At 35.2% G+C, this 72,089-nt stretch overlaps 1 protein-coding gene across 1 annotated transcript; it reads right to left on the bottom strand.

Moving 5' to 3' along the window:
• Positions 1 to 35,077: 35,077 nt before the first annotated feature.
• Positions 35,078 to 67,495, bottom strand: LOC146747513 (growth hormone secretagogue receptor type 1-like). The gene is made up of 2 exons (XM_085496501.1): positions 67,422 to 67,495; positions 35,078 to 37,803 (listed from the first exon to the last, which is right to left on the bottom strand). The coding sequence occupies exon 2, from the start codon at positions 37,756 to 37,758 to the stop codon at positions 36,589 to 36,591; it is 1,170 nt and encodes a 389-aa protein (XP_085352627.1). The 5' UTR covers positions 37,759 to 37,803; positions 67,422 to 67,495; the 3' UTR covers positions 35,078 to 36,588.
• Positions 67,496 to 72,089: the final 4,594 nt, after the last annotated feature.

Below are 72,089 nucleotides of genomic sequence, written 5' to 3'. Positions count from 1 at the left end.
GCCGCAGTATTTCTTAATTGGTGGACAATTAGTTGCGCGCGATTCGTGCTAGGAACGTGCGTTTGTTTTGTACGAGAGTTTATATAAGATCATATAATGTCATTTATTGCACGTTGTTTACCCCTTCGATTCGGTCAGCTCCAAACATAAAACATAAATAACAGCAAACTACAACGACTACTTTAGAACCATTGTAGACTCTTCCAGCATTCACTTCCATTGTTACGACGTCAATAGTTAAATGATAAAATTGCAATTTCGGGTCATTAAACCTCTATGTTTTGTATAGCTATTAGAAGATTAATTTTCGAGGGGGCGGAATATTTTTAAAATAAGTTCTCTACCGGCATCTGCGCCATTAAGTTATAATCCGCTAAAATGTACTGGATTTTGCTTAAGCTTCTTCTTCAATGAATACAGCAATGGGTGCGATAATATATTGAGCCTTTGGGGCTTTTATATCTTGAGTAGTTGATATTTTATATATATTTTTGTCACACATAAGTTTTACGTGTCTATGTCTTGCAGGCGTATTTTTCATGTACTTAAGAATAGCACCCATCATATTCATCAGGTCACTTAATATATCAAGTTGCCCCTGTTGGCACATAGCACGCGAATAGCGGCACAGATGGCCACATGAAATATGCTATAACCACTTGGCATATGAACGGAAACCCCGAGAGTATCTAAAGCACATTCATCTGAAATACAGTTGTTGAATTGGTATGCAAATTGTTAGATTTAATCACATTTATTTCCAATCTATGCATGTTTTTTTGAAATTCGATTCGTAAGATAGATTTTCTAAAAAAAACAAAAAAAACAGGGAATTGTAATTATATGATCTGTATTTGAATCTATGTGGTATTATGATTATTAATTAGTAATATATGCTAAACAAGGAATGTGAAATATTAAATTATGATTACAACCAAACGTTTGCAATGTTTAAATACAATCAAAAGTCAAGTTTAAAATTAATAATATTGCCAAATCGATTCATTACATTGTCAGGATATTTCACCTCAGAACAAAGCTGGGAAAGCGGTGCACATGCGCATTTACGACGGGGTGTCAGATCAGTAATGCGCACAAAAATGACTGTTCTCGATATGGATATATGAAATGCTATAAATGACATGAAGAGTGGAGGGGTCACATAACTTCATCCACATTCTAAGCAAAGTATGGCAGTTATAGGAATGGGACAAAATTGACGTGGTCCATATTCAGCTGGGATTACACCTAATTAATTGTATTCAATATATTTTATTAGTCAATTTATTTATTATGGTGATTTTAATTCAAGATAAAATGTATACGAAAACATATAATATTATGCGATTATAATTATGTGCGTGAGTTTCGCATCATCTTCAGCTCGCTAGGTGGCGCTCTTCCTATAGAACATTTGATCGTCGTCATCTAGTAGGTTATTTTAACATCGTGCGAAATAAAAACAATCACATTCTACAAATATGCATAGACCCAATCTATTATGAATGGCGTATGGTCTTTTTATTATTTTTAAAGAAATAACAAGTGCAGATACAACAGAAGAAATGAATGATACACTATTAACGGAAGCGTTATTAGTGTAATGTTGTCTTTTTTTTTTCTGGGGGGTGTGGTACCACATGTTGATAACCAAATCGGATTATGATTTATTTTAGTATTACTTTTGTAGTGCATACACGAGTATTCGTTTAGTGAGAATGTAACACAAGTACACCAATACACATGTGTATTGAGCGTCAGTGTATATACCAAAGCAGACAGCACGCATGCTCTATCTAGAATATCGTTCATCGGAGGTAAACTTAATAATGAGCTACAGTGCACAATAAATAAACCACGTATTCGTAAACATAAAACAACAATGTCAACACTCATGTTCTCATATAATCTTCTATTTAAATTAAACAAATATAATTGTATACATTTTTAGTATCAATGATAGGCCTTCAGTGTTTGCTTTATATCACATGGGAGCATTTTCTTATCTTATATCTTATAGACATCAATAACGTCTTTATGTTCAAGAGTTGCTCGCTTGGTGGCGCCCTTGTAATTTAACATGTTATTTGAGTTTTGCCATCTGGTTGATTATATTCGACATAATTTCAAAAAAGGGTTGATTAGTCTGGCAACAGATAATAAATTTTCTTTTATTCATTCATATAGCATCTTCGCAATTGTATTTTTTACGAAATCACGCATGCGCGAGAAACGGTCGATGAACTGTTTTATGTGAAAAACATGACAGGTATCCAATCACATTTCATCTTCTTACGTTTGTACAGTAATTAATATATATATATATATATATATATATATATATATATATATATATATATATATATATATATATATATATATATATATATATATATATATATATATATATATATATATATATATCGATCAAAGTGTGTTACGGAATTTGAAAATTAGAACAGAATGATCTTTAGTCGGCAAACGAGATGTGGTCAATGACTCTCTAATATTGGAAACAAAATGGCCGCATGTCAGGCACGGCACCATTCCAAATCAATATGTAGTGGCATTGTACAACAAGTGGGCAACATCTGTCAGACATGTCGTGAAATCATGCACAGTCAGACCGGCAGACAATTAGCCATGGTTTATGGCACAGCTCTCCATAACTTAAAGCGGGAAGTCGTCACCTGCGCATGCGCCAGACGACCATAGCGTGTCATTGTTTACTAACAAGCGTCTACCCATGAGCCTTTGCGTTTTTAGCGTGTGTTGTTATCGTCGCTTGACTCAATTCCCGTGCGTGCGCAGGTGACGACCCTCTCGCTTTAAACAAATGAAAGTAGGGACAACAGAAAACGAAATGAGCATGTAGATTGGCTATAAGAAACATCACATGATGCTAGTAACGCATGGACTTGATCGAATAACATACATTGAGTATGGGCTATTACATTGCATGTTGCTGGGAATCCGAAAACAAGATGTTTTATATTCAACTCATAAACACGTCCTAGTCAGTTTAGCGACATTAATGTAACCCCATTTGGTCTCCATTTAACTAGCAAACAATATACAATGAAGTTACTCTACCTTATACAAATATTTAATCTTAAACTTGTATGCGTTAATATTTTATGAATTCGTCAAGAGGTAGCCTTGCTCCAAATAAAACACTGCATCGAACGCAGACAGACATAATTACTGACCCACGTCGTTGATTACAAATTGGCGCTCATAATACCTGAAGCGTATTCGTGTTCAGGGTAGTTTTCTATTTTGCTTACGTCATTCCCACGCGTGATGTATTACGTGTTTAGTATTTCAACCGTTTGAGTCGTATCCAAAAAAGGTAATATCTGTGAGCTATTGAGGTACACAGCGTAAAATGAAAAAAAAAATAATAAAAATCCTGCCCCAAAGCCAACTTTCTGTCGCGCTACGCGTTGATATGCCGTATACTAGTATACTGATTGAGGGCGTATTTTTACGTTGACGCAGCCTGGGTATGCGTTCATCATGGAACGTGCTTTTTGTCATTTTCACGAAATCTGGGAGCAAGAAAGACGATTTTGGTCGCGAGTACAAGCTCACTTAATTGGATAGCATTTCAAGAAAGTTTTTTTTATTACGAATTCTGTTTGTGAAAAAACCTCACATAAATGCTACGAAAAACGGCCCGTGTTTTGTTAACATTTTAATTTAATCACATCTTAATAAAAAAAAACGTGTTTTTTGTTTCGAAATTTAGTACTGTAAATGTTTCTGTAACTAAATTTCTTGATTGGAAATAAACGTATATAATATGTATGCTAAAAATCATAAAAATATTTCTATAATTTATTTTCAGGGCTGTATGTATCTTATTTACTTTACGCTCAATGAACTGTTCGTGACAGTTTATATTAGTTTTGAAATGAACAATAATACTTAGGGCAATGCCTTACTCTGAGTTTTTTTTTTTTTTTTGTTGCGGTTTTCAAAGTGATCGCTGTTCGGCGCATGCGTATCATAGAAGAAATAGATCGCGCGAGATCTAGTGACGATTGCGTTGCAGTTTCCCGGCTTAATAAACAGTTATTATTTATGTCTTATTTACTCTTTCAGCGATTTAATACGTTCCATAAGATGCTTACCCTAACTGAATCCAAAATCACGGCACAATCCAAAGTTGAGGGCGCGACTCGTATCTTCGTCACAGTATTAGTAATATTAGTTATCGCGTAGGGCGCACTTCGTTTTAGCGTGGAAATGTCGTTCTAATTTCCAAGTACTTTACCACACATGGACATGACGAGCCGGGTATTTATTTCCTCATGTTTGCCAACTTGTCTTTGTTCGGATTGTATACTGCTGGGATTGTATTCACATGACGTGTTTAAGTAACTCTTTTAAATATTTTTTAAATCTGTACTTTAGGTCTATATCAATAATATTAAGACAAAGGTAAGGGATAATTTTGACATTACATAATGCATTTCTCATACAGAAAAGCTTACTTGTTCAAGATGTATGAGGGGGAATATAGTTAGGTATTGGACGTCGCCCTAATCTGCTTGATGCTTAATCTGCTTGCCTTACGCACATTTTCCTCACTGTTACAATGTGACAAATACACAATGTTACAACTAAGGTGAGTGTGTCACATCGCAAAGCATCATGGGAACAAAACGAGTGATCGGGTCGCAAGGAACTGGAAGAAAGCAAAATAATATGGATTTTCCATTTTGCTGTACTTACGTAAAAACGAAAGTGCTTAAAATACTACACTCTTTGAGCTCGAGGGCACTCTTTATATATCCTCTGGTATGAATTCAGCCAATTACATATAGCGCCTATACGCACTCGCCACCACAGTCGAGAATATTATACGTCTCATGATATGATGGTTTATTACCCATATTATTCGTGAAAAATACAATTCTGAAATAGGAACAAAATAAATATATTTACAGGTAAAAGGAATTTAAAAATAGCTTTAGGAAGCTAATCTTGTCAAATTCCTTTAAACATAAATGAATAAATATACATTAATTTAAATATTTGGCGCTAAACTGATTAAGTAAATAGAAAAAAAATGCAGCCATATAATACTTCATGACAATACTGTTTCTACAAAAGCGAAAAATATATTAAAGAATCAAAATAAAGTTATGTGGTGTATCTCGTCAATAGTAAATCTTCCAGTTTTTGTTTGAATATAAGATTTGGTTGTGATGTGACAGGCAGACTGTTCCATAATTTAGTTCCTAAATACGAGATTGAACATTGGCCTATAGTTGTATTCATTTTTTAAACAAGTAATTCACATAGGTGCCTTTGTCTGGTATTGTGACAATGCTGAATGTACTTAAAGTTGTGTTTGCATAGAGTGTGGAAGATTACCATGGATAATATCATATACAAAGCCACAAATTGAATATGTACACAATTTAGCGACATCAAGAATTATAAGTTTTTTGAAAATAGGTGCAGAATGGGCAGTAAAATCAAAGAAAGATATCAATCTTGCAATTTTTGTCTGTGCTGTTATAATGCTTTTCAAATTTGTAGGATATGTGTTCCCTCAGACTTCTAATCCATAAGTAATACGGGGTTCAATTAGTGTTTGGTATAACAAGAAAGAAAAAAATTGGGAAACATAATGTCGTAACTTCAGTAGGACGCATATCTTTTTCCGGATAAGATTAGTAATTTTTGTTATATGTTTTTCCCATGTCAAATGTCTGTCAATTTCAATTCCCACGAAAGTCGCCATTTCATCATCGTTCGATGGGGAAGTTTTTACAGACAATGATCCTACTACTCTAAATGATGTACGTTGGCCCCTAATAATCATGTAATTTGTTTTTGAGCAATTTATTGTCAACTTATTTGTATCACACCAATCAACTACATTATTGATTATTCATTAACAGTAGATAAATCTATGTCAGAACCTGATGGCAATGTGTGAAATGCATTTGAGTCATCTGCAAATAACCTAAAGCTGAAATAGTCTGAAGAATTTGGAAAGTTATTAATATAAATCAAAAATAATGTTGGGCCAAGAATTGACCCTTGAGGGACATCACGTGATATATGACACACGCATCATACACAACCTTTTATTTTGCAACAGTGATAATGGCATTAAAAAAAAAATACAAACTGATATCACAATAGAAACACTCGGTGGGAGTTTATTTCACTCAGTTAACAGAACAGACATTGACACATATCATCAGGGACCGCATGCCATAAACTAAAATTACATTACTCGGTATCGCAATAGCCACTCTAATGACAATGTCGTTGCAGCCATATAATCGAGTGTTTACTGTTCTATTTATATTATGTAAATTTCATTGATTATGTCCTCCATTCATATTTATTCATACAAATCGCCAACGTCTCAAGAACAGGTGGTGCTGTGTTGTTATTATCCATGATATACAATACTACTGAGGGACTCCTTTATAAATGACACTTGAGGCTACACTCACTCCTTTTTGTTTCCTTTATTTTTTCGCATCTCCCACAAAGACTATTAATACACTCACTCCTGGGATGCGTCTAATCAAGGTCATTTTTTCATGTAAAAAGATTTATGCAACATAATAAAAACAAACAAAACAAATTGACCAGGAACATTTTGCGAGGCCAGTGGCAAGGATTCGCCACGATGCGCGACCCTATTTATAAATACGGCTATAGTTATTGTTATATTTACATATTGATAGTGTTTGCACACTGTCGTTCGATTTCATTCGACTCGCAAGATAAGCTGCACAAATTATTTGTTTCATGAAAAACGTACTGTAGAACAAACGTCGTCGACACCGGCAGTGAACATGGTTCACCACGCTAATAACGTCAGTATACTTAGCCCCTCCCCAAAGAGTATGTTGCATACTAATCCCCGAATCCATGAGAAAATGTGACACAGTGGCGACAACAGCAACTATGCAAATAGTGCCATCGGTGCCAATCCAATAATCGTGGTTACTTAATGATAACTATACCACACATAGAGGTTGCGCAGTAATACATTTTAGTTACCTTGTAAAAAAAAAAAAAAAAAAAAAAAAAACACTAATGATTGTATATTAAAACCTTACACTTATGTGCATTCTTTCTAAAAAATAATAGGCCCCCTAGGGTTGGCAGCATATTGGCAAACCATACACCCTATTGCGGACGCAATGTACATTTAGTACCCCCTAGAGCAGACATATTGAAGAAAAACACCCCCTATTGCAGACATATTTTGAGAACACCTCACCCCATATTGTGAGCATTCTCTGCCGTTGTTTGCACTCAAGTGGAGTGTGATCAACTCAAGCAAGCTAATTATGGTTGCTCTGTATGCACACTCCTGTTGGTATCATTCGTTTTTTTATGGGGCCGCCAATTCGGGGCCTAGGGCGGTGTATGGGATTGGTTGTTGCAAGAGAGGGCCTACAGCGGGCGCAGCAACCCTGTGAGTTTATTCATGGGGGCCTAGCGCAGACATTAGCATTTTTAAGGGGGCCTATTTACCTTCACGCGGACCCGCTTTAGAAGGTAAAACACCGCCCTTCCCCGCTAAATTTGGAACGCACATGGGGTAGTAACGGCATATAGAGTGACCCCCCGGGATGGGTTGTACACTTTTAAGTATTCAGAACCGGTTTAGCTCGACTACAGAATCACACCCCAAATATAAATAAATTAGGTGGCCACAGTAGCGTGATCCAGGCTGCTGCATAATTCTATTGTCGACAGGTAGGTAGCCAAAACACGAAACAATGAGACAATGCCACCACATGGTATAGCAATATTGTAAACGATCCCAGACGTCACGTGTTCTTGTAAAGTACGAGTAAGCGTAATAAAAGCATTCCGTGGCAGACACAGGCGGCGCCCATGTTGCTTTCACGTCTGGAGTCGAAATAATGAGCCCACTCAGAGAATCGCTGTCTTGACATTCTGTGCCATACAGAGTTAGCAAAACTGACATGAATTCAAATTAAGACGAACCTAGTACAATTTACTTTGCAGATTTGTTAATGCTTCTAAGCTTGAAATCGACAGTAGAACTTTCAGCCCTAAGACTTATAACACTGACGCTAGAGAAGGGGGGGGGGCTTTAAAAACAGCAGTATTGACACTATGACACTGATTATCTCAGCGAAATAAATTTAGACACGTAAAAAACACGCGATGAAACTACATGTTAAATTGTTACAGTAGTAATCATCATTTCCTCCAATCGACTGTTTTAATGAATCGGAACTCAGACGCGCCGCGGCATAAGTGTAGCGATTGATCACCATTGTCGTTACGTACGTAGATGTCTTCGAGCGATATACTGCGTATTACACAAGATTTATTTCAGTCTGTACTGTAATGTCTGTTTGTTCGTAATTGGACCTACGGAGTAGACATATTTATTGACCAAGTTAAAACATGTCCTTGAACGACTTCTCTTGGATAGCTTATTAGAATGTACCTACTAAACATCCCGAATAACACTTTTTGGGGATGCATTAGCATTGCAATAAAACAGTGACTCCGGTTAAACTGGTACATGGAAGATCTAAATCGATTAACGGTATTCGCTTTTATGGCAGGCACCCGTCTAATTAGAATAGGACTAACGTAAACTAACACTTACATAACAGCGTGTCGTCTATCCTGTAGATAACTCGTTATAAAAACGTACTAATTCGGAAGACAACTTAACTCAAAAAGCTTTTGATGGACAATACGTATGAACACTGATATAGAGGCGCCTTCTTGACTGGTGTAATGATGACCTTCTGCATGATGTCGATTTCGCTCACTATAATGATCCCTGTGTTATGTGTTTCAATCCCTACTCTCAGCTCAGCAGCGCGTGATATAAAAAAGAAAACACTCTTATTCATTTCCGGATTTTATAATACGTAATGTCGGGAGTTGATGTGAACAATAAAGCTAGTAGGATGTTTTTAATTTCCCTTTCAAATGTTTCGTAATCATATTTCACCAGCTGTTTCGTGAAATACTGATCTTCCAAATCCAGAAACAAAAAATAGATTCCGGATATATCAAAAACACCGACGTCAATCAGACAAGCCGTATGTTACTTATACTAACATCTATGCAACATAACCAAAACCCATATTGAATCCTTCCTTAGCAATTACGTTGTTAAAGTCACAAGCAATCAGGTGATGGATATGCGCAGGTATTATTGGTATTTGCGACCATGCTCACGTGTTTAAATTCCATCTATACGTCCATTAGTATTTGTTTTTATCTCTTATGATATATCCGCATAGTGCCTGCTGGGTTTTTGATATTCAATTCTTTATTTTCACAAATTGAGTTCCTTTATCAATATCGACGATTTCGGCTCCCCAAATTCACTGCAACTAACTGTCTCACTAATTTGCGCACTTATTTCGACCACAATTGATCATTAGGTATTATTGCTGAACGAAATAAGGTCAATCTTCTCAAGATCTGTGTCTTCTGTGTAATGTAATACCAACTAGTGATACCGTGGGCGTAAGTATATTGAAGACAATCAATATTGTTGGGTGCATCGGCCATCGCAAACTATGTGTTAGTGAAAATCCGCGAAAGATAAGATTTTTTTCCAAATATTTCAGCACCGGAACAACACAATTATTTTGAACAATGCTTGCCGAGGCACAGTGCGCAAACACTATGTGATACATCTATTCATTTTCTATAAACAAACAATTTAACACTGGAAATATTAAAGACAAGGTTAGAACACATATAAGTATAACAACATGAATAAATATAATATCTATAATACCATGACCGCACTCAACAAGAAATTATCCCATTATTTGTAACTTAGTTTTTGGATCTAAACTAGATTCACGTATAATGAACTGAGATAAAATATAGGTATAACTAGATATTCTACAACACAATCCCATATCAAAGGAATGCTGCTGAGGCTTCATCGGGGGCCAACATTCAAACAATGTACCTAGTTTCAATTTCTTCCCAAACTGATATAAGCAATATAAACGTAATTAGTATGTAAATTAGCTAATTACAATGGTTATGCTTATTCAATCAGTAATACAGCTACATCAATTTCTATGTTAGGACATTGTAATATTATACTAACAGAACACCCGAATGGGAGTTAATTAGTAATGTAAATTATCTAATTAATATTGACAAAATACATGTGAATAAACTATTGCTGTAAATAACAAACATGCTGCAAAACGTGTATTATTATGCAAACTGACAGAATAATTAAACACTTATTTGATGATGACGTTTATAATGCATATCGCTACGTTTAGCGTGAAATATCAGTTAGTGCACCACGGTCATGTGACAAAATACAATACGCTTCATAAATCACTAATTCACACCGATTTATATACAAATTATACTCTCATTTATTAAACAGGCCATCAATTCAATAATTTCATTTCCAAGTGTATATATACAAAGGCGCATATATCAGTCACACGCGGACATTTCCCACAAGAAATACTAGTAGATATAAACACATATAAGTTTGGGTGATGCCAGTAAATAAAGCGGTTTGATTGTGCTAAATGTTGAACACAACACTTAATGTGGCAAAATGAGAGAAAGTAGAAGAACTGATGCAGTTCTTACACGCACCAGTGGAGCAAATAATTACTCAAGTGGAACACCCACGGCGCTATGCACTCTGTAGTGCAATCGACGTTTCCAAATGAGTTGATTTGTTCATCAAGAAGTGATAAAACGAAAATTGCAGAACAAATTCTAGAAGAGCAAAGGTTAGTATAAACAACACAAACCATCAGATAAGAACATTATATATATATATATATAATTGCCAGTAAAATTGATCTCGAAAGGGCAAATGAGGTATTTTCATATTTAGAATTAACGCTAGCGGATAACTATTAAATTCGATCTAGCAATATTGCACTAGCCAACATGCACTTTCTTTAGATATTCAATATATAGATCATCCCAGAGACCAATGTTACTGAGAAGTCTACCTACCCATCATGCATAGTGTTGCATTTGCTTTCTACTATATATATATATATATATATATATATATAGTAAGAACGTATTATTAATTGAAGTGTTTTACATGACCCGTAAATGTTCAAGCACGTACCAGAATTACAATCATAATCAATCAGCTAATCAATCAATATATCACGAAATTTATCAATAAAATAATGCCCGAGGAACTTTATATAATTTTATATAAAATTCTCATTCTCCGATTATCATTACTTGTGCAATAAATTAAGATGACGGCGAATCATTATAACCATTCAATCACATTGCATAACACACTGCCATATCTCCATGTGTGGCATTCTTTCTCACGGTTAATGCCCAATCAATGCTTGTGATCACTGTTCAGTCGAATTACTCATTACACGTGCGCTAGACGTAAAATCTGTGCCCTGATCATAATGATAGTTTGAGGAGGAACGATATATCACATGATATAGCCAGGTATGAACACATTCATTTATATTATATCATGGACGTCCCAGGATATTTATACAGAACACGAGGACTCGATATGCAAATTACAACAGCTGCCACTCTTGTACACGTGTACTGCATAATGTAATACCTGTTGAAGGACCTTTATATAATATTCTGTTTGACAATAGGGTCATGGACCGCTTTCTCTGGTACGAAATTGGTACTGGATCGTTGACGGAGCGCACTGAATGTATTCAGATAAGTGAACTTCCCCCCCCAAATATATGTATATTGTTTTGGGTGTCAAAATCACATAAAAGATTGGTACTCTTATTCAAGAAATATAAACGAACTTCTCATGAATTATTAAAATGGAATTACAGTACCTTCAATTTTGTCACATATACAGTCACATTTATACACGCAATGATTTCATACCATAAATATAGAGGGAAATTAATACCCTGCCACAACAGACGCCTCGTGAATTCCCCTGTGTGTTTATAGCAATATGTTAGAACACATATGTATTCGCACATCTGCTTTTCGAAGGCAACGTAGTATAGGTCACAAAATGATATTCATTGTAATTCATTTGATGTCGATGTTCAGCTCATCTCGTCAGTTCGGTGAGATTGGCATAAGAGTGTATACCTTGTTACTTGGTTACAACTGAATGATAACAAACGTTCAAATATCAATGCCCAGACTAATCATACATGCTTGACAAAGTTTCAACTAAAAGAATAGTACCATTCTACTACTGATGAGATTGCAAACCCATTACAATATAGCTTTAATGGAAAGGGGGTCAGGTATATAATTACACGGGGGAAAAAGTCACGCGTATATAAGATCATGCTGGAGGAGCAATGTTGCCTAATATACTGTGTCGTAATTACACTAAGTATCGAATATGCCACTAAAAATACACACAAAAGGTGATGATGTTACTACACGCTACACTTCAAAACCACACTAATGGATATTAATGCAGCATTTCAGTCGTTGGAACAATCTGCGTCATCAAAACAAGACTTAATCTGTTCATCAATAAGTGATAAATACGCTCCGATAAGAAGCAAGATAGATATCGTTTAAATTCCTTCCCTCGGGGAATAACTGAAAACGCCGAGCTTCTAAACATTCTAAAGGAGGTATGTAATTACGAACAATTGAGTTGAGAACATTTGGCAAATAGTCAACATGTTTAGTTTCACGTTACATGATGTCAACATTTACCTAAATGAGCGTTCAACACAACATCATGTGATTTTGAGATTTTTTGATTAGAAAATGTAAATAAATTGAATATACTAATACACCTTATAATTAATGTAAAACAATTTAATAAGGAAATCAAAATTTTAAGAAATCATAATGTGTTCTGAGAATCACAATACGTTGACAAAATACATTCAGGTGATCACAATGCATTCTGAGAATCACAACTCATTCTAAAATTACAAAACATTCAAAGAATCACAAAGCATCCTACGAATCATACTACATTGTAGTATAATCTGAGCAAAGATTAGGGATAATTGGAATATGGATGTGATTGTCTATTGTGCCATCTTTGATCCGTTTGCGTGAACACATTTGTCTGAAATCTGAATCGACAAGCTTTTGCAACAGAACCGTGCATTGTAATTTTAAAGATTGTCATATGAGTAAACATATTTGTGCAAAGAGAAGTTTTTTCTTGCTTTGCTTATTGTTCAAAATGATATCGTTTACACTATTAAATGTCATTGATAGCTTCACTTACATGGCAGAAGACGCGAACTGTATATATCTTGTTAAGATCGCACCTAAAATCACACAAAAAATGTCATAATCCGCGTTTTAAGGTACATCGTGTTATTCTGTCTTGCATTTTAATATCAACAAAATATTCATTCTGCCTCAACGTTTATGTTTTCTACACTAAGTTGAATGCTACAATATTTTCTGATGTAAACATGCTGCCGGCACTGCTAAATACAGTATTCAAAAATAAGAAGACATAGAGCTACATTGCACTTGATACCTACTTTGTATTGTGGATACTCGTCCATTATCGATTACATTCAAAGTCTATTTATAGATTATGGTATCTTAATTTATTTATACCAATCCTGTATTTCAATTGATAATAACTAAATGAGGCTGAACTTCGAAACCATTGTGTATGTGCATATGTGTGTAGGATGGTAATGTCGATTTCCATGAACTTTTCAATGTTTAATTTCAATGTGTCGTTTTACATGCGAACACCATTACGACTGCCATAAACATATGACGCACTTAGAAAAGGACAATGCCATTACCATAGAAGTATCGATCAATTGACCGTATAGTTATACAATTTAATACCAACGCGTTACGATAATTGCTGTCAATTCCAATTTGTTGTAATTGCAAAATAACCTACCCGAGGTCAAAAACCACACTGCATATTCACAGAGTGTCACATAAGAACATGACTTCCCACGTACGATGCGATGAATTGTATCTTAACGTTGCCCTGGCAAAACAATTCGTTGGTGCAATTATCCGACATCAATTGACGCCAATTATTCAGGAATGCACTCAATGACTAATACTCCTACTTATAAAAAATCCCTGACGGATGCTTTTTGTAGCATAAGTAGAGGGAATGAATGTCCTGATAGCTTTTTCCTTTACTGCTGAAAATCCTGATGATATTCGTATCGCGTGAGGCTTGATTATATCATGTGATCCACACATCAATTACATTTCCTTTCACAAGTCAAGTACACGTCAAGTACAGGTAAACTTATACAAAAACGTTTCAACCGACTGATTGAAAAAAATATCGATTTTTATCGTTCTACTGTCATGCATGTTTGCGTTTCTCTGTATTTCCAACATTTATGCCTGTATTTTGTCTGTTTCATAATATAACATTGATATCAAACACATAAGCATAAGTGAAAATGAAAATTACAAATCGAAATTTATACATTTGTAATTTCAATTCACTTCGAATATTTGAAAACTTTCTTTTACTTTTGAAAATGAATTTACATTTGAAAATGTACTTTACTCTTGTATTCACAATTCCATTTTTATTTTTTCATTTTGATTTTAAAAATTGTTTTAATTGTTTTGGTCTTATTCTCCTTGATCTTTTACCTTAACTGCCTGGCCAATCAATTACAAATTGTCATTTCAGCGAGGTTGTAAAGTGTAAGGCATATTTTGAAATGATGTACCGAGACTTTACACGAGTAAGAATGATAAATGTCAGAACTTTTTCCCAGGATGTCTGTATATTGTTTTCAAGGTATTCCAAAGTTTATCATCTATGTAGTAATATAAATATAAACAAAGTTCACATTGTATTTATTAAATATATGTCCTTTAACTTTAACCCGCCACATAGATTATTATTTATATAATAAATGTACATTCATATGGTACTGAATGTTTATGCAGTAAATGAATTCCACCATATGGTGCAAGAATGATTACTTTTGTAAAATAATATCGAAGCAATAGTCTAATCATATATAGGACATTTATCCATAAACACGTGAGACAGAGACAGTGGCATGGTCAAGGTGCATGTTATTTAGATTAAAAAAGCATTAACAATTCATGGTGTTTCAAAATATTTTATATTTATTTTCCAATTTTCTTAAAAAAAATGCATTTATTGTATTAAATATTTAATATCACATCCTTTATACAAATGTTGATATTCGTGGAGGATTTGTCCATAATTGTTTAACGCTATGCCAGAAGTTCTGGCTGACCCCCACATTCCCACAACATGTGTCATAAAACTCCTTTTTTTGGTCACAGTTATTACATTTGTCATGATCAATTATCTTGTTTCATTTGGCATTTGTGGAAAGAATGTAATGTATTTTATACCGAAAACCCTGCATTTTTTCTTGGAATGGTATCTGCTTATTTTTTTGCCCTGCTTCCTTCTACTGAACAATATATGCAAATCTTGTCTCACTTGCCAAATGTTCTCAGAGAAGTGGCTCTCTCGAATTTGCCAGTAAAACAGTATTGTGGTCGCGATTTCAATTTGCATATCGTTTGTAAGTGTGACAACTAGGTCTTGTCCGCATGTAGAAAATACTTCGGTTTAGCGCAAATTCCTATTCTCTGATAAAGGCGTTTGTTAAACCATAATATGCAATAAAATCAACATTAATATTAATTTTTTTTTTCGAACTGAATATGTGAAAAAATCATTGATTTGATCACATATACTTCACCACGTAGTTTAATCAGCTGCGATAAAAAACGGATTTTTTGCCATAAAATGTGCGTGTCTGAATTAGGTCCTGTACGCATTTGAGATTTTCGGAAATCAATCCAGAAACTGAGATCTCTATAAATAGTAGAATTATTGACTGGCGGCGAGGCAATCGATTACAGGTCCAGTCCTCCTAATTTAATGAAATAGTAGTTTTGAAAATGAGACTGTGGTGCTTGTGATTCTAATATTATGTCTATTCATAATAATGTTAAAAAGTTATTCATCAGTATAAGATTTTCGAACATTATTATTCGCTTGGTACTGCGAACACGTTTGTTCGACCGTGTACATACTACGTTATTTGGTTGCAAATTAGGTAACTTGGCGGCAACACTTTTTCATGTTCTGTTCCAGTGAACAAAATCAGATATTACGTCAAGAAAATCAATACCTTCTAGGCAGCAAGTGTTCAAGAGTATATAATAAGGTTATGACGAGTATGCCGCTAGATATGCACGAATGGAATAACCTGATTGCATTGGGTGACGTATAACTGACTTCGCTACGCTATCTCATAATCCCTGAAATGTTAGTATATACATGTTATATAAAAAAGGAACTCTTGCATGCGGTTTTCATCAAGAATGCATGAGCAACGACAAACCCATTATCGTACTCGTCACATATCACTTACAGTTCGTTGGCTGAACACGAAAATCGTTCGTTCAGCACTCAATGAAAAACTAATTGAGGCATCGAACAGTTATCTTGCGTATATTTTGTTCTAACAACATGGTGTAGCTCACACGAGTTCAAGTGATTATGCAATGTCAATTGTATAATATGGTTTAACACTACGTGTCTATTATTCATACCGAATGAAATATTCCGACTACAGTAAATTTTATAATATAATATAATATAATATTATAATAACGTGATTGGGGTTATTTTTATTAAGCATATGTGGACTTCGTTTTACTATTGTCGTGGAAAAAGAACTGATGGGCAGCGTAAAGAAAAATGTTTACATTTTAGTTTCAACGAATTTTAGTACGAAATATTTTCCCCAATTATGTGCAATTCTATTTAATTTAATACGCGAGTGTGTCAACGGCGTTTGAAGATATCCTTTAGCACCAACATCTGCCAGAAACCTTGATCGATTGTGTTTGAAATAAAACACCTTATTAATCGATTGTTTGTATTCATAGAATATTATATTAATGCACAGTTATTCGAGTTCATACATACAATGTTAACACACATTTGGTTTTGTTTGAATAAATTCAATTCCCGCAGTACAGCGACAACGCCATGTTACTTAAGAACCTGACTAAAGGTCATTTATCTTGTGACACTAATTGAAACAAAAGTGCCACAATAATGAATATTTTGAATATTTAGCTACTCATTTAAATATGAATATGAGCAATATTTATTACCTTCAATGCGGCCGTCTCGAAAATACCGGATTGCCGTATATAAATTCGAAAGGTTGTTTAATTCCTAGCCGTTTTTATAATGTCGACAGCGGCCATGTTACGATTGCGTTAGAGAACAAGCAAAGCGTCACATTTTTCATGCCGGCAGTCATCTAACATTGGCTCTTCAATTCGCAGCCTTCTTTTAGTTTTAACGCTTTTTACGTGCTGTTATGTGTATGACAAAGATGTTATTTGCCGTCAAAAAGAAAATACCGCGTTACATCACGATCGCGAGTCTATATGTTCGATATTGTCACGAGTCACAGAAATATGTACATATTTTATTCATTTGACATTGCATCACATGTGTGAAGAAGTAAAATGAAAAGCGAATTCGAATTCAAAAGAAATGGCATGTACGAGTTATAGTGAGGTTTAGGTCATCAAAGCATAAATATATCATGATGAGAGTTTTTTTATCGTCTCACTGCAATAATGATATTTTGAGTGTTTTTTTTTATAAAGGTATTGTTACTGGCAACAAAAAATACACAAGGTAGCGTGTACGTATGGTTCGAAACCAATTGTCAATGACTAATTATACCCCATTGTGAATTATGTTTATTTGAAAACCATCCTGACGTCAACTTCGTAGCTATGTGTAATTTTTGTTGTCGCTGCAGGGAACAAAATAACTCGTACCAGTAGAAGCTATTCACTCATGCCACCCAGCGTGTCATGAAGTGTCGGAAATGCAATCATAAGTAGGGAATTGTGTATTGCACACGAGAGATTTATTTATGTGTTTATTTACCATCACAATATAAACTGATAACAAAGGTAGGATTTATAGCCCAGAGTTGGCACATTTAACAATTCAGTTCACCTACAAATGTCTGAAATTAAGTCTTGCAATGTGCCCGGTCACTTGATGAGAATTTGGATGATGAATGTACAAGTGTCAACCAATTAATGATTAAGACAATATATTGTGTTTCTATTTTGACTGATAAGGAGATTCTAAACTAAACGATCCTAAAACACGGTCAGCGAAACCACTTATTACTACTTATGAACTCGACGTTCAAAATTTGAACTGATAATCCGCTGGTTGTTGTATTGGTCTAATACGCACCACGACTCAACACCTGTGGGAAATTCAGGTACCAGATATTCGTACACTCACACTAGTTAATCCTGGGCTTCCAGTTATTATACACAATTCTTTCTATTAATTTATAGAATTTATTATGTTCCGGCCAGTTTATTTATGCGATATTTTACAAATGTATTTGTGAAGAGTATTGAATATTCAATGTCCCTCTAGCCGCATATAGTTGCCAACTTTGCTGAGTTGTACGTAGTGCATGGCCTCATCGCCTCCGCTCCTATTATTAAACGTGTTGGTTCCTGGTGTGGCGTTGTATGTGTAATATTGTCTGCTTTGCATTCTTGCCTTTTTTCAGATATGCATATAATTGTGTTGAACTTTTTTGTTGTCCGTCAGTCTAAATCCCTGTATCGAATAAATTGTGTATTTTAAACGATGTGGTAACAATATTAAATATTATTAGGTGATTTGGGTTAACATTAGGCCTGACTGCGTGACCTTGTGTTACACTTCCGTGATATTAAAACACCTTCCTGTTGAGCGGCTCAAACTACCCTGGATTTTGCGTCACCATACGGTACATTGATTCTTATTGGGGCCACTTGATTGTATATTTGAATTGTATATTTGTATAATTTAGAGTAATGGCAATAAAGTATAGAATTGACACGTGGTTTGCAACAACTGATTTTTTACCATAACCTCGCTGCTAAATTAGTGATATCCTGTCAGTAATTGTGCGTCATCATCCGTAAAACCAGGACAACAAGTAGTAACCGTCAAAAACAGAAGAACAAAAAAGCAGATGGTGTCCAGTCGAACATAATACAGATAGTATGGTATATAAACTGCCTTGATTTGCAGGCTCTTTGTAATAGTTATATATATATATATATATATATATATATATATATATATATATATATTAAGGAAGCAGATGCATTAAAATAAAAAAAAATAAAAACTTTCCACGCATTGGCTCACATTACCATGACATTAATAATTGCTTTAAGAATGAGGTGTGAATTTATTCGCCTTTGGTCACCTTATTATGTTTGTTGGTTAAAGTTTTATTGATTTGTTTTGCTGTTTATGTACTAGTGTCTTAGGTACGTTTTTATCAACATTGAATGGCTCGACCGACAATTGTTTTCAGGCATGCGTTTCTACACGGATATGATTTTTTTGTAAAAAATACCCATAACAGTGTACGAGATTTGACCACAATAGAACATCTTTTACTAATGGGGCGTGTAGTTTAATTTTACTGTATTATATTTAGAGAAAAAACACTTCATTGTAACAAGTCAGTCATTGCTCATGCACTATTTCAACATATAAAAAATAAAGTTTGAGTGGCCCGTTTTCGGTTTCTAATATTATTCGGTACAATATTCCCCCAGAAAATGCTTGACATAAGGTTCTAGCTACCATCAGATCCCATTATCAACTTTGGTTAAGACTGTATGTCCCCTTATATCGGAAATGAGTATTTGTATTAATTCGCATTTGTACTACGTTGATATGACAACAATATTAACTGGAAGTTGCATTTACTACATAAAGAGAACACGCTTTATTTGACTATAATGCGTTATTACTATTTTTGTAGAGTATTACAAAAATACTCTCATTTGATAGATCACATGGATTTTCTACTACGTTGACATGGCAACAGGCTTGTATGGCTTCACCATAGCTGCCACACTTCTCAGTGTCATTAATATAATTATATTGCCTATGTCGTATGGATGAAATATGACGCTAACAATGTCATATATAACTGAATGTTGAGCTCACGATTAGAAGCGGCAACGCGGGCGTTTAAATCTATGTAAGCCTGTTTCTATCGGTGGATATGAACATGTTGAAAACAATATATAGTTATGCCTCATATTGCCATGACATCAATCTTCTCTATTCGTGCTCGAAAAAAAACAACCAAGTTTTAAATATTTGATGTATTCACTATAGTGTAGCTAATGGCGAAATAGCAGTGCATGCAACAGATTTATTATGGGTCTTGTAAAAATCATGCATCGTAATTCAAATTTACTTTACATTATATCATCCATTGTGCATTTCATTTCAATGCGTGGTATGTATTCATCAAACATTCAACCTTCTAAACGCAGAAATATTACTGTAGAATGTAATGTTCTGATCTAAAAAAAGTCAGCAGTTCGAAGAATACAACATTGAAACTTGCTTATGGGAAGTACGATGGTAAACATTTAGATTCTGCACACGTGATGCCTTTGACGGCAGTTTCCATGGAAACCCAAAAATGAACAGTCAGTTGATAACAACATAGGTGCGTATTCAATAAATTTTCACATCTCGGGTCAACTTACTTCTGTGATATTTGTTTAATGGGGATATTAGACATGATTAGCATCATTTGTACTACAAAGTGCCATTCCACGTATTTTGCAAACAAACAGTTCGAATGAATTGAATGAATAAATGAATGGAATGTGCATACGCCGACAAAACCAAACATTCCATTACGCAACGTTATGAAGATAATGGGTTATACACATTTCTCTTATTGAAGAATATCAGCGCATTTTGCTAATACTATTTTTTAGCTATATCTGAATCTGTACTATAAATTTACAATAAACTAGTATGCTTCCTGTCGAGCAGTTGTTTCATTCACTGAGAACTTTTTTAAAAAAAACTTGTAAAATCAATATGTCTGTACTAATGACAACCGTAACAACCTATATTATGTCTGTTGTTTATTTATGATTTGAATGGTTAGTTAGTAAATGACAACACTAGTGTGACAGTAGTTTTAATAACTAGTAAAAATCATAATTATTACCATTAAAATGTTAAAAAAATGCTATGCTGGTATTTCAATAAAACGTAATTTGTGAATACATATAAGGATATGTTTATTTGGGTGATGCATGACTTCTGACTGTATTCAGTCCACGAAGATTACTACCAGCCCCAATTTATCAAGTTTGTCAAATATTCATAATGACTTTCCAAACAGAAACATCGGATGTTCTTGTTGATCCAGCTTCTAGAGATTGAACATAAATATCCATTACAACACCATAGACGAAGTGGATCATGGAACTATGCGCTAATGACTACTATCTACCACTGTAGAGTATTGGGGAATCGTGGCCCACCACTTTATCAATGCAGTTTAGGTATAGTGTAACACAAGACTCAGCTGTACTCATCTCTGTCATGCTTGCATATATACAATGATACACATTCCACTATCAATGTGTCATTATTTGCAAATAACACTCGAGTTTTATATCGTATCCTAGTAACATTGTTTCATGAGAAATCATTTGTTCTAGAAAATGTACATTACATCATAAAACAAAGGATACCACAATAACTATGAATAATCGCCACTGTACCCATGCGAGCTACCAATCTCGCCACACTCACTACGCCAAAATACACACATATTTTGATATTCGCCTAAAAACTCAGTTTGAAATGATGTGTAGTGAGCATCACCCCACAGCGACTAGATGGTAATGCGCTAGTTGAATCATAGATACCACAAACAACGTAGCCAGGATTCAAATGAACTTAAATCTTATCCACCAACCACAGGTCAAATTAATAAATTGCAAATGAAAACATATATTTCAATATGAAACATACACTGTAAATATAGGTGTTTTAAAATCACTTTAAGTGTTTTATATTTAAACATATTATGTATTTTTCTTAAAATCAAATGAGTTAATTTACAACACTACTGTTTTAAAATATTTTTTTTACTGTTTTGTGATAAAATATTTAAACCGCGGGTCCGGATATATAAAAGGAAAGATGGCCGCCAGTTTTCAGTATGCAAATGACAATCACGAATGAAACATCGCTTTGGGGCGCTCTGCAAAATCACTCTTTTCGGCAATCCTAACGCCTTTGGTGCGTTATTTTCATGTCGTTCAGAAACAGGAATATATCCGCGATACAATTTAGATGTTAATTTACACGTGAAATAAGTCAGTTACGAGAAGGGAAAATGGATGGTTTTCATCCCATTGTCGATGGCTGTGGGCACTAGATTAGTTTATTGGTGGATGCGACGGGCCTGGGTGGTCATGATAATAGCGGGGTTCGTTGTTCGAGGGGCTCATCAACAAATAATTCCCCGACAATATGCTTCGAATATGCGAATGCTTCTCGAATTTAATATATAAATGATGTTCTTGGCAATTTAAAAGTACAAATGTGTCTCAAAATAAATAAATTAAAATGAAAGATCTCGCATAAAATGTTATGTTCCCTGAAGTATATCCCCGCAATAAAATGATTGTTAACCGACAACGCAGCCGTATCTCGATTTGTTTTAATTGTTGGAGCCTTTTTTTACGGTGCATAACGTCATTATTGCCTAGCCGACAAGACACGTCATTGCAAACGTTGTACTGTGCGATACTATACATTGTGTATGTCATTCAAATAAACCATAGTTTTGGTTGCAAGCACGGAACTAAATAAGAAGCTCTATGATGCAAGTAAGATTGTGAGGACCCCGTGAGCGTTGAACGCGATTCAGTAAGTGCTTTCAAATCAGGTAATAGCGTAATGCATGATGTTAGGTTACGGAATTATCACCTTCAGTTGAAATGTGTACCAAGTTAACAACGGGGCGGTCCATGCAAATTACATTTCCCATGACGCACTGGTGCAATCCCTGGGGTTGCGAAGCCGCGCTTTAAAGTGTTGATAGGCTTGTCCCACATATGAAAACACGTAAATTGTATATAATATGCATAATTGCGAGAAGTGTATATTATGAAAACAATTGCAATTATGGTTTTTATAGCAACATTTCAGTGAGGTTTTTGCAAATAACACATTATGTAAAATGTTTCCATTAGAAACACGTATTGAAAAGTATTTCCAAAAAATAATAAAGATAATTTACCAACCGAACCACTTGTGCGACATATAGAAAGAAGGAAAGTATGAAAATAGCATGAAATAAGAATGAATGTGTCTTTCGCATCATCTCTTGAGGGCATGGCACTGATTCCCATCATTTTAACTTGTTCAATTTTATTTTGTAAAATGGTTGTTGGGTATGTGATGAATCCAATGTATGCCTTTGGGCAGGTTTTAAATGATATCGGTAACCATGACCCAGTAAAGTAAATTCAATGCAATAATTAATATGATGATACAATGTTTTCGGAACAGATTTCGATATAGATTAACACATCAACACAACTAACTAACCAGAAGGCGGAACAAATATTGAACATGATGTTGAACATGACTTGAAATATGTCTAATAGCACCACAGGCGACTTCTTTGTAATTTAAACTATGATCAGCCACGTGATTCGTGAACTGCTGCCCGATGACAAAATTACGCAGTCATGTACAGGTGCCCATTGACCTAACGATATATTAAATTCATGTAATTGTTCCCATGGCGATAAGGTATAGATGTATGTGGGCATATACTGTTACACTTTCGGAGCTCGAACACAAGTTAAACAAATTGAAAAAAAAGCTCAAATTTCAATGGAACGTGCAACATTGCGTGTTTTGAACACTCTGCATGATACGCATGTCTCTACACAATTGAATAATATTACACATTGTCTGTTAAATGAGATTACAGAATTCCTATATGATTTACTATAAGGAACACTAAATAGTAATCAGTATGTTTACGCGGGAGTTATAACCACTTTTGTCATGCGTGTTAAATTCGTGCTGGGTGAAATTAGCCATTCGTCCAACGCGAGTTTCAGTATCTCATAGAAAGTGAAACTTTCACAGAATGTGGATGTTTTCCTGATCTACAGAGTGTTGATAATACATAGCGTGGTGAACAGGGTGTCACGTCATTAAACCTAACCAATTATTACCCTACACATATATCAAGACCTGGATGCTCTTTTCTTGAGAAAAATACTTCTTGCATTATATAAAAATCTCAAAACAAACACAAATTTCTAAACTCCCAAACCAACTGAAGACCCAAAACAAATATATACCTTTTATAATGATATTTTTTAAATCGTCTTTTCCTGTAGTCTACTTGTAGTAGGGCACTGTCTATATATTTGATTGTATTACTCAGAGCACCCACAAACCCGCATCTATACTTTAACGAGTGATGAAATATTATGTCTAGCTATCCACCACTCAACGCTTAATGTTGTATTCCATAACTCTGAATTTATTGCTGCTCAAAATCTCTTTTATTATAGTATTAGAATACGTCATATTTTATGTCGTGCTAATAACGTGTCAGAAATTTAAACAAAGCTATTATTATTTCTATTGCTGATAGTTTTGCGTGTAGTAATTAGTTAGTGGTTTGTAGTTCATTCATGACAAATTGAGAGTATTGATTAGCTCAGCATAAAGTAAAAATATGACGTAACTTGTCGATTTAGTGTTTATTTATTTATTTTTTTATAAAATAATGATATTTAAGATGTAATTTATTTATATTCATCAGGACTAGAATGTCCTACGATATCTGATTTATTAAGCTTTCAATTATTACTTTCATATCCTTTAATCCCACATATCTATTTCATAGCTTTTAAAATGAACACATTATTGCAACAAACGTAGTTTGTGTGCTAGATCTTATATGACTTCTACCTCATCTGCATAAACGGTTATCGATACGAGAACAGTATCAATTCACACGGTTGAAAGCTATCTTTACGCAAAAGAAATTCCTACTGAATTTGAATGACATATGTTTTATGTAGTTTTATAATAAAAACGTGGTTCATCTGTTATCTGTTACGAGAAACATTTTATATCCTTTGTATATGTTTTGCAGTCATTATCATTGCACAAGGTTATAACTGTGAATATCGCAGTACATATGTAACAATGTGCTGTAATTTTTACGACATGCAAAACTATAATGAGCAGGACAGACGTTTCGAAGTATACATCCTGCAGAGTTGACACGATTCATATAGGGCTAACGCAATGATACACTGCGCATGAGCAATGAAAGAGATGTATGTCATACCACATAACACAGCGTATATATACACGTTCATACTTCGTGTGACGAAAGAAATAAAAGTTCTTGGCCATATATTTAAACAAATTATTTGTTTCAACCCAAAACTTTTATTATTACGAAAGGTACCACCATCGCCACTTATTGTTATACGATGAACTCTGCCAAACATTCTTCAGTTTGTTTTTATTCAGTAATAGTTTCCATATCGCTGACTCACTGATCCTCGTCACACAATTGTACTTAATTGTTGAAGGTTTAACTTCCTGAATAAATACTATTTTTTACAATAAAATATAATATCATCAACGGTTAAACTATTAATCACAAAAAGAAAAAAAAATCAGCTGAAAAGTGTCGGGACACATTTCCGTATAATATAATATTGGCGTCATTAGTCAGAGCCACATTAATTAATATTAATCTACTTTGATATATTACTGTAACATTCTGCCTGGATATCATGTAATTTCATAAGAACAAATAACACTCGCTTGGAAAATAATTAAATATTCGATATTTAATATAACACTAATATATTGTAGGCTGTTACTTTGAAAGTGTAGAGCGCCGTGCTATCTTTAGGATGTAGTAGATTTGTTGGTGAAAATGCAAAAATATAAATTTACAAGAAAAACGTATTTCCAAAATCGCTGTGACTTTTATTTAAGGTTGTATCTAACGTTACATCGATTTTTAATTAATGTGAGTTATGAGCTTTCCTGAAATTTACAGATAGCTTGGAGTAATTGTAGGATTCAGGATGCCTTGCTCTCAACCAATTACAGCCTGATTATTTCCACCAATTAATTGCATCATTTCTTCATTCAATCATATCACCTTCTGCACACGAACTGGGCGTTACCAATTGCTTTTGTTTCATCAAATGTTTTTGCTACCATCAAATTCCGTTCACACGGGAGCATGGTGTAGAATCTCTAATTTGCTGTTCCATCCGTTTGGTAATCGTTTCGTTTGTTACATTGGTAATCATTTTATTAATTATACGTAAAGACAGTCAACATTTTAAACACTCATATGCAGTATTTCCTAATCAAATAACAGCCTATATAGCACTACAAATAGCTTCAAGTTCCAAGATATCCCCAGATAGCATGGTAATACTAATAGAAATAATTTGATATTATACGTCCGCATGGCATCCTGTTTACATTGACACTGAAATAACACATTTTACACGAGTCAGTGTCACCGGCTTGAAAATAAATTCAACATTTGATTCGCGTAGCTATACTCGGCCAGGCTCGTATTACGATTATATATTTGTGTCGCTCTCGACTACACGTAGAACTGGGTACACTGACTCACTTACCGTCGGCATAGCGAATAATAATTCCCGTACTTCAAATATTAGAGCAGACATTTTTTAGGTTAAGCTGAACGAAAAAAATAATTGTTTGAATATATTCCAGATATCAACTGGTGACAGCCTGTGTAAAATTTGCTTTCAATAGTGTCCTCAGGGTAACATATAATCCTATTATTTTCAATGCTTACCAACATTTATAACCGCGCTAACCACTAAACAGAACATGAAAGAAATATCACCGCGCACACACAGTTGCAAAAATTTAATTCGAGTAGGTGGACAATTATACCTTGAAGTAATCCACCGAGAGCTGAACCAATCGTTGTGGAAACAATAATTAATAATTTAAGCAAATTAGCATATTTTTTCTGAACATAAGCGATATATACATATACAAATTAATTTATTTGATTTAATCGATTTAGTATAATGTTGTAATGGCTTTATTTCGCTGCATGCCTCGCATATGGCTGATTATACTTCCTTCACAGTATATACGTAGAGCCAGTTTTCGTAACGCCATATCAGAAACATACATCTGCTTCAATGCAGAGCGTAAGTAATTGACATCGACACATTACTCATATTATTAATGCATTGGTCGTGCTGTCGTGTATGATTTCCCGAAAAGCATATTTGGCTTTTTATCACAGCACTCACGAAACATTCCAACCGTAAAAAATCTTAGTAAACAATTTCTACGTAAGTGTACCTTTGCTGCTAAGCTGTTTTTGTTCATTTCCGCCTTTCTATCATTTCTCCCAAGTGTAGTAGGATTTTCTGTTCTTGATAGGCGATCGGTGGCATAACAATTAAGTGTTGTGGGATTTCCGTATGCTCAATGTTTTACTTCAAATGGACCGGCTCGACCTGAATGTGCGTTGCAAATATGCATTCTAATCCTCACACGAAGTAACGTGTACTCACTACAGTGAGTGCATCCTTTTCAAATGCGTATATACCAGTTCACAACTCGTTTACCGAATTATCGCGTGACACATTTGAATCATTACAAATCAATAAAACAACAATATATTATAATTATAACATTCATTTTAAAAAATATTTTAATATTTCATGACAACCGTAAATTTGACCTATGTCTATAACTATGTAATGATATTATAATGCTGCTTGTCACGTTTCACGTTTCGTCTGTATTCATTGTTTAACGATTTGTTTTAACTTTCCATTTTAAGCAACACGTAATTATATCACATGCATTCGAGCGTTATATTTGTTGTAAGCAAGATTCAGGAACTAGCATGGTTCTGTGCTGGGTGTCCTTGCTATGCCTGTTCAACTTAGATGAATGTCAATGATAAGCTCATCGATATCTACGATCGATAGATTGCACTGTATTGATGTGAAAAAGTAAACTTTATATACTTAGCTAAATATCAATATCATCACTTTTACTTGTGTTACATTGTGTCATAAGAATTGCTCGAGACAAATGTGGTATGATGACTAGTGTCATCCGAAAATCCTTATTCACACTTTAAATATTGTCTGCAACTAGACGATGTTTCAACCCGGTTTGCTTTCCATGCCTAGAAAGTGAACGCGAAAGACACAGACACATTTCAGAAAACGAGCGAAAATGTTAATATTGTATTGAGAACAATATTTTATGAGTCAAAGATGGTTATCAATTTATGCGTATCCAATCGGAAAAAAAACTGTTACACAGTGTATATAATGAAAATAAACATAGACGCAAATAACCGCTGACATCTCGTTGAGTCCGAGAGAATCACGAGACTTGTTTCAGACTGATTATAATGTTTCCATTTCTTACTATTTTCCCGTTATCAAATTGCTGGTATATTTAACTACGGTATTTGAATCTGTGGACGCAACAATGTCGGGGGGGGGGGGGGTTGAAACAGCATATTAGGCAAAAATCCTGGCAAAAAACAACAATCAAAAGCCATTTGCATCTACGGTATATTTCCAATTCGGGGTAAATGCATATCACTTATACAATCTAGACTAAATAAACTATCCACATACATTTACCATTCCATTAAACTGTATGTAAATAAATTAAGTATATTCTTCGGGCCCGGGGACTTTTGTGTAACTACACGTCTGTTGTATAACAGCACGAGACGTGCTAGTGTTTTGTCTGTTGCTAGGGTGGATTTTACGACGAAAACAAGTGAAGATTTATTGGTATCGTGGAAAATGCTCTGATAATCATTCACGTTACCTGCATGATTGGAGCCCGATATTCATAAAATTCAATGTTGAAGTTCAATTCACATAAGTAGAGTATTTCTCGTGAGAATATTGCTTGAAAAACAACATACACGATAATTCTAGGCCTTCCGCGCGAGTTAATATCAATGGGTGAAACTGAATTCAGTGACCGTAATTACGAACTGAAGAGAACGATGCTCTTACTACTAATTAGCAGACCAACTATACGGTACATTCAATGGAGGCTCAATTTCTATTGATGTTGGCGTTGACATCCATAATCTGTTTTCAGCAATTTCCAGTCGCAGCGGAATACGTCAATGAATGAGTGGGGTTATTTGTTTAATAAGCGCATATTTGCGGCGCGTACCACTCGTTGGGAATAAATTGGCTTTAATTGATCAACGTCCGGAAAATGTATAAGTCATGTCCCCAGTGACATTAATGTATTGGGAATGTAACGATATATTGGTCAAATTTTGAAGGGACTAATAAACTCGAGAGTTTCATGGTGAACGGTAAAATTGAAACATTTCGCGACTAAACGACTGATTTGATGCTTTCATCGAGGTGAGAGTCAGACCTATCGCCTTGACTGTTTTGATATCACTGACGTACACTTCATTTTGTGTAGTTTATATCTACGCAATTAGCAACACACCGCTATCAAAATCACTGATACTGATAAATAAAAACACCCTCAGGTCGGGAAAAGAGGCAAAATAATCTGCAACTGATTGTTTTTTGGCGAATTAGATTGTCCTCACGGACACATATATAATTCATATTCTATTTAGGACACCTAATCGATCAATCAAGTTGACGTTCCACCGTTATTTCGAGTACAAGGGGGCGCATCACTGATTGCTGTTCAGGGATGGGTTGATTGGATGACTAGATAAGTAATTGGCTCATTTGGCGACTGAATAGTTGCAATTGATATTCCATTTATTAGAGTAAAATGTGTGCTGTTACCATAACTAATGATCTGGCATTTATTTGTAACTACTCCCAGTGGACCGAAACGAGTAGTATTATTTTTATTCCAACGATCGCCTTGTCATTTTTGACTCCCGTGTGCGAAGCACAAAAGGGAGTCTTTGCAGTTACCCTGTCTGTATGTCTGTATGTCTGTCTGTATGTATGTATGTATGTATGTATGTATGTATGTATGTATGTCACTTTTTTTGTTCCACCGTTATCTCAAGAACCACTAATCAAATTTTCGTGAAACTTGGTACATAGATGCTCTGGGATGATGCGCAGAGTTGATTAGGTTTTGGTAAAAATCTATGAATATTAATTACCTAATTTGCATGATAATTAGCTGATTTTTAGCTGTTCCAAGACTGTTTCACTGATATCTGAAGAACCACTCATTGGATTTTGATGAAACTTGGCACATGGATGCTCTGAACTAGTGCGCAGATTTGATTAGTTTTGGGTAAAAATCTATGAATATTAATTACCTAATTTGAATGATAATTAACTGATTTCAAGCTGTTCCATGACTGTTCCACTGATATTTGAAGAACCACTCATTGGATTTTGATGAAACTTGGCACATGGATGCTCTGAACCAATACGCAGATTTGATTTGTTTTTGGTAAAAATCTATTAATATTAATTACCTAAAGTGCATGATAATTAACTGATTTTAAGCTGTTCTATGACTGTTTCACTGATTTTTGATGAACCACTCATTGGATTTCAATGAAACTTGGCACATGGATGCTCTGAACTAATGCGCAGATTTGATTATTTTTGGGTAAAAATCTGTTAATATTATTAATTACCTAATTTACATAATGATTAATCAATTTTCGGCTTTTCCACTGATATCTCAAGTACTAATCATAAAATGTCAATAAAACTTGGGACATAGATGTCATATGACACTGCACAGACCTGATAGTTTTTAGGTAATATCAGTACATATTAATTACCTAATTTGCATAATTAATTAATTTTCAGCTTTTGATATTTCAAGTAGTAATGATCATGTTTCAATGAAACTTGGTACATAGTTACTTGAGGACTGTGCAGAGACCAAATTAGTTTTTGGGTAAATATTTGTGCATATTAATCACCTAATTAATATAATTAATTAATACTGATATCTCAAGTATTGATCATCACATTTGAATAAAACTTGGTACATAAGTGCTCTAGGACAATAGACAGCCTGATTAATTTGGGGTTAAAATCTGTTCATATTAATTCTCTAATTAGCATAATAATTAATATTATTTTGGTTCTAATCACATTTCAATGAAACTTGTTACATTGTGCAGACCTTATTAGTTTTACACTTAAATCTGTTCATATTAATTACCTAATTTGCATAATTAGTTTTCTGCGTTTCCATCAACATCTCAAGTTCAAGTAATTTTGAATTAATTTTGAATGTGTCTCCAATACTCTCAGCACACGGGAGTTCTTTCTAAGCTTTCTTTGATTGCAAGTTGCATTCACGCATGTAACTGTGTGTGAGCGAGTGTAAACACCCTCCCCACACGCACACACATGTATTGCCGAGGCTGTGCCAATTTGGTTTCACTGCATGTACGTGTGCCTCGTTGGACGCTCTCCGTAGCTAAATATAGCGTTTTCTGCGCCTCTGGTGCGCGCGCATGCCGTATACCCGCGCTATTGCAATATGCACATTCATATACCATGGTATGTAAAATCAAAATTCAAACACATTGCAAGCTGCAACACATTATATATTTAATGGAAGGCTGTAACTCAGACTCAACAATGTCATTTCCGAGGTTATGTCATCTCATCCTTTCCTTGAACGTTATAAACAAATTATACAAGTCAGTATACCATTGCATGGACAGCCCCTAGTTGAAGTCCAGAATTGAGCACAGTGAATCTTCAGCTGACGCGAGTTTTTTTCCACTCACAAAACCTCGATATATCCCATCTACTAGCTCTTTGCGTTCCCTTCAGGAGTCTACTCCATAGCAACTTCTCAAAATCCCGCAGATCAAATTCATTTAGTTTATATAATACTTTTTGTCATAAGCTTATCAAGTGATCACTGGTAAGGTAACGCAATTTTTTGGCATAACGCGCTTTCTATTGGACATATAACACGTTTCATATCTACGCCACGTTCTCCGTGGTCTCAAACCACATTCCCTATGCAAACCACACACTTTTTGAGTACAGAATGTGTTTTGTAATATAAGGCGCGAAAGCAGACAATTTGCATACAACTAATTACCAATATATTGCAATTTCAAGCAGTTTATTTCCGCTAAACACGTTGAAGTAATAACATTATGCATTCAGGAATCGAATCACATTGACAAGGCGTCTGCCGAATTACAAGCCGAACTCAATTATACTCGGCTTTTATTTCTGTACTTGTTGTTAGACAACTTGACTTTTGGTTCCCGAGAGGGGGCGAGAGGCTGGTGACCCGTATCGGAGATTAGCGTGTAGAGAAGGTTCAAGCACACTTCGCGGTAAATAGTAGCGCCTGACAGTTTAGTAGCGTCAAACTATTTTCGCGATATTTGAAGGAAAGAAATACACGAACGCAAACGCGGTGTTAAAAAAAGTTGCAACATATGGTTTGTTTTTTGCAAAATGTTGAAAATATTTCATTTTATTCAATCAAGACTTCTGATAGATAAGTCAGAACATTACCTTGTTTGGGGGATTATGCTTCAATCACGCGGGGCTCTGCATAGCATATTTTTAGGCACGGCGCACGCACAAGTAGATAACGCGTTTACTATGTACGCTACGCACTCCGTATGTACAGGAAGCGTACACTAGTCATAGCGTACGCTCCGTTGGTACACAACGTGGCTAACTGCTATTTGCCACCTGTATTTGTGTATAATAGTTTGTTTTTTATAATAGTGTATAATAGTATAAAGTAAACAACATATATTGCGCAAATACGTCTAGTAAATATATGTTTTTATAACACTACAACCAGATCGGTGTTATCATTCATTGTATGTCAGCCTGCTCCAGTTTGATCACAAGCAGAATATATTTTGGAATGAATGTATGGACAACAATTTATATATCACTATTTCTACTTTGCAATGCATCATCAGTGTTCACAAATATCAAATAGCGATGCATTATATTCTCTACATGGGACCCACGTCGAACCGACGCGGCGCGCATATTGAACGCGACGCGGCGCGCCCGTTGTACGCGCCACAACAATAACACTGAATGCATTAAACAACGCGCTCAGCGTTTCATTTTATCTAGAAGAGAGAACGTGGAGAGAACAGTTTTTTCCCGGTCAATTTATTGTGGAAGCGACATTTACGATATATTACATTACAATTTTTACTAAAGTACGATCGTATATAATATCATATGGACGCTTTTATACAGTCGAATTGATAGAAATCACATCCGATTGCGAGCATGTTAGATTTTTTTCAAAGTTTGTCATAATTATTAATTTAGTATTTTGCACGTCCCGTTCGACCAGCTGGAAGCCATATATTCCCAAAACTGATTGCGGTCAGCCTGCCAAATAAGGCAGAAGTATATTCTTTTCACTCCCGAGTATGTAGCCTACCCGGAACTCGAAGCCAAAAACTCCATGATGACGGGCGTCTGCGCTAAATATTAATTAAGCCATACATCGGGCAATACTAAGTTTACAATATCAGTGCAATAGTCGAACCTAAATTTCACAAACGAGATATATAACGTAGTCCCGGCGTGACAATGGATGTATGGAGGCACCATTACGTTGAGCTCTTTAATTACGCAAAGAATTGTCATATTATTATCATATATCACGTGATAATGCCCATTGGGATATTATCGTACAAGGATTAAACATTCATGCATGCCAAAGAGTAAACAACATTCATTTTTGTGTGAGAAAATTCGAGAAACATTTTTCAAAAAAAAAAAGAATATTCTTAGAACAGTTCTTTGGAACACCATGCCTATGATATGTATTACTGTTGTTATAATTTGAGACATGTCATAATGACATTTCACATAAGAAATTGATGGCACATCATTAACTTACAACAATAATCTTTTAAAAAAAGGTATACACCCGTATATTGCACTGGAATACAATTTATTCAAATGGATACATGTTAGCAATCATCACTTATATGACCTGTTTACTTCAAAATCCAATAAGGCGGTTGAATACATCTGTTGTGAATAGTTACCGAGCAATGGTCTTTAATAGTCATTTGTTCAAAACTGTATTTTCACTACAGCCTCAGTGTCAAGTCGGTGTTGGTACATGGATATACAGTGTTCTCTGGTGTGAATATAGAATTCCGGAATTTACCCTTTGAACTGAATTACTTTAATTTGGAATTGTCACATCTCACTGTTGTTACACATGTTATGATTGGTTGAGATTCAATCACATGACAAAAATAAAAAAATGGATATTACATGGTATACTGCCCGCCAAATTGATATCACATGACACGTTCTATGTATGTATGTTATTGAGTAATATGTTACTTGTCATAATACATGACATAAAATACTGTATACTTCTAATATAAGTGTTGTTATACTGTGGGACTCGGAGAGCGGGTGTTAGAGATGTATGTTAGAAGTAATAGTGCCCGATGGGTGTCTGTTCGATTTGGTAAAATGAATAACATATGGCCATTCGGGCAATATCGGGCAATATCACGATTTGTTGTCTGCCCCGTGATATTACCCTCACAAACATGTGTTATTATTTAACGGTAACTTGGTACGCTTTTTTGATTTCGCTGATTTGTTTCAAATTTTAAATAATGCATTTAACCGCCTATATAGTACATGAATACTTTCTCTTCCAGTACATATGTAAACGAAATGCACAAGCTGTAATTGTTCGTCTGCATAGCTACGTCACTCGGGGGAAAATGGCCAGTGGACATTAATGCATACGTGAATATAGCGCCCATAGTCAAGTGCAGTTTTCCTCTAATTTGATACATTTTCATTTAATGTTGATAAAATCAGACTGTATCTTGGATGTAAGATTGTTGTCTTTTGTATTAGCAATGGGCAATTATGAAGAAGTAATTCAATTCTCAGTCTATGTGTGATGTTCTAGAACAACCACTAAAGCATCTAAATGAATAAAGTGCGTTCTGGGAGTTGGGTCGCATGATATCGCACTGTACTTTTAATAGCCAACTTTTCATCCGTGTTCTGCGAGAGAAAAAACACACAGTAAACTTCTGTTTCTCTTTGAATGGAGGTTCCGGGAATTGAACCCACGACCTCTTTTGTGGGAGGGGAACGGGATAACTAATTTCGTGTTTACAGCATTGGCCAATAAAAGTTGAAATCACACACTATATTCGACTAATAGTCTAGCCTTTATTCAATATATGCATTATTTTTCACTCAGTTTAATTTTAGCTGCTGGTGGCCCGCGCGGTTGTTGTTTCTCTGTTTGTTGCAACATGTGGTCAGCTCATATTGCTTTGTGTCTCAAATATCTGCCGGCATTAAAAATTAACACGAAATCTGCCCAACATAGTTATACAATATTGTTTCTGGGTACTAAGAACATTTTCTGAATAATAATTTCCCGTAAAAAAGTGTGTAGCTTTCAGACATCCGTTCTCAATTGTAGTTAGTCATTTGACGGGCGCAGTCACATACGTGAAACCAAGACAGAAATCAACACATTCATCCACTGAAACAGAATGACATTTAATAACGTACGCGATCCCAATTTGCGACAAATGTGTACAACTACTAAAACACCCAATAAAACGTATTTACACAATAAAATCTATTGACCTTAAAAATTCAAGTTCAAATATGAAAAAGTGCAAGAAGATACATAATGCGAAGCATAACGCCTGAATAAACTGTATTTTATATTATATTATTATCATTCTTAGAGAATCTACTCTTGCAACAATAATTCGACGTTTAGACTACCGTAGTAATTTTACTACTTAATTAGGAAACGAAAGAACTGCTTCCTGATTAAGGGATATTGGATTCGTAAATTGAAGTATGTAAATTAAACAATCACGCTTGTGACAATGAATTCAACTTGAGTTCACTATAGGAAACACCGAGTCCCCCAAACTATCGAAATTAGATAACATAAAGAAGTTATATATTATATTGTTAAACACGGAAAACATATCATCGAGCTCAATTGTACTGTCTTTATCGAGGTGAATGCGATTTCACACGAAGTTGACGCACATGTTTTAAAATAGACCGATGAGTGAATAGGCAATTGGGTTTATTCTATTTGTATTGTACGCCATACCCCGAACATGATTTTAAAAATGAAATACGCACGAAATGCAGAAAATGTGATGTGAAACTCTATATATCCGTGTCCTGCATTTTTCGATTAGTAAAACTTGTACTGCATATTACAAGACTGCTAATCATCGTGTGACGGTATCCCTGGTCAGTAAACTCCACTTGGTATGACAGCTCTGTGCAATCCCGTTGAGAAGTCAATTTGAAAATTCCAACGAAAAGTTACGGGTTGGCAAAATGCATGTATTTCTAGGTAACGTTCAATATGCATCGTGCATCGTGATATTATTACTTTTACGCGGCGAATTCAGCAAATATCAGAATGTGTTTCATTGAGCGTCTTCACAAAGAAAAACAGAACATCTAGCCAAGTGGACAACAAGAAATACAATTACAGTTTTATAATTAAGTTTTTGAACTGTCGATATCACAAGTCCGGCGGTGTTAAATATGATAATGTGGCGCCATTCATTAATTATTCCAAACGAAGACGTTGATACTCGAAGAATATTCACGAATTAATCAAATCGAGGTGGTATTCATGTTCCTCAGCTGAATGGCTCCACGTTCTTCATGTCAAATTTCAGACGTTCTTGACATTCTCAAGCTGCTGCTACGCAGGCTCGTGGCTCTCGTTCGATTAAACGAGCTTTCGCGGTAGACACAGTACTTGTTCCCTTTACAGGCTGGCGACCGACACGTACAGAATGCCCGCTTGAAAGCTTTCCTGCGTATGTTACTACCACAATTGTATAGCATGGGACTAATTGCTAAATGTATAGATAGCAACAGCGACTGGACAGTCTGCAGGCACGACATCGTGTTACGCCCTATTGATAAATCGCCCGATATTGTCTTGTACGTTTGAATTAACTGGATAGCGGCCAGTGGTGCGAAACAGAGGAAAAACAGCAAGGTTATGGCAATGCACAAAACCAACACTTTCCGCTCTTCTGAGTGCGAGCGCGAGAACCTCATGCCTTTGTTGTTGGAGTTCCCGCCCTGGTGGTCTGGTCGTTTTATCATGAATATGTTAGCGACCACTAAGCCGTAGCAGGCGACCACGATGAATACCGGTAGTACAGTGAAACATGTAAATACGATGAACCAGGCGAAAAGCGTAGCCTCACTCGAACGATAATAAAACGTATAAAGCGCGAACAGTCCGAGGAGAATGCCTACGGTCCAGGTGATCGCGATGAGGATGACGACACGTTTCTTGCTCCGCAAATTGAGAATATTCGCCTTGAAGGGGTGACAGACGGCAATGTAGCGTTCGATACTTATCAGTGCTATTGTCAGCAATGCCGTACACAAAAAGAGCGGTGTTATAAAAATCCACATCTTGGAAAATACATCTGACAGTAGCATCAATGTATCGAAGGATATTTTTTCCCCCAACATCAACCGATGCAGTATCAGGTAAAATATCTCCGTCAGAATCATCATAGTGTCAGCCGCCGCCAGGTTGATGAAATGGAAATTTGGAATTGTACGCATCGCTCGAACACGCACCACGACAAACACAAACGAGAGGTTGCCGACCAATGATATGGCTCCCAGAATTGTTCGACAGTAAAACAGAACTTGGAAGTCGACGTCGCAACTGTCATTCTGTGAGGTGTTCAAGTAGTCTGTCCAGTTGGTTTCGCTCGTAGTCTGTGAAACGCTTCCATCGATGAAAGCCTCCGTGAAGGGTTGGTACTCGAGTATCGACGTTGTGTTAGTCATTGCCGCTACATACATATATACCAGTAAAGCCTATGGTCTTCAAAACTGGTTGCGTGGTATCTGTATTATTGTAAACAAATAACCGTTAGGAAACGTTACTACAGTCGCACTGGCTACAATTATACAGTAAACCACACTAGTCGTACATATGAATGTTATACACACTATTAGCAAAAGCAAATCACTACGCTGCGCTGCAAATATACACCCACTGAAATTTTAAAAACGGACACATTAACATATAACATCATAATATCAGTAGACTCGTGACTTACTGCGCCATCTAGCGGTGCATTGCAAGTAAAATGATATGTCAATCTGCCACCGGAATAGCGCCATGGCAACGTCGATGCTTTGTTACAAAATGAGGCATCACAAATCTGTTTTACGGCGTGAATATCTGGCGATGAAATGGCTTAATTTACCGCCCGGTTGGATATTTACGACATGAGATCATAAATTACACAAAAAGTGCTATTTTGCGCCGAAATAATACGACTGCTTTAAAGGAATATTTATTAAATATTACAAATTGGAAACATGTTAGAGAAAAGAGTAATTACTCATATTTTTTTCACTACGGAATTGACATTACAATAATATCATCCTAGTTAGTTGTCGTAATTTTTCCTGGGCTCCAGCTGAGTGCTGATTATATTTCAGATTAAGCAATACATTCACAACATTGTCCAAGACGAGACAGTTGTGTCGAAGTGTGTTGTTTGGAGAATCGAAAATGTTGGACTTTTACAGGAGGCAGACAAAAAATGCTTGTAGATGATAATCTTGTACATGTATTACATTTACAGCATAAACGTGCTTGACAGAATTTTACATTTTACTTGTAAATACCAGTTTTATTCGGTTTCAATTTGGTATGAGAGCACTTCACGAGAGTTATGTAGGCTTACCATGTCTTCTATTGACATGAAATGCATTAGTTATTTGTATATGTCTTTACGGAAGAGCAAAAGTTAAGTAACATATACTTGATAACATCTGTACAAAATAAACAACAACCTAGACAACAACGTGATTCGGTTATATGTTGCAAATGTACAGTTGAGACTTAAAGAGTGCTACCGGACTCACATATTTATTGGAAGTATCTAAGTTGTACATTGCCCAAATCGAATCTCCTGAAATATCTCAATGTTATTTGGTAACCGATTCTGTATTATGTGTGTTGCTGGCACACAATAAATCCGCACCAGACGTTGACACATTACATCTAAGTCACATTGAATATTCGGTATTATAAGACAACGACGAATATGTTGTTCCCTAAGCTAACGTCCATAATGGCAGAGAGCCAAATGTGTTATCCCTCGCTGGTATAAAACACAGTCACATTGTGCATGTTTGGTTTCCAACCACGCGATCGTACTCTGCACCTAACCATGGGTGGTTGTAATTGTCGTGTAATAGATCTCAAGCCAGTCAAGCAAAACAGCTCCCACGTGGGTACAAACAAAAACTATCTAATTTATCTTGAGTAAATCGGAAAACGCACACATTTTACGATATTTCCCACCAACCGATGTGATGTCTATGGTTTCAATTTAACGAAGCAGTTGGATACCTTTTATAAAAACCGATTTTAATTACCAAAAAAGAAAATAATTATGAGTTTCAATATATCCCTAGTGGGATGCATGTGTATAGTCTGCGCTAATAATCAAGAGCACGATTATCCCCAATGAACTCTTGAACCATTCACTGCTAGAAAACGGCAATGTATATAGACGTTAGTTTAGACAATGAGTAAACGCAAACATGTCATATTTTACACTTTTGAGATGAACTACCTGCACAATTTCATGACAAATAACGTCATTGCATGATTGGTGATATTCTTTTACGTTTAACATTCGGGTCAACATCGTTTGTATTTTAAAAAGTCTTCAACTATAAATATTGAAATCTAGTTAGTATTATTAGGCGGCTAGTGGGATATTCTAGATCTATTTATTCCAACGATCATGTTAACTACCATGAAAGTAGTATTTTGTAGCGTTTGGGTTAGTTGTCTAAATACTCTCCCTGCGATTAGTGATTGTGTTTATGTATGGGACTATTATTTTTTTGTTTCCCACTTTTCGAAGAAGTCCAATCGGCGGTCTCGCGAGCGATCGCGACATCACTGACATTAGGGAAGCGTGATTTCAAGGTGATGTTTGGGAGAGTTATAAATAAATCAGAGGTGAGAATGTGACTTCACAACAAACATACAAACAAATATATTTCGAATGATATAATGATAAAATACTGAAAATATTCAGATCACAATGTGCCGCCTATCTATCGTGACTCGGTTATTTATTATCTTTAATACATTAAATCGTCTAACGCATCGGTATTTTGAAATCCGCTTTGGATGGACGCGTGCCATTCGCTGCCTTGATGACGCCCTATGTCGTTGAAAACTCAGTCACAACTTAAGCTACGCAGTTGCTTGGCTATGGAAGTTTTATCACGGATATGTTGCAAGTATCCCAATTGCTGTAATACGTACATATATAATACTTGACATACAAAGATTATTTAAGAAATATTGACAATCCAGTACACAACGTTTAGTATATTTAGATCATGGTAATTGATGACGTCAAATATAGATGTTGAAGAGTGTTGATATCGACATTATTTCACGTGCAAATGCATGATATATTGGATAAACATATATAACGATATGTAATTTCCTGGGAGCAGCCATTAACTAAATATTGACCACATGTTTCCGCTACAACTATATCGGAAATAATCCACTAGAGCAATATAATATCTATGATACGTGCTATTTATAAAATGTGCGCTGCACTGGGGATTAATAATTCATACTATTAAAGTAATAATTTATTCATGGAGATGCAATATGCCGCCGACCTATATATGCATCATACATCCCACACGCGGGATAACTGATGACGAGGACGCAAATACGCAAAACATAAATAATACACAAAAAAAATACATTACTTATTTTTGCATATATTTTCATATTTAATTAAATTGTTCAATACAGCATTGGTAGAACGAAATTAATTTCAAAATTATTTGTCATTTTGACTGTAGAAATTAATTAAATGTAAAATATTGGGTTTTAAAAACACGCATTATGACACCCCGGTATAGCTATACAAGTTTATGATCTATTTTCTTATGTCATTGCGTAACATACCTCCTGATTCTATACGCAAAAAATGCGGAAAGCCCTAAACTAACATTTTGCATTTTTCAAGCGAGTCTTGTAAATTACTTCATTATTCTATGTAGTCTACACGTACGTACAGGAAAAAAAAACGACCAAGTTCATGTTTAACTGCAATGGTTGGTTCATTATTGCATAGCCCCAAGATAAAACATTTACTTTGAGCGATTTTAATCTGGATGGAACCTCAGACTTCCCACGCATATATTAGTAGTATTCATGCATTATTTTTTGTCAATAACTTTGAAGGTCATGTCAGGAGTATCAATTTCGAATTGATACAAAATTTGCTTATTACTAACAAGCGGACAGAAATGTACCGTATGTTACGATTCCATAATACAGAACACAGTTTCTATCGCCTCTTTTGGATTTCGACATGTTAACTTTGAATTGTTATCAATTGGTTTATTTAAAAAAAATGTTTCAGTCGTGTTTGTGTTGATCGGAATAAATTCAGCTGGTCTGAAAGTTTTAGTGTGTAGTTGAGAGGGTGCAGATATTTTAAACAGTGTTGTCGTGAAGCAGTGTGGAAGGATAGAGGAAATTAGAGAATAATTTGTTGATGAGGAATTTATGTTGACCTTGCCTAGTACTTAAAATTAAATTGAAACAGCAAGTTTATAAGTAGATATAATTGCGGGACATCAAGGAATTGTCCCGGGCTACACAACAGAATTTTGCCCCGTGGCGTTTCAAATACTTAAACAACTGGCCGGTAGTTAGTGGTTTTTGTAATATTAAAAGTATATAAATAACAGAACCACCAGATTAGATTCAATATTTAATGTGACCTCACTCTTTTGGGTTTTGAGTTTTGTGTCAATACGGGAAGTATCATTCGAGTTAAATGACGTCATGTGACAATTTAGTCAACAGTACACACGTTTTATGCACTTACTTGTAACTCTATAGAGAAAAAAAACACATCAAGCAATATAGGGATTGCGGTTTAGAGAATATATCAGCTACATGAAAACCAGTAAGAGTGTTCAGACAGTCTCTACGTGTCAATATTGGCGTATATATTCATCGATATGCTCAATGCATGTACATGTAATTCTGTCCAATTAACCTTATGTTCTTGAAAACATTTTCAAATATGTTATATATTCACAAGTAGTTGCAAACATGTTTTTTTTCTTATCTACACGAATAACCAATCTTCTCTTTATGTTCAAAAATTTACTAATGTATTCATTGACATGGTATGATAAAAACACCCTGGTAGCATAATCTTCGAATCGGCCGTTATAGATGTAAAACTACATTTGTTTGGTTTACAGTACAGATTGTCAGTGTACAGTGCCCTTAAATCACACACCATTGAAATATACAATTATTTAATTTAGCAATACATATCTCTAATGTGTCGTAAATGTAGTAGATTAAGTAGATTCAAATTCAATCTATTTTAATGGAAATGCGTTACAATCATATCGTCTTTGTATATCAAAAAGATATAACAGCAGCGTACTCTGCATGTGTGGTAGTACTTGAAATTCCAATAAATCATTATGTCCCTTTAATACAATCATAATCATACCCATTTCCATTATAAGACAAATTCAGATATAATCACTCACAAAATACTCTCCTCTACTCTGAACTATTTTTTTATTTAATCGTACATCTCAAATTCCACCCACACATTGAAGACAGAGGTGTCAACTGCGTAAATAGCCAAGACATCGATTATCAGCTTAAGGACACAGCCTCGTAAATTGCTTAAGTACATTACAGTACATTGTCCCATTTTAATGTTCCGTGTAAAGATTTTCGCTAAGTAATCACTGACAAGATTAATGTGACCGATACGGACTTGGTAAATAAAGTTATTCGTGGCCATTCGATCTTTTTAAGTAAGAGCGCAAATGCTGTATATTTAAGTACTGCATAGCTATATTGACACATATCATCCACTTTTGTTGGACAGAATGCAAAATTCAGCATGGGATCTATATTAAAACATTGTTTCTTGTAGTGTATGGGTAAACATATAGATATCAATCAATACTATCCATTGTAGATCTGCGTTTGTCGAAAAAATGTTAATAACATCCACAAATTGACAATAAAACAGAATATTAAAACCAAATAAACACTATTTCAATTAAGTAAGCTTTCACGACACCAACAAATGTCTCAGAGAACATTTATTCACACGACAGATATTGACATATATACTATACGACAAAACTTTAGTGTGCGACATTTTTGTTATCTATACAAGCGCCCTCTCCTCGGACACGCATACATTTACGTTAATAATAGACTGAAATACACTATTCAATCGAAAGAACGTTTTCATAGCAGAGTCATATCGCCGATGTCATCGTCGTGTGTCCTCGCATCTAATTCGACTTGTTTCCCCCGACAACAACCCTGTTTGAAAATAGTGAATATTCAACGACGCAATCTAGAAGTTGACTGAGAGTGGATTTAAACATCGGCTCTCTCCGCTTCGAATCATGATCGTGATATTTCCGTTTATTTGTCTTTGATAATTACACTTTCATATGCATGATTGACAAATAAACATTGATATGACGTACGAAACATTGTGATTGGCGTGGGAGTATCATCTACTACCACTTGCGCACCAACTATTAGTAAACTACTATGACAGGGTAACAATATTTTATTAGAATATGTTCAATGTATTTAGGTGGAATAAATATATTATTCAAAATAAATTTAATGTATTTCTCGGTATATACAATTATTTAAAAATAAATATAAAACTACTTATGTAATATCCATATTATATTTTAACGATGAAAGATGTATAACTTAAATAAATAATACATATACATATTTCGAGGTTATAGCACGACAGTCGCCGAGGTATAAAAATAGAACGGCGCGATATCACGGGCTTTTCGCATAATAACCTTTTCAACATACAGAGTTTTACGATCTATATGTGCCGTGGGAAAAATAAGGATCATTTCGCAGAAGATTGCGTTATCCTTTGAAGTTAGATGACCTGACGCGTCTACTGATAAGGTAATATAAAAGTCACGCCGGCTCTTGGGCGAAGTTCGTGAAACCGTTCAGAGCTGATGTCGGCCGTAGTATTACATACGTCTAATTTATTACCAGCAATGCAATTTTGTTGATCATGATTGTCTGTGACGTTTTTAGCGAATACATTTTGGAAAATGTTAAATTAGTTAAATTAGTGTGAAACAAAATAACCCTCTCCACACGTCGATCTGGTGGTTGAGTTTACATGTGCTATTAATAATAGATTGTCTACGATGCAGTATACTGTATTTCACCTCCGCAAATTGTCGTGTTTAGTGTTGATTACGCGTTCGCAGTCGACTGTGGAACGCTAGCTAGGACATGCCATATTATTCTCGATCAGTGGTCGTAAACAGTTGTTAGAGTGTCATTGAAACACGATGAGTCGTCGAATATAGGGACGTGTTTTACTGTAGGTTCAAAGGGTTCGCAAGTTCCGTGTATAAAAATACTGTTTTCCGCTAGTGCTGCAGATGCTTCTGAAATAAACAAGACGTCTCACCGACTCCACTTCTAGTTTTTTCATTGCCGATAACGAGTAAAATAACGTGGTTCGGAACAGTTTCAATGCCAGTAATTGATAGTAATGTATGTAAGTTGGTATTAAAAATAGACTAATACTGTAACGTTTGCAGAAAAAATTGTTATACTAGTATCTGCTTTCGGAGTTGCGCTGTGTATACCATTGCAATGTGTTGACTCAGGGTCAAACAATAACACGTGATCAAAAGCTGTAGCGTCATGTGAATTGAAAAGAGTAACGGAAAAATACTGCCACTGGTAAAACAGTAGGACACCACGAATATCGCAGTTTATCATATGACAAATATAAATATTCGACATTAAGTATCAAATGTAATACAGTGTATATCATACTCGTCCTGGTAGCCATTGCAAAAATCAGTAAGCCTGGCACACATCGTATCCAGGCATTTCTGTTCGTGACTGCCTGCTTAAGCAGACAGTTAAAATGTGGGCACACATTTACGCGAGATTTTGTTGTTATTTTATCACGCATGCGCAAATACATACAAGTAGAATAAGAAGTTTGCCAGCCGACAGATTATTCTTTCATCGTAAAACACAATTGCGGGTTTCATGCATATGATGTGATATTCCAGACAATGGCTTTGTGTTTTTAGTGACAATTCCATGTAATTTAATAGCAATACACAAATAATCGCACTATCGATATGTGAAATAAAACAATAAAATCTGATATTCTAACAATAGAGGTATGGTGTGTGTTTTTTAACTTCAGTGTATGTGTAAATGTATCTCAGTGTGATGTTGAATATATAGTTTAAACTGACACTGACAAAAAATAAAAATAAAAAGTACGCAATAAATCAAACATTCAATCGAAACCACCTTGGGTGTATATATGTATCATTGCGTCGTAGATTATTTTTTATCAAATTTTAATTCGGTCGTTTCGGTGGGCTGTTTTTGATATAAGATATGGTCTTAATTACATGATATAAACTTTTCACACGCCTATGTTGGCTTTCAGTTTAGTGAGATATAATATACCATAAACGTATGTTGAAGATAACGACACCAATATGGGTGAAACCTTTGTTTATTGTGGTAGTCGTTTATAATTCACTAAAATCCTGACTATGTAACTTTCGATAAAGAATTGAATAATTTGAAATCCAAGACATATACATATGGCATATTAAAAATAATTAGGTTTCTACATTTTATGATACAACGAATCGAACATGCCAGATGATGACGTATGCTTGCAAAGTAATATGCAAATTAAGTGATTACTATTCATCAGTTTACTTAATTAGAGTGATAAAGAAGGGATCAGTGTGTGTAGCACAGCCTGCACCTCAAAAATTGAACATGTTATCGTCTTGCTATTACACGCGTTGTTATGCATATGAGCGCACATTTTGGACACACACTGTTTCGACACACAGAACCGGAACAACGACACGATATAGTATATCATTGTACCGTAGTTTATGCCTACTTACACTGGGTAACATTTGGCACATATTTGTACAATTGAATACAGTCTTAATATCTAACACACTAAACTAGGCGTGATGTTTTTTTATTATTATTAATATTGATATTATTGCATTCAGGGAGAACCATGACTGAGGGAGCCTGTTTGTAAAATATATACCAGTAGTGAGGACGCTATCCAAATAAAACACATCAACGAGACAATTACAGAATATATACTATTACGTAATATCAAATTATGGTACTATTATCTACTATTATGTTTGTATGTTTCTTATAATTATCAATGTCCTTAGCCACTTCAAACATTTTAAAATGATCTTAAACATTCAGGAACATCACACTAATATATTTAATTGTATTTCAATAGTTTTGACTCAGAATTGTGTGACAATATTATGCTTTTTTTAAATGTTATTATTATAACTGCGTAGACTGAGAGAGCGTCATTCTCCCTACACTATTTTCACATAATGTCAATTTACTTAAATCTTATCTCAGCTAAGTGAAAAAAAACATAGACCCAGAAATATGCAACGAAATAATAAAAACGGAGATAATTTACCCGGTTCAATATGCAGGTAACAACATTAGCGACAAGAAAGTTACTTTTTGTGAACTGTTTAAACTCATTCACGTGAGCTCACATCATACGCGGGAATTCTGTATTAAATGTGACAAGAAACATCGAGGTTATCATGAAAATGACATCAAGGATATCAAGAAATATTTATCTTCACACAATTTCAATTTATTTCAGCAGTGAAAAAATTGTAACAATTACATTTCAGTAAATGTTGTTACGTTAGCAATTGATTTCATTAGAGGTGGACATTTTATTACATTTTCTGAATTGTCATCTATCAATATTTATATTATAACATCGTTGTCTCGCATTCCGAGTAGATACATTTGTGAGACAGTCACTTGTTCTTGATAACAAACAGAAATGTTGGTAAAGTAATAGACTCCTATGAAGCCAGAATAGTGCCCTGACGCGTGATTAAATATTAGGTAACATCTTGTGATGACAAACACAATTTTGAAAAAAAAAGTAATTTGCTCGTGTGAAGCCCAAATAGTGCTCCGACGCTTGATTGAATATCTGGTATATGAACGTCAAATTCATTACCATTGCTATAAAGATATGCCACAAACACAAAATATACTTACAAGTCGTGATTCAAATCATCAAAAGCAGATAACCAGAATGAAATGAATTTCAAAGTCCGGCAACTACCCAGTAGTACAAGCATATATGTATTTTAGGAAAGAATGTAAAGATACGTGTTTTTTGACACAAAACAAATGTTCTTTTTTATTCCAAATAGCATAGACGTTCAGTGCTACAGACGGTGTCCTAATTTTCTATATTTCCGTAATATAAATCGAAATAATCGGATTGCAAGCGGATTTAATTATCTGACATCATATTTGGTAACCTCAAAAAGGGATAATGACATGACAGTACACATATATATCTTGAGGTGTTGTTAGTAATTCAAATATTTCTCTACGTAAGACACACCAACGTTTCAACGCTCCGCAAGCTTGTTCACGTGCAGTCAGCATTTTATATAAATTGTATAAAAGCATCAGATGGTATTACGCAAAAATTAGTGATCGCCATACAAAAGAATATATATTTCGTAGCGCGACAGATGTTGTTCACTATGATATGAAAAAGCAAACAAACAGACAAGTCAGTCAGCTTGATCAGTCTACCCCGCCCCCAAAAGAAAATCTTCACCAACTGGTATTCTGCCTAAGAATACTAAATATTATACATCTACACTGTTAGGCAAAGTAATCCAATAAAATAGCGAGATACTTCCAAAACAGACCGAAATACATTTTAATAGCTGCAGGAACCAAACATTGGATCTTTAAATACACTCAAACAATAACATTTCACAGTTGTGAATAAAACAATGTAACGTTCATTATGTGTAGTATAAATTGAAGAAGTGTATGTTGCAAATGTGGATGGAAGGCGATTTTTACGTGGCTTAGTCACTTGTAATTTTGGACTTTGCAGTTAGTTATAGCTAGAAAGTACACATAATGCTCGGCTTTATTTTCCATTTTAAAAAATTTCTATTATGAATACTATTTTGAGTGTAAATATCTGTGAACATCCCCGCTACTGCATGCGTACTGAACGATGTTGGTTGGTTTAGCGAGTTATTTAAGGGGTGTTGTTTGTAGAAGAAGCCCTATGTGCAGTGAATGACTTGGATTGTTTTTTTTCAGGGGTATAACTATACTAGATATTATTAGCTGTTCATGAACAATGATTATGCAAATGGAACGATGTACTTATTACGTGTGATAATGTGATTAAAATTAGCGAAACAAATGTATGGGATAACCAGAATATCAAATGTATAAGCCTATAATAACGGTTTTATTAAATGCAAAGCAATACAATTTAATTTCTTCAACCCCGTGTGATATCCTCTTTATATAATATACAGAAACGCAAGTTCTCAATTTGCGTTACGGGGGAAATAATAACACATCTACGCATTCAATATTTTCCGAACACCTGAATATATGAATCGGCGAAGTGAGCAGTATACTATGTACATATCACATCCGACTTCTCTTCACTTGACCTACATGTAATAATCACGTCTCGTAAACCCATCTACTGGTGAACAAATGAGAAGTTAAAATGACACTCATGATTTCCGCTGTGTACATTGCATTGCCTATGCATAATGTAATCTGAATATATTCAGAGATAATATGCGTGTAGTCTAGGTTAAAGTGAATGACGCTTAACACTTACTGCAATGTATGAATACGCATTAAAGAAGTACTATCTACCAGCACGGCGTCTATAACACTGTTTTTTTTTGTGTTAAACAAAGCATTGGACTCTCATGCCTGATTAAACACTTTCTGGCAATAATTAGTGTTTCCCCGGCAACGTAAACTTCAGTTCACTGAAGGACAATTTACATGGTACATTCCTTCTATGTTATAAGAAGAGACACATGTATTCTCTCACGACGCTCAGACGTGCCTAAAGGCAAATGCAAGCCTGAAAAGAAATGCCTATGCACAGACACGCTTAACACGGTAGTTATATGTTGTTAATGTTGTACTAAGCTCATTTTTTACACATCAACTGTCAGCACAATGTCGATTAGTGTTCTTCTCAAAATAAAACAAACACGAAAAACTCCTATTAAATGCAAACATTGCTGATCCGTGTACCATCAAGATCTGAAAATAAATTTTATGGCTGCATTCCTAACGCTAAGTCCATCAAAAATGCCGAAACCATGCAGAGTGATTACCATAACCTACAAAAAAGACGATATCAAAGATGGTGCGTTATACGTATGCTTTCGGGAATGCCGTAGGTCAAAAAGTAAATTGTTATTCAAATGCTTTTACATGCAGTGGGTACATCTTGACATTTGCATACATATTAACGACGTGCGAGTATACTTGTGTATGAGGGTATCTGTGGAGCAAGCTTTACGGCCCAGGTCGTATTTTATTATTTGTCATTAATTATGAAAACGCCCTCTTGAGTGAAATTGGTCTATTTCACGCTCCTTGTAGAATAACTCGCGATCGGTTAAAACATTGCGACAAATATGCATGTATATTTATTGCACAAGTTGCTGAACAAATGGCGAACACTCTTAAGTAGTCATGGCAAAAACAAATGCAAAAAAATATTTGTTTTTCATTTAACTGTACTCTACGTGCTGCAAAACACTATCGAAGGTAGGCGCTCACATTGATGTAATACAAGAAATACATTTTTCGGTTTTACCGTACGCTCTGGTGATGACAGTCAGTAACATGAAATTGAATGCTACCGCCCAAGGCGTGCGTGTTATATGCCAAATTTGCCCTACTGCGATAAAGACTGCCTTTTTAATGTAAACCTGATGTGTGTGTAGAATTCCCTAGACAGTACGAACAACATACAATTACTTACAATATAGATCCCATTTTACATGTAAATACCACAGATCCAGATTGCTTGGGGATTTAGTGATGAACGCGAAGCTTTGAGTGTCGCGTCAATGCTAAATACAGTAACAACTTGACTAACTGATTTATGTCAATATATATCAGACAATGTTATATTTGGCGAATCAATATCTTATTTATTAGAGTTGATCTACATTAGACAACTAGCAAGATCGGGGTATAGTCTAATATAACATGAACTAAACCCCCTTGTTGTTAGAAGTGACTGAATGCTCGGCTGATCAATTGATTGATTGGCTAATTGACTGACCGATCGATTGAAATATTACCTACCACAGTATATTTATACATTGTCATAATTTTAACTTACATGGGCAAACGTAAATTCATTTGTCAGTTTACTCTAATGTTTGGGTTAACGAATACTAGAATACTACTATGGGAATAGACTACGACTATTATAATTGATAATGTAGTAGGACGTTTGTTTTACGACCGAGGAGCTGTTGACGAGGTGTGTATTATATTTACCCAAGGACGTTTGCTGATTTCCTTGTAGTGCATAAAACACTTATTGTAATCGTTGAAGTATCCACTTTCATTGCGCGTACATGTAAGCGTTGAGAAAAAAATATTATAGATTGCTGAAATTCTTGCAGTAATGCATTTATTACAAACACACGATCAAAATAAAAACATTCACCTATCCAAACAACTTTTACCTGATTTCAAACATATGGCGTGAGACGGGGAGCATTTCAAATATAATAAGGGTACATGGGAATTACAACTCATTCGTTTTATCACTACCTTTCGGATTTATAGTTTATAATGAAAAAAACAAAAGAATTTTCCTGGATCATGAGTTATGAATTGAATATACTACAAAAATTACCAGAGCGAGAGAGAGAGTGAGAGTTAATCGCTTGTCTGTGGCGAATTAGAACTCACTTATCTGTTACAACGAGCGAATACGTTGACTCCATTTGAATTTAATAAAACTCCGTATGAATACTAAGACACATGTCTACGATGTGAGCTGAGCGTATACAGACGGCAGACATGTTAACCTTGTCCCTATTCTATTGAAAGATTCTTCGATGAGCTATAGAAATAACGGATCAAACAAAATAAATAGAAAATACCCTGATGTAGTGATAATATTTTGCAACTTGCATAATGAATGAGAGCAGAGGTTTAAGCTTTTTGGTCGCGTGGATGGAGTGTAATAGAAAGATAAAAATAAAACTACTGCACAGGATTTGATATTCCAAAATTCCATTCTTTATTTTCATACTCTTATAAGTCTTATGGGTATATAAGATTTTACTGAAACTATTTTTAAAAGTGTCAGGAGAATACATACTTACTTCAAATGGATATTTCAATTTGTGGTAGTGCTAGAGATTTTTGGTCGGTATTTGTGTCAAATTGAAACCACTATGAAAACATAAACAGTCTTTCTAATCGTTCAATTTATTATGCTACCGCGTGTTTTAGTACACGGACACGGCTTCCGGTGGTTTACTGTCGCCTTGTCTATTTTCAGTACTTCAAATCAATAGTGCTGTCAGGTCACGTATGGAATATCGTAGCTATAATGGGTTGAGTGTTCATCTACATTATGTAATCGTGTGGACAGAATTTGAAGCTAATCGCCATAGTGCATAATGCATTTTCACAAATTAGAATTATTGTATCAAAATGATTGGCACTTAATGCATATTTAGTCAACTGATATTGATCACCGACGGGTCACTAAATCTTTTCTCATAATAATTGAATTTTATAATTTTAGAAATTATTTTCACAAAATTATGATCTCATGAGAGGATCCGCGCCTCAGAAAGTTCGGTGGGTAAAATGCGAAAAATGACCTCCTAACACCACAGAAGTTCGAAAAAGTACTGCTACTGCAGCATAATGCTTTTGATGACAATTCCTCTACAAATTTAAGAATCTCCTGTTTAACTCGAGTATCGTATTTACAAATGTTATTTTGAGAACTGCCCTCCGAGTGATGCCGTTTTCTAGTTTCTTTCAATTAAAGTAACACCTTGAAAGTGTGCAGACCCACAACATGACCATAACAGACTGACCCAAGAATATCATAGTAATTTAATGGAGTTGTCTTCATTATGTATATGCGATGAACAAATTTAATTAATTTGATATTGTAGAATCTCGAATGTAATACCCTGTTTATCCCATATATCCGTTTCGCGGCTATAACTTTTGACATACGCATGCCTGTGGTAGTCATTATACGACTCAACAAAAACACGTAGGAGTGATCTGCACCGGGATTGTACACAAGTGTATACATGAAACTACAACTTATCATCTCCTGCGCTCAGCAATGATATAAGCTAGCCAGGGCACAGTAACACTCAATTATTTCTCAAGGGGTCGCTACACATGCATAAACTACATAAAAAGAAGATCAAGATATTCCCAATAGACATTGATACCACTCTCTGTAGACACCGCGCATGATATGCGCCAGCAGACAAATCATGTAGCAGATAAATCCTCAGTCATTCGAGGGAGTCATACACGGAGTACGAATGGGTAACATAATACACGTGGAATGACTTGCGAGACAGTGTGCTGTAGAAAACAACTGATCTAAACACACTGGGATAGTTTGAGAAAAATCGTCTTGAACAGAAAGTCGTATTACTTATATTAACGCAAAACATCCTATTTGTTTTGTATGGCATGTGCATACTAGACAAGTTTACAACGTAGGGATTTTAGAATATAGATTTTGCCGTTGACAGGAATACCAGTCTTTCATTGTAAATGCCAATCAAATGGGATTCAGCACACACAAAAACGCGACAGTGGTTAACAAGGTGATGCGCTCAACAGCTCGTGTTGCCAAGTACCGCTATTCAACAACACAATAAACGATTCAAGGTAATATCTTACCAAGCGCTAATTTATGAGGACTGATTGTTCTCGCTACGCTCGTTTAAAAGGGAAATGTTGTAATGACTCGAAAGCGATAATGATTCATGTTGTGTTGGTAACACAACATACACGGATATGTATGTTTATGATATGCATAAATCATTTACAATAATTGTGGATATCGCCTGTGCAACTGAATTAAAAAAAATCCTATGGTTTGCTATTTGACGACATACTTCTAACAAAGCTTTCATGTATAGGTGAGAGTCAACTAGAAGTCAGGTTTCCGTGTTTTCCAGGCATGCCCGTTAATATGTGGTTCAACATAATATATCTGATGATGAACATTCAATATATTGGATTTAAATATCGAAACTAATATGTTTCATCAATGGTTTGTTTTTTAAACTACAAAGAAATGGGCTTTGGGAGTAGAATATATAATCTCGCGATATTTTCTTTCACGCTTACGTCAGCAGATTTAAACCAAATTCGAGCCGAAGTCGAGAATCGATACTAACGTCAAACTAAGGGAACTAATGCGTTGTGTAATTTTTTTCACAGTTCGAATATTGAATGCGGAGTGCGGAATGCGGAACGCTTGCATAAATAACGCGAATAACGACAGTTTCATTGCTCGCGTATGGTGTGTGGCGATTAAGCTCTTTTGTGTCATTTTCTGTAATTTGCAGGATTTTTTTTTTGTATTGCGACAAATTATTTTGAACGATTTGATAATAAATTTGAAAAAAATAAACACACGCGCTGGACGACATTACTTATGCTTTCCCTGCTCCTCAGTTAACGGACCAGATGAGAACATAGAAACGCAGATAACCATCTGGTAGCATGTAGAATGAAAAAAAAGGTTTAGCAGTATGAGTTGATATGACAACTATGTAATCTTATTGCATATGTGCAGAATACATAGTCATTTGCTGCATAGAATACATAGTCAAGTGCCTCTAAGATTACCTATAAGATATGGTTTATTTTCTTCTGAATTTGTCCATTTCTATATAAATCAACACATTACAAAACAAGCTGCCGCGCAGCCTTGTAAAGCATCAAAACCAAGATCGAAAGTCAATGAAAATGTTCGTCTGACACTCTATGGATTCCGAACCTCGGTCAGAGTTGTGGTGTCACTGTATTGTCTCATATATTCTGTTATGTGTCACAATTGAGGTCAAAGGATATATTAAATTGTTTTTATTTTGGTAAAACGTTTGAATTTTGTTCTGTTTGCTGCATTTTCCGGTCGGCATTTACGTCGCGTACACAACTGCCCTTGCGCGTGCTCATACGGACATTTTGCGGATGAAGTGGTTACGACTTTCCTGGCAATATTCGTCAGGAACATACTTAACAATAACAGAATGACATGGCCTTACCCTGCGTTTATGAAGTTAAGTTCACCGTGTCTCGGTGTATCCATGCTGTGTTTTCGCATTCTCGCTCATGCATATGATGGATATACGGACGCAGAGTACATAGCATTTCTCGTGAATATAACTTCTATATTCAACAAACGCCTGGATTAGATCATGGCATTCTGTCAAATAAGGTTTCACTGTCGAGATAGTTATATTATACATGTGGTCATTATTTGAATCTCCTCAAAGAAGATAACGTAGACCATATGAATATGTGTTAATCCGCCGAAAGAAATGATCTTTATTTAAAATCAGCAACCTATATATATATATATATATATATGCTGTAATGAAACGAAGACAATCAATTCAAAACACAGTCTGCTGAGTATTAACCATAATACTAGTATATAGCTGACGATGCCCGGCGAGCGAGCGCAGCCAAGCAGTTTAATAATTTAGTAAAAATAAAACTGATGTAACCATAGATCGGAGAAGTGCGTGAACTTCGAGCGTCGTGTTATTAGTGCACGCGCGAGTTGAACGGGATTCAAGATGGCGCCACGCATGATTCGTGTATCACCACTTCTCAAAACGACTCGAAACATCACTCAAAACTAAAAACTATTTTCAGTACGATACATTGCCGGAAAACGATTGCCTTATCATATCCAATGATTTGATTTGTCACGCTCCGGATAATCTGTGAAACAACAAATAAAGTGGCCCCACCCATTGAGCGGAAGTGCACCATTTTCTAACTCTTAGGGTATATATATATCTTCCATACTCTTCTATTATAAACATGTTGTCTAGTCTAGAGGTCGCGATTCGCCGCTCTTGCTTTGCTCGCTATTGTTCAATTACAATTGAAAGATAAAAATGCAATAACTGATTCCCGGAGAATACGGTATTCATTTATCAATATTAAAAATCTGTTCAGTAAGCGGCATTCTCTCATGTTGCGCACGTGCTTCAAAGACAGCCGACCCCAGTCTTTTGAACGAGTCAAACACGTTACATTTCGATACACTTAAACTCGCATCGTCGAAATGTGAGAACATCTATTTAAAACGCTAATTACGTCCGGCAGTTAACGTGAGCGGAAAACTGTTCTGAGTGATTTCACAATAAACGGCCAGACGTTGTTTGATAATGTATCTTGGGTGTCTTGTACTGCTTTGGGTTACGATTAGCCATCTAAATTTGATTTTTTTTTCTAGTCACGCATCGGTTCTACCTATCGTTGCGAATGCAGATACGTAATCGTCGAATGGAACATTCTACTCAGGGGAGCTTATGATCATTCCTAGCAAGGTTTTTGTAAATTGAATAATTGTATTTTTGTACTACGATGTTGCAAATCATTGCCTCAATAATAGAGCAAAGATGATATTATATGAGAACAGTGCGCGCGATAAATAATATAGATATATACATATTTGATGATAAAATACTTATATATAATCTCACCATATCGTGGTTACCACGAGAGAGTAGCATCAATCCTCGCCTGCAGTTCGGATTGTTACATAACTGTGTGTCAGTTGAACAGCGCACGCTGTGCGACGATTATGCTCGTCCGTGATTTGTGATACAATTCGCCACATTTTCAATCAATTTTTACCATTTTTACCACAATCCTTAGTTATCAGACCGCATATAAACGTGGAAACTCTGGAACAACTTGAGGCAGTGCGTACTATGAAAACAAAATTGTTCGACAGGATGTGACGTAAAACTGTGTCCTGTATTACGTAACAACGTGGACATACGTACCCTATGCATGTGAAAAAGTGTCATAATCTTGGCAATCTTAAATATGCGATAAAAATATTATTCAAAATAATTGTCATAGTTCGAATATCACATTTTATCATCCCAATCAGTTTCAAACTATGACAGTTTGCTTGCATTAATATGACGTATGCTTCTGTATGAATGATATAATTAACATCAAAAACGTATTTCGAATACGTTTTTATAGTTTATTTCCCCATAACAAATAACATATATATTATTCTCAGAAGTATTGGTGTATTATTCCTCAGAAAACAAGTACTGTATACTCTGACATACATTGTGGTAAGAGGGGAAAAATCAACCGTTGTAGAGGGGTAATCAAACTTCGAATGTGATATGAGTTCCAGCTCTTAGAGAAATAAGGCTTATTATAGTTTATAACCTAGATGCAGCTTATTTGACTGACCAATGTTAAGTTAATCATGTTAAGTAAGCTCATAGACATAGATAATGGTCTCTTCTTATAGTGTGAATGTGATGCAGTTGATAAACCTCGTCAAACAGTTTGTGTCTTACATTCATTGTATCTGTATTAGCAATGAATATACCTATCGGCCGCCGAGATCTCGCAGAGATTGAGAAAGCCAAGAGACTTGTTTTTTTCCATTCTCTCCTCTCTTCTCTTCCACACCAGCGGGCGCTATGACGATAGAGTATGGACACAATATGAGGGTCTAAAACAAGTCGTGTAGCTCTTTTGTTCTAACATTACTCAAATTAAATATTGCCACGCGTTTCAGTCACCTGACATTCGAAGCGATACAGCCCATGCCGACACTCTAAAATACGATCATTTCGATGATATTATATTATAGTTGATCGGTGATATGGAAGTTGTTTCAAATTAAGAACAAATCATATACTAGTTTATACCTTGCTTATTTTAAACTACCAACAGATTAGTGAATGACATACGTAGTATTGTTAACTAGAGCGTTATTTTATTTAAGGCATCAGTATACTACATTTATTATAGAGATTTGTATGACGAGACTTTGAATTCGCTTGACGCTATAGATAATAAATAAGTTGAATACTCAAACTGACAAAAGATTATTCTAATGAAGTTACTTTACCTCCTATGCTTGAGACATCAGACACAGCTCAATGTAACAAGCGTCAGTCGCCTTTCCCCGTTTCACAAAATAAGTCAGTCAGCTTTCGGTCGAAACATCGATAAAACACTGAATAACTAACCATTAATGAATTCTTTTATTTAGATAATTGGACGGTCAAGCACATGATCGTGATGAACGTGGATATCTTTTCTAATGACATTGTGAGTGATTGCGTGAAGATGTAAAACTGAGATGAAAGTATGCGTGAGTTAAAATATCACGTTCGCTGAACTTTGCTGTTATCGCATGTAGTAACTCTTTTACTGTCTTTTCAACGTTCATTGTACCAAACCTAATTTTGATTTATCGAAAACTATACATCACACTTTTACATTTGGAGGCACACGTCACAAGGGTTTTTAGTAATTAACTGTTTTAAATAACTTATTGCATCAATCAATTGTTTCAGAATAAACTCGATTTTCAGTCGGCAAAACATAGATAAAATGAACTGTAAAACCTATTTGTAATTAAATCTGACGCCAGTATGCCCCCAGGTTTTCAGCTACGAATGTATGTATACCATATACTGCCCGGCAGTGTACTTAAATGACACACGCACTGTGTTATCTCATTCACAGTCAGACTTAACTTGAAGACTACACATCTATGCCAAAGTGACTTGCCAAAAAATCTGTGCATACATAACCAGTAATCACAGTTGTTTGTTACCGATGCATACATATGTATATATATATATATATATATATAGATACCAACAATTGATCAAATTGCACGTTTGACTCTTTGCCAATGATCCGGTAGCAAATTGATACAAATAACTGCGCTCCTTTGAAGTACCAGGGCGATGACCCGATTATAGAACGTGTAATACAAGTCAAGCCATTATGCAAAGAGTTAATCTAATCATTACAATCGTGACTAATTGTATCAGACATGTGCACTAGAAGCATTTCACATTCAATGACGTAGTGTAAAAGCGAACAAGAGACTGATTGGTTACGATTGCTCTTGACACTAATTATCAAATATTCTATGCAAATATTCCAGGAAGCGTGGCAGGTGATAAAGTGATCAACTGCGCGCATATACGCGGGGTTGCCCTGCTTAACGAAATCCAAATATCGGTTTGTGGAAAGTATATTACGCTTTAGAGTTTCGTAATTCACGCGCTATACAAATCTAATTCATAGCTGAAGAAAGAAACTATTTCATAATAGAATAGTCAGCCTTATGATTTTTATTTTATCTACCGGACTATCAACCTTCAATTTGAAAGCAGAAGAGTGAACCTCATTCAATTTTACTCGCGGCATTCCTACTTAATACTTTGATCATTTGAAACAATTTAAGTCACTGTCAGAATGAAATTCATTGAAACTCAATAAGCTCCAACCCATGACATATTCTAATTACATCAGAATGTTGAGAAACAAATGTGTACGGCTTCACGACCCTGTAAGCATATGGGTATATATGAAGACACGCTTGAAGTGATGCTCCCACAGAACCGATGCGTCGCCATGTAGATAATGCATTAAAGATGTGCTGCCGAAATCTCTCGTGATGAAATACTTGAAACACTTGGGGCTACATTTTTTTTAACATAGTCATTCTTGTACAAGGCTTTATCCTGAGTTATTTTTGACGTCTCAAACTCAACTATGGATTAGGAGCCAAACACAGCATAATTCCATTCAATTACTCGTATTGCGGGAAGGGATCTGCGAGTGGGCGTGACAGATTAGTTGTTGAATTTGTCAAAAATCAGAGTATAAACAATTTGTAAATATTATTACATGTATTGTCAAAGGTATATAGTTAAAACGAAAAAAATACGTCAGAGCAAAACCGACCAATGAATAGAACTGTCGCTTGAAGTTAAATTTATAAAAGATTTCAGTGAAATATACACATTTCTGTGACTTCCATCGGCTTTCCTCATGCACATTCACAATGGGACGTAATACACAATAAAACATATCAACACAATATAAAGACACATAAACGTTATTGCCTTTGATTCTATAGCTACCATGTTATTGACACTTTGTAACAGACGTATTAGTAAATCAATTAAATATCTGAAACTACCAATTAATAACACAGGATATGCCCTTAAGATTATAAATCTTATAAAAAAAAACGATATCATAATTAGTGAAATAGCGACGGCACGGATAGTAAGCAATGATTATGTTATATTACCTTTATTATGACGATTATACACATCTGCCAAGCATTAAGACACATCAGTTGTTTTAACTTGTTTTACATGACACAATTTATACCTAACTGAAAAACAGAGTTTATCAAAAATGCACATTACATAATTTGTGCGACCTTTTTTGAGAGAATCAGATTATTTTATACTTTCCGACAAAACCCAGAGAACGAAGAACATGTATAGTTTGATTTTCAGATTCATGGTGCCCATAACATCAGAAGGCGAGAGAACTTGAAATGAGTTTTTAAATGTTATTGAATGTTGAATAATACCTGATCTTTGGTTCGTGGTTGAGAACAAAACAATGTTGTCAAGTGGTACATTGACAGTAATTTCTAATACTCCGTCGTATTGTTTTCCCAACCGGAAGTTGTATTACGTAAACCCCCTACCATACGCAACAGTGTAACGAGATCTATTTAATGAATACCAGTCATGGAAGCAATCAGGCAGTCTGCTGAAACTAACCACAATACATCGGGGGGAATATACGTAAGCGTTAGACACACTTCCAAAGACTAAATAGTACAATTTAGGGAAAACACGGCATTGCATGCCAAGCTGGCATCCTTCACATGGCAATTCCGATGTAATTCAACCGTGTCACTAAGCAACTTTGCATAGTTTTGTGGATTTCTCTATACGACATGCCTAATTGGTACATCGAAGTGAACTATAAGCACTGCGCCTCTGATATTGGTCATTCTAAGGAGAGACAATCAATCAATCATCCAGGCAGTCAATCAATTCGTATATGCAACTGGGAAATGCACTGGAAATATGTTTCAAGACACGTTCCGAATCAAAGAGGCATCTGCCTGTCTGAAATGACATACGCATTATGGGTAATTACACGCATTATTTGATGAATATGATTAGAAGCTTGTGTACTAACTGATTGCTCCGGTAGCCAACGTAAAACTAGTTCAGACGAAGAGCTCGGACAATGAATCTTTAGAAATAGAACAGGAATATGCGTATTACTCACGTTGAGGCTATTTTTTGTTTAAGTTGCGTCAATTTTTACACAGACATTTCCGTTCCTTTTTGAACTGCTGGATTGGTCGTCTACGAAAAATGCATTGAACGTTCGTCATCTTCTGTAATGGTTTGATCAATTTGCACTACCACCTGCTACACGAACAAGTATAATCCCATTATCACAAGAAGATGTTATAATGAATGGATTACATCACAGGAATTTCCAAAGCGGAAACGTGATATAGTGCACGCAATAGACACAAAACGCGAGATAAACAATCATACGTTTCTTTATTACGCTATGGACATTTCTTTATTTTTCGAGTAGATAAACTAATCATTGTGCTTGTTGTTCTGATTATGTTTTCATTCGGGAAACTTCGTCATATTTGGACGTCGAAATTCCCAAGCCAATTAGATATGCCGTGCATGTATTGTGTCTAGAATTTGTGTAATCATATTCAAACCGGAAAAAAAGCACATTTATAACTTGAATAAATACAACCAACTGTATACAGGCAGACACTTCAGTTATCTTATTTGTTCAGTAACATTTGTATTTTCCTAAAACATGAAGAATGGATGCAAACGCATCATTGAGTAGCTGATTGAGCTGCTCTCTGGTGGCACATTAGGCGGGAAAGAACAACTTTACGAGAAATAATTATCTATTCGAATTGTCAGGAGCAGATACGGGCAACGATAGCCGGAGGGATATTACTCATAAAAAGGAGAAAATAAACAATACTAGTCCACAGGGAATGTACTTTCAGTCGTATGGCATTATTATATGTACTAAATACTAATTGAGCAACTATTGAAATTGGGGTGATGTTGACCCCTTGTTCAAATCACACGAAATAATGTATATATCATCTGATGATATATATCCTTTGTACCACGATGTGTTCATTTCATTAATGTGTTTATTCAATAATATGTATTGGAGTTACCTATCATGCAAATAATATCTAACACGGACAATTGTACAAATTAGCTGATTCAGAACATTCAACTAGATTGTGTTGCGATATGCAAATTATTATGCAAATAATATCTAACACAAACACAGACAATTGTACAAATTAGCTGAACATTCAACTAGATTGTGTTGCGATATGCGGATGGCTGGTATTTCTCAATTTGTGTCATTCTCGATAACACGTCAATTATGTAAATGCGCCGCTGTTCGTGGCAGATGAAATGCATTACATTTGACGAAGCTTTGAAGTTCAATTCTGCTGAAGTTGAACGTAGTCACCACACAGGACACGTGTATCATTCGAACAGAAATGTAAATCAGAACGATTCAATTTCCTCGTAACCATAACAGCCATGATATCACTGTCAATAAAACGTCAAAACGAATTAACTTGTAATAATTATTGTCGATTTTCATTTTCGTTTTCTTATTTAAACTTACAAAGACAGATAACCAAGTTTGCAATTTGCCATTCAACATTACAGTATTTAGTATAATGTACCAATAATGTATTATTTGTTCAAACGAATTTCTTACTCGTAAATATTAACGAAGTTACCGGTAAGTGGACTACGCAGTTATTAAATGAAGTCAAATGTGTGTATTTTTAGTAACAAAAGTACATATTTAGTATGTGTGTATTCCATTGTTATTTATTGCATGTATGTTTCATTGAAATATACTGGTATACAAATAACAGTAAAATGAAGTAAGACTAGAACATCAGATAGTTTGTTTCGATTCTCAGCTGCCGTGTCGCTACTAAATAGCATATTTAGGTTGTGTACATCGTGCCTTGCCTAATCGCATAAGTCGTATACACTGTTACGGGATTTATTTTAGAATATGAACAGCGTCTTGTTAGGGGTTTGCTACTTTGGACTTAAATCGAATGACAGAGTGCTTTGATTATATTTGACAGCTTCATATCAAAACTGGATAAGTGTTGTTTCGCTCCCTAACTGGCGCATAACAAAAAAATAAAACAAAATACAACAAGATTAAGAGCAAATGAGATCAAATAAAATGATAAATTAATAAAATAAATAAAGTCACAAAAATCCAGAGGAATTGAAAGTAAGTTCATTCTTATTCTCACGAACGTACATTAGTTGTATCGTATTCCGATCCATGTTCTCGCGACGACTTATTCATCGACGTTGCTAACATGACATTGGGATAACAGTTTTTCATATGTATGCTTTCTATTCTCACGACTAATCTTTTGTTGAGTGCACTTCTACGAACGGCGAGATTAAAATATCGGCGTGCCGTGAATAATGCGTCTTAGGGTTCAAACTCAGACTGGTAAAATGTTTCTGAACAAAACAAAATCACTGTGTATTGTATAAGAGAACTGACTATTACAATCATATATACATATGGTTAGGGAGCATTTCGAATATTTGAATTAATTAATGCTATTAAGTGTTTTCTTCCGCTAATGGCAATGTTATGGTTTTAAAAAGACGTAGTCCAAAAACGGAGACTTGCGGACTGACCTCCGCGCGCGTCTATCAAACATCATATCGAACATATTTGTGTTCTGATCCAAAAAATTACCACAAAACCACACATGAAGATCACCAATCCCAAACCGGATCCCAGTCGTGCATGGGCGGATTTTGTACAACTTTTGTCACCTACATCGAATACATTTGATCCTAATTCATTTCATTTTATTCTCCAGGTGTGGTTAAAAATGACCGAATGACGACCATTCTGTTTTTAAAGTATGCAGTTTCAGGCTCACACCTCCGACATGTCCGACTCGGTCGATATTATGAATATCGCTTTGGTATGTTGTTGCAATATCTGGCTTCTATAATAAAATTGAAGAAGTGTTTGCACAATATTGTACTAGTTTCTTGACATTGAGCATTGATGAAATTAGCTCTACATTTAGGCCTTAATCCGATTGCCTCAGAAACATTTTACTACACATACAAAATTATTCACACCTGTCTCTGTAACGCATGGCAAGTCGTCCGCCTTATCTACACATCATTGCAATATGCATATAACGTAATGTTCATGAATGTAGTTTTTTGTTCAAAACAATGTTATGCAATTTATAGTATGCTCGTATTGATTATATATATATAATAATACAGTACCATGACATGTGTTCCTACTTTGACGTCAGTAGACACGGGTAATTGCCACCAGGTTGTGTATCATCTCGACTTTGATGCTAATATGACGGGAATCTGGCGTCTTCTGACGTCAAGATAAAGAAAAATATCATGGGACTGTCTATATATATTCAATAAAACACTCTTAAATAAGAGCATTTCATGAATTACATAACGTATTCCCACAGTTCAAAGACGCTGAACTGTTAAAAGTAGAACTAATCTTGAAATAATACAGAATAAGGGACAACATCAAAATTTCAATGTAGGATAAAAAACCTAATTTAGTCCCTCCCCACCACCCCCACTGAAACTTAATTGATAAATATTGATCATATCGTCAGACTACATTCACCATTAAATACAAATTGATAATCGGACAGTAGTATGGAATAGCCGTTCATTTGACGCAGCTATTTATCCTCGGACCAAACCTTGGTCTTGGATGTGTTTTTCTCCATTTTCGAACTACAAATACTTCAAGTTTTGTTTTGACTTCATTAAGAAATAATATCGTTTTTGTAGGATAGAAAATTTTTGAGGTCAAACCCCATCCCCATCCAAACTAAAGCAAATAAGTTTTTTATCCGATATCGATCTTTTGACGTCGTTCCTAAGAATACAATATTGAACTCATTTAGCATCCACAGTTCAAGCCGTCAAACAGTGGACTGCTAAAAGTGGAACTTTTTTTTAAAAATTACACTGATTACAATTATATTCTTGAGCGTATTTAGTATGTCAATTTTGTAGACGTAGCTAGTTGTGTTCTATTTTACGTGAATACATTGCGTATGCAATGTGGCGATTGTACACGTTCGTGATATTTTCCTCAATTCCATACGATTTTGTTTTTTCATTTCAACAGATTTAAAAAAAGAAAATAGTTCTAAAAATAAACACATAATCTTATCATCATTACCGTAATCCGTTGTTATATTATCGGACATCATATAAACGTGGTTTATAAACCTGGTATGTGACGTCAAACTAAGTAATATGCATTTGCAGTCTGTCATGTTACACCACACTGTGTACATAAGAATTTCATCCATGTGATAAGATACGAACATTTTCAAAACGTTGATACGTGGATGGATGGAATTTTAGCAAATACAAATACATTTGAAATGATGCACTAACACTTTTAAAGGTAATGTTTTTCGAATATTGCCAGTGGGTTCGACTTGAATGGTGTGAACTTGTAAGTCATGCTTTTAAATATATAGATTGGATTTCTCACAGTCTGTGACATGGATCTAAGATGTTTTATATGTTAAAGGAATAAAGTACAATGCGTCAGCCATTATTGCGTGGTACTGAGGCATCCGCGAACATCCGGTCCGAGTCCTGCTATTACGTAATGGTTGTCAGTACGAAGTTCAGTACATCAATTACAATATCCCGAAATACCGACAAATTAAAATATGTACAGCGGTACGCTCGAGAAGAAAGAAAGTAAACAGTCCTGTTAGCGCTATGGGAATTGACGATATTCAACAACCAAATGATATGTGAAAACACCATCATGGATCTAGAAAAAAAAAATGTACTATTGCATTTCATTTGTATCCTGAAGTTAAATATGCACAGTTAAGGATTTACTGATAAAACATATAAATAATAGGTCCACTCCAGTGCTGTATCGAATCCGACAAAATATCGATTGGAGAGTATGTGGTGTATGTTGACCCCATTCTAACGTATACTGTGTAATCGGGAACGCCTTTGGATGCACAGCAACATTCAGTGAAACATCACTGAGTAGCGGTGAACTCAACACAATGATCATGATTAAGACAGCTGTCACAAAAACTAAAGCTCATCGCATACCTATTCTATTTCTACTCGATTTTAGTTACACGTTAGTATCAAAAGCGGAAATTTGTGAAAAACAATTAGCGAATTACCATATTTGGGGATTATAGTTAATGTCATTTTTTTCTATATTTTCTGCAACATGTTCTAAAATCTGTTTACTCCATGTTTCGAAATGCTGACATTGTAAATTTGTTTACCATATTGGTTAGTAAAATGTATACCCTCATATTCGCCGGCCAAATGCTATGTTATTACTTAGGTTACTTAACCAATGCGATAAGGAGCAATGTATTCATCAATAGTATAGATCACATTATGCGCTCACAGTGTTAATATCATCGAATATCTGACCCAGTTAAAATCACCATTACATATTCAATTACCCACACCTTTTCAGTACCAAGAGTGTGGAGAGTCGATGTTTCTGGTTTCAGATTAATATGCCTATCTCCATTCTCATTTTTGTACTCTTCGGCGCCATGGCGTGGCTGATAAAGAGGTGATTCGCAGTCCAACACAGATAAGTTGTATAATAGTTTGAGGCGAGACATGAGCAACACGAACAACTCTCGGTGAGTGATAAGTATCTTTTTCTTTAATCTTCCGTTGAGAGTTGAGTATAACCCACAACCTTTAAAAGCTGTACGGAACTATTCAAAACGCGTTCCACAATATTAAAACGCTATTATTGAAATGGACAGTACAAAGGGGTTATCGTCTTGAAATAATTATTGTTTCGTCGTGTATACGAAAAGTACTAGTTATTGTCAACGTGAAACAGCTGGCAATAGAAAGACGTCATCGTCCATATCTTGCGATATCAATTTCACTCGTTCTATACGCTCAGTCTGTAATAATATTGTTAAAACGCAGCAGATTCGATCAGTATTGCGGCTGATTCTAGGTAAAGACTTAAAGATATACATTACCATTGTGAATGGTGATCGGATTGTGACCAACATAGGCAAAGTATATAGACTATATCGCGTGTTTTATCTTCGCTGGACATGATTGCAAAAAGTCCATAACCAAAAAAGAACAATGTTAACGAGGATGACATTCCTTGTGCTTGGATACTGTCTATTTTGTTTTACTATGTTAAATGAACCATATGTTGTGATTATATCATGATTTTCAGAAGGATTACGTGAACTCGGGGCAGAATAATAATGTGACCAATGTGTGAACTAGGCTTGAATAAAACACATTCACACGTCAAGCTCGGGCACTATGGATACCGGACTTTCTCTCACTGAATCATATCTGTTCCCACACAACGGAAACTTGTGCGATGTCGTGTGCGCACGAAAGAGGACAAACTACCATTTAATCGTCTGTGTTTTTTTTCGCTGTAAATTAGGCGTGCTTTATGTACAGAGACGGCGTGACATAGTGTAAACGAGAATTCTGTTCATGTAGAGACGGCACACCTTTTAATGTATTAATACATTTTCACAAAAGTCTTTTGATATTTTTATAAAATTTTGCGAATAAATTGCTCAAGTAAGTTCAAATGCGAAAATAGCTTGGCTACGGACCTATTTTTTTAAATAAACTTGATATCACTCTATGTATATTACGGTATTAATGGAGTTCTACGGAGAAAAAAAACACGACCCATCCGAAAAATATCTTTGCCATTTTTTAAACTCGAGGTATGAAACTATGTGTCTTGAACAACCTCTTGAAAAAAAGTAGGGTGTATGGGCCTATTTGTTCAGATAAGACAGATTCAGTAATTTGCTATTTGCTAAAACATGGGCGATATAACGTGTTCACACACACAAAAAAAACTTTTGCGCAACCACTTGGAACCCATCATTTTCGAAACTGTATTGAGCAACGTCCAAATGTGCTTATCCGGTTACCGCTAGCTTCATGTACACGTAGAAACATGCAAGTGCTGTGCTAAAATACTTACTTGGTGGAATGACGGACACTCGGCGTAAGCAGCGTATTATTAAGTACACATGAAAACGGGCGCATTTTTTTCGTACGACTTATGAAGCTATTGAACGCAGTGCCGCTGCGTTTGAGTGTTTTTATAGAACATTGAAAACACGGATAACGTAACGGATGCCGATGTGAAAGACGGATGCGATTTTCAACAGATGTTGACACTGCTGAAGACACTAATCGGGCGATATTCGAAAGGAAGTTAGGAGGCTTACCTTCACTCAGTATTCGAAGAGAGTTGTTCAGCAGCAAGCTTTGATGGTATGAGTAGCCTTCACTGGAATAGTGTGTTCCCCACGCCTACTAGCTTGCATATATAAGATCCAGTGTGAAAGATGCGCTTGCGTAGAACCGACCAGTGGCATTGACCAGATATACCCAATGTTGAATAGAAACGTAGGCACAGGCACTAGGTGATTAAAAAAAACGTTTAATGCGCTGAAGGGGAAATAGGGTAAACATATAATTTTCTTCATTAGCTCTTGCACATTTGCGCTGTTTAGATTTCAGCATTCCAATTCTGTCACATACCGAAATATTTACTGTATATACGAAACGCATTTATGTATTTATTTCTTTTAAGAATATATCGCTTATTAATTGACAGAAACGCACTCTTCCGACTTCTGACTATCCAATCAATGTGATTAGTATCGGGAAGACAAACTTTAAAATTCATTAATTTGTCATGCAAATTAGTTTGACATCATCAGAGCATAAGTTCTTATACATCCGAGTGAAATCTATTAAGAACAGGAACAAACACGTGGGATGGGGGTGGTTGCTTTAAATAATACGTCTCTTTACACTGCATTCATTAGTTAATTAAGTACATGCACGCGATAATACACACAAACTACGTAATGTATTCATCATCATACAGAAAGCTCTTTGGGGGCATGGCTGGCAGCGGAGATTATCTTTTTCAAATGAGTCCAGGCTTTGAGAATGTGTGTATAAAACTGTCAATATTAATCATTAATGTATGTATATTAAGATATGTTATTGTCCAATGCGGTCAACATCACATTGAGTATGTGCTATCGTGTTTTGCTCATGTCAGAGATGTGAATATTGACTTCTCAAATACCAAGTTTCCAAGCTCTGTATACATGCTCATACATAACATGTTTTTTTATATAAAACGTTCTCTGATTTGCAAATATAAAATATTGGCAAATGGAGCGATGAGTGATACACAAACCATATGAAACATAAAATGAACAGCAACCATCATTGTAACGTTAATATAAATATGGCTTCAGAAATGCTGACAATGGCAGAGAAGACTTATAGTCAAGAACACTTATTAATATTCTTACCGATTTCAGGAAGTGTCATTTTTTTTCATAATGGATATCTCACATTCAGTGGATGTGAATTAATCGGCAGTGAAACTCGACACGGTGTGTGTGTGTCGCCAGCATAGGCATCATTACGTAGCCGCGCGCGTACATCGACCACAGTTGTGCATTTGTCTGACTTGAGTCTGGACTAGTACATTTAGCGGATAATGGAAAGTACGTTTTGTGATTTGGAATAATACATCTACTAAGTTGAGCCGGCTTGCATCTACTCTAAACATGTCAATCCTGAGTTGATGTGAGAAAATGAATCTCACATTCCAAAGGCCTGGGATGAGATTCTATACACTGGGGAGTTTATACGCTTTTTGTATAAATAACTAAATAAATAAATCACGGCCAGCATTCACTTATGGATATATATATATATATTATAGACATTTATTGGGGAATATCGTCATGTACCGTTTGCGATATTATTTGTCAGATTACTTCCCTTAAACCTTCTTCTTTATTATGTTTCTTACAATAATATTTTATATTTTTGAAATAGGGGCTCGATGTCTCTCTCTTACTAGTTCTAGTCGCGATGGTTAAAAATTAGTTTCCGAAAAACAGAAAATTATTCTTCTTAATTTAAACAGCCAATTTATTGTCAGATATACTACACAGAGGTCATTTTTCTTATAAATAAACACGTATCAGACGAACAACTACTGTTATTCCGTAAAAGGTGATTGTTTCCAAAGCCATGATACAACTATGGATACTCATCGACATTAAATGCTAACGTTAACTAGATGGCGTATTGAAAAAAACTAATAACATTTGTTATGTAAAAATCAGTGTTCAAATTAAATATGTTGTCTTTAGACGTAACGGGGCCTGGTTATGAATATTTTATCCAGGGATCTGTGTTTGTTGGGTGAATCGCACACTTTAAATTGGGATCAACGATAAAATTAAACACACGAAGGAGTTGCGATACATGCAATATGCAGGCGATTGAAGTGAGTTACGATTTGTAAAGTATATCACGTAGGAGATGAAGGAGAAAAGCATGTAACACAACATACGAACAAGTCTGTATGTAATCGTCATGCAAATACAAACCGCGGAACCAATTTTGATGTCTGCTTACCAGGCGTTATTACAGAAGTAGTTTTTCCTTTCATCACAGACGTCATAGATATTAATGTTGTTTATTTGTGAAATTGCAATTTGTATCGAATAAGTTATATTTACTGTGGATCAAATGTTTCATTACGTGAAATAAATCCACTTTACAAACCTAACTGTGATCAAATATAAGCTATTCCCGGGTCAAATTACTCACGATTCATGGTGACATTGCTTATATATTAAATCAATCTGTTTTCAGGACTTCTGATAACAACATAACGCAAGTAATGATTGATATGAATGCAAAAACCAATACCTAGAAATAGCTAATCTCCGTTTCTTTCTCCTTGCCATTGCAAACAGCAAAAACCACTTGTAACATGAAAAGATATATACGTAAACAAATCACCAAACGCTTATAATGAACTCTGACTTTTTATAGAATATTGAATGAAAGTAAAGCATTTACGTTCTAACTCCAGAAGCCTCCTTCCACTCACTTTGTGACTAAACTATGCGATACTGGATATTGAATCTGGCTCGGGACAATTGTTCAAAAAAACGTGTTAGTAATCTTTAAAGAAACTCGCAAATCGTTCGAGATTATGATATAATAAACATATGGGCAATGTTGTTAGTGTCGTGTAGTTTGTGGCGCCAAATTATTGAAAATATGACATGTAAATATCAATGCGAGAATTAAAATTAAACACTTCGCATATCGATTAACTAATGCAGTATTCTGTGAATCGACTCAGACATTTTCTCCGCGCCCATATACGCAACCTTGTGGGGCGTCTATAAACAAATCACGTTGAGATACGAATGAAAAGGTAATGTGCGATTAACTAGCCTTAATTTCTTACAACTTCTCGAAAAGTCATATCACTTAAACGAGTAGCGTAGTTAACATGCACAGACAAACACTTGAAATGTGTCTTGGTGACCTCCTGGTTTTATCTCAAAACATTACTGACAAATTAGGGCTGACAACATCTATCAGTTTGCTGATTTTGAAAACACACGTGATCTGAATATATTAAACCATTAAATGATTATTCAATCATACTGTGGTATGTAATGTTCTTTATCCTTTAGCTACAGGCCTATACTCTTGATAAATATCAACCCTTGAGATGCTGGTTAGTATAACATAAGTCAACTACTAATCTCTCTGTCTTCAACAACAAGTACCCGTAACATCAATATGGAAAAACATACTGGTAATCGAGGATCTCAAACGTATAACAACAGACATACACATGCATAGCATGCAATTCACAGAAAACATAATGTCGCCGCTAACACCTTATTGTAAATTACACACAAAATGTTCATTACGTTATATTACATTCAAAACAGATAACTAACAGATGTCTCGTTTTATTTGATATCACATCAATGGATTCACTATATGTGTACGTAATATGCAATGTTTAACCCGTAACCCCGATCCTCAGTAAATAAGTCTGGATTACGTCGCATACGATCGACTGACAAACATTAAACCCAAGTAACGAGGTCATCAACGAAGGCACGATTTGAAATATACATCATACTCGATTAGTCACAGGTCATCTTGTCAAAATGATGAGATCAAAATGTTAATTGTATTGGCAAATTACGCTCATTAATATCATTGAAATAATTTGGATATTTTCTCGAACAGGTGGCAAAAAGTTATATACTCAATCATACGCTCTTGTTTTTGGATAATAGATTAATGGATTAATTATCGGTTGGTATTTATACCCATTATTCTTACATAATATCAAATGAAATTCATAGCTATATCATCATTAACACCAGAGGGGGATTTCTGGGGGATTAAATTGGAATTTGATAGCTCATCAGTGTACATGATGCTACAAAACACTAGTAATGGAAAAGCTAGCTCGAATGAGGTAATATTAAATTAGCGAGTAATTTCACACGATGTACTAACGACATTGAATATGGTCACCAAGAATAGGTTATCGGTAACTCAAAAAAAAAATAAAACATCGTTCGGGAAATTAGAACATTACAAAAATATTTAAAGAATATAAGTACACGCAATATTGCATTTTGACACATGTTATCTATGAATTGAACAATGGCATGTCCATATCAATATTTACATTTGTGATTTAAAAAATGTATAAATACACAAATATACACGAATTAATAAGTCAGCTGTTAACATCTCGTTATGATATAATTCACATTTCGACAAAAAAGCCGTGATCGTCAATCCAATAGTACAATTTTCAGTCATGGAATCAAACTTGCTATATTAATTATTTGTGATCAAATTGAAAATTGTTCAGAGGCTAGTCATAGTAGGTAGTCATAGGTTAAGTGGAATTGTATTAGACAGTCAGATTCACGTTCTTCGAGATGTATACAGAAGATATTTTGTAAGTAATGCTATAATATAAGCATTAACAAATGATTAAACTAGTGCTGGAATTGCAA

Source organism: Saccoglossus kowalevskii, chromosome 3 (assembly GCF_978046115.1).
Source record: "Saccoglossus kowalevskii chromosome 3, keSacKowa6.1, whole genome shotgun sequence".
Lineage (NCBI taxonomy): Eukaryota > Metazoa > Hemichordata > Enteropneusta > Harrimaniidae > Saccoglossus > Saccoglossus kowalevskii.
Note: the sequence above shows the minus strand (reverse complement) of the source record. Positions and strands in the feature narration are given on the sequence as shown.

What these genes read in the sequence shown, in the direction of transcription:
- LOC146747513 (XM_085496501.1), bottom strand. Translation starts at nt 37,758, where the DNA reads ATGTATGTAGCGGCAATGACTAACACAACGTCGATACTCGAGTACCAA.